Genomic DNA, 72,089 nt, shown 5'->3' on the forward strand with positions numbered 1-72,089 from the left:
GTATGATTTTTTTAAATGTGTCCTCCAAGGGGAATATTAGAAACTGACTACTGTAAAGTTTTCAGTATGGGAAAGAGGAAATAGTTTAATCAATGAATTGCATACTCTCTTCATTAACCTTCATTTAATCAAATTGTTGAATTTTCATTCTTCAATATAATATATTGAGCAGTGCTCATGTGACTAGTAGGCTGCTATGTACTGTATCCATTAACTTCAACTCTTGCCACTTGTTTTATGCTTACTGTGATAGTTGTGTTTGTATTCAAAGCATGTTTGCATGATCTTTGTTTTGAAATTATGCAATTAAAGCAAACCAATGCAATGTAATGCAAAAAAGGAGCTAATTCTATAACAATGAATTTGGAAAATAATTGTCCATCAAGATTGCTGTGCCCTGTAACAATATTCCACAAAATGGAGGTGAAATAAAGATATTTTCAGATTGAGAAAAGGAGAAGGAGATCTTGTCACATATAGTTCTTCACTAGGGAAAAATTGAAAGGTATTCTTCAGGCAGAAAGAAAAGTATTACTCTGTATATATGCTAGCAGATACAGGGAAGACTGAAGAGGAATTGAAAGGTAAATATGTGGGTCTATCTAAATAAATATTGATTTATGAAACAATAAAATTTCAAAAGAGTTAAAGTTAAATAGAATTAAAATCCATAGCAAAAGTAAGATTTAATTTGGGATTAATGAAGTTAAAATTTCTAATGTCTTTGCATCGTGTAGAAGAGGTAAGTGTTCTAATTTGTATAAAATTGGACTATGTCAGGGACACATCATGTATCTTTTAAGGTGTTCATTAGAAGAATGGTAAAGAAACACATAACCAGCTAATAGAGAATATAAGAAGGACGTATAAAGCAAAAATGCAAATAGTAGAATATACTTAAATCCAAGTACATCTATGATAACATTGAGTTTAAATAGATTAAATGTTTCATTTAAAATATGATTGTTAGATTAGATTAGAAACACATCTATATTACAAGGGACACATCCAAAACATTAAAATACAGAAAAGTTGTAAGTAAAGAATCAAAAAGAAACAATGCGAACACTATTCAAAAGGAAGCTGGAATAACTATATTAATGTCCTACAAAGTAGACTTTAACTCAAAAGTATTAGTAGATATAAAGATGATCCTTTCATAACGATACAATAATGAGCTCATGAAGATTATATAACAAGTCTAAATTTGTATGCATGCAATTGCATTGCCTAAAACATATAAGGCATAAGTTTTTAAAAAAGATTTTATTTATTTATTCATGAGAGACACACACACACGCGGCGGCAGAGACACAGGCAGAGGGAGAAGCAGGCTCCATGCAGGAAGCCTGATGAAGGACTTGATCCTGGGACTCTGGGATCATGCCCTGAGCTAAAGGCAGATGCTCAACCACAGAGCCGCCCAGGCGTCCCTAAAAAGCATAAAATTGACTGACCTACAGTCTGCAAACAGAATGGATGAATACATCCCAGTAAAAGATGGATGAAGCAGGAAAAAAAATAGTTTGATACAGATGCTGTGAACAACATAATTAACTTGTCATATATACAACTTGTTATTATATATATATATAATATATATATATTTTACTATACCCAGGAAGAAAAAAATAAACTTTTTTATCAAGTACATTAAAAGTAAAATTAAGATTTTATTTTCCCACAGATGACTTAAGCTGGAATTTAATAAAAAAAAGAAAGAGAATTCCTTTATTTTTAGAAATTAAGAATTACATCTTAAAAATAATTGACAAGTTAAATAAAAACTAAAATGGAAATAGATATGTTTTTAATGTCGGATATTGAAAACATTATATTTCAAAACTTGTGGGATCCAGTTAAAGCCTTAAACTAAATTTAGAACTTTAAATGCAAATGTTAGAAAATCTTTAAAAATCAATGATATGAACTTTCAACTCAACAACTTAAAAGAAATAGCATATTGAACCTAAGCAAGTAGGAGTAAAGGAGTAGTAAAGATGAGAGCAGGATTAATTAAATGGAAAACAGAGTAGGGAAAAGATAAAAAGAAGAAATGATATAAGAATAAATACAAAATTTGAATAATTCGAGGAGGGGCAAGATGGCGGAAAAGTAGGGTCCCCAAATCACCTGTCCCCACCAAATTACCTAGATAACCTTCAAATCATCCTGAAAATCTACGAATTCGGCCTGAGATGTAAAGAGAGACCAGCTGGAATGCTACAGTGAGAAGAGTCCGCGCTTCTATCAGGTAGGAAGACGGGGAAAAAGAAATAAAGGAACAAAAGGCCTCCGAGGGGGAGGGGCCCCGCGAGGAGCCGGGCTGAGGCCGGGGCGAGTGTCCCCAGGACAGGAGAGCCCCGTCCCGGAGAAGCAGGAGCTGCACCAACCTTCCCGGGCGGGCGGAAAGGGGCTCGCAGGGAGTTAGAGCAGGACCCAGGAGGGCGGGGATGCCCTCGGGCTCCCGGGGACACTAACAGACACCTGCGCCCCCGGAGAGTGCTCCGAGCTCCCTAAGGGCTGCAGCGCGCACGGCGGGGCCGGAGCAGCTCGGAGGGGCTCGGGCGGCGGCTCCGCAGAGGGGGCTGCGGGGCGGGAGCGCGAATCCAACAGCGCAGGCCCCGGAGCACAGGGCGCCGGGACACAGCCCAGGATCCGGCCTCCCCCGGGACAGGCAGAGGCCGGGAGGGCCCAGGACAGCAAGGACGCTCCTGGCCCGAGCTGAGCACATCAGCGGCCCCGCCCCGGAGCCTCCAGGCCCTGCAGACCCAGAGCTTCCTAGTTACTGTGGGAGTTGACTCAGGGCTGCAGAGCTGCCACCACCACTGCGGTTGTTCCTCCTGGGGCCTCACGGGGTGAACAACCCCCACTGAGCCCTGCAGCAGGCAGGGGGCAGAGCAGCTCCCCCAAGTGCTAACACCTGAAAATCAGCACAACAACCCCTCCACCAGAAGACCAACTAGACGGACAAGTTCCAGGGAAGTCAAGGGACTTAAAGTATACAGAATCAAAAGATACTCCCCTACTCCCCCATGTTTTTTTTTTTTTTGCTTTTGATTTGTTTGCTTCCCCGCCCCTTTTTTTGTCCTTTCTGTCTTTTTCTTCTCTTTGTTAATTTTTTTTTCCTTTTTCTCTTCTCTTTCCTTCTTTCTCTCCTCTCTTTTTCTCCTTTTCCCAATACAACTTGTTTTTGGCCACTCTGCACTGAGCAAAATGACTAGAAGGAAAACCTCACCTCAAAAGAAAGAATCAGAAACAGTCCTCTCTCCCACAGAGGTACAAAATCTGTATTACAATTCAATGTCAGAAAGCCAATTCAGAAGCACTATTATACAGCTACTGGTGGCTCTAGAAAAAAGCATAAAGGACTCACGAGACTTCATGACTGCAGAATTTAGATCCAATCAGGCAGAAATTAAAAATCAATAGAATGGGGGATCCCTGGGTGGCGCAGCGGTTGGCGCCTGCCTTTGGCCCAGGGCGCGATCCTGGAGACCCGGGATCGAATCCCACGTCGGGCTCCCGGTGGATGGGGCCTGCTTCTCCCTCTGCCTGTGTCCTGCCTCTCTCTCTCTGTGTGTGTGAATGACTATCATAAATAAAAAAAAATCAATTGAATGAGATGCAATCCAAACTAGAAGTCCTAACGACGAGGGTTAACGAGGTGGAAGAACGAGTGAGTGACATAGAAGACAAGTTGATGGCAAAGAGGGAAACTGAGGAAAAAAAGACAAACAATTAAAAGACCATGAAGACAGATTAAGGGAAATAAACGACAGCCTGAGGAAGAAAAACCTACATTTAATTGGGGTTCCCGAGGGCGCCAAAAAGGACAGAGGGCCAAGATATGTATTTGAACAAATCCAAGCTGAAAACTTTCCCAATCTGGGAAGGGAAACAGGCATTCAGATCCAGGAAATAGAGAGATCCCCCCCCCCTAAAATCAATAAAAACCATTCAACACCTCGACATTTAATAGTTAAGCTTGCAAATTCCAAAGATAAAGAGAAGATCCTTAAAGCAGCAAGAGACAAGAAGTCCCTGACTTTCATGGGAAGGAATATTAGGGTAACAGCAGACCTCTCCACAGAGACATGGCAGGCCAGAAAGGGCTGGCAGGATATATTCAGGGTCCTAAATGAGAAGAACATGCAACCAAGAATACTTTATCCAGCAAGGCTCTCATTCAGAATGGAAGGGGAGATAAAGAGCTTCCAAGACAGGCAGGAACTGAAAGAATATGTGACCTCCTAACCAGCTCTGCAAGAAATTTTAAGGGGGACTCTTAAAATTCCCCTTTAAGAAGAAGTTCAGTGGAACAATCCACAAAAACAAGGACTAAATAGATATCATGATGACACTAAACTCATATCTGTCAATAGTAACTCTGAACGTGAACGGGCATAATGACACCATCAAAAGGTGCAGGGTTTCAGACTGGATAAAAAAGCAGGACCCATCTATTTGCTGTCTACAAGAGACTCATTTTAGACAGAAGGACACCTACAACCTGAAAATAAAAGGTTGGCTTCAACGTGGATGGAACTGGAGGGTATTATGCTGAGTGAAGTAAGTCAATCGGAGAAGGACAAACAGTGTATGTTCTCATTCATTTGGGGAATATGAATAATAGTGAAGGGGAATATAAGGGAAGGGAGAAGAAATGTGTGGGAGATATCAGAAAGGGAGACAGAACATAAAGACTTCTAACTCTGGGAAATGAACTAGGGGTGGTGGAAGGGGAGGAGGGCGGGGGGTGGGGGTGAATGGGTGACGGGCACGGAGGGGGACACTTGACAGGATGAGCACTGGGTGTTATTCTGTATGTTGGTAAATTGAACACCAATAAAAATTAATTTATTAAATAAATAAATAAATAAATTTTTAGCAATACAGAAAAAAAAATAAAAGGTTGGAGAACCATTTAACATTCAAAAGGTCCTCAAAAGAAAGCAGGGGTAGCCATCCTTATATCAGATAAACTAAAATTTACCCTGAAGACTGTAGTGAGAGATGAAGAGGGACACTATCTCATACTTAAAGGACCTATCCAACAAGAGGACTTAACAATCGTCAATATATATGCCCCGAATGTGGGAGCTGCCAAATATATCAATCAATTAATAAACAAAGTGAAGAAATACTTATACACTTCTACTTGGTGGCTTCAATCTAGCTCTTTCTATACTCGATAGGTCTTCTAAGCACAACATCTCCAAAGAAACGAGAGCTTTAAATGATACACTGGACCATATGGATTTCACAGATATCTACAGAACTTTACATCCAAACTCAACTGAATACACATTGTTCTCAAGTGCACATGGAACTTTCACCAGAATAGACCACATACTGGGTCACAAATCGGGTCTGAACCGATACCAAAAGATTGGGAGCGTCCCCTGCATATTCTCAGACCATAATGCCTTGAAATTAGAACTCAATCACAACAAGAAGTATGGAAGGACCTCAAACACGTGGAGGTTAAGGACCATCCTGCTAAAAGATGAAAGGGTCAACCAGGAAATTAAGGAAGAATTAAAAAGATCCATGGAAACTAATGAGAATGAAGATACAACTGTTCAAAATCTCTGGGATGCAGCAAAAGCAGTCCTAAGGGGGAAATACATCGCATACAAGCATCCATTCAAAAACTGGAAAGAACTCAAATACAAAAGCTAACCTTACACATAAAGGAACTAGAGAAAAAACAGCAGCTAGATCCTACACCCAGCAGAAGAAGAGAGTTAACAAAGATTTGAGCAGAACTCAACGAAATTGAGACCAGAAGAACTGTGGAACAGATCAACAGAACCAAGAGTTGGTTCTTTGAAAGAATTAATAAGATAGATAAACCATTACCCAACCTTATTAAAAAGAAGAGAGAGAAGACTCAAATTAATAAAATCATGAATGAGAAAGGAGAGATCACTACCAACACCAAGGAAATACAAACGATTTTAAAAACAATTATGAACAGCTCTACGCCAATAAATTAGGCAATCTAGAAGAAATGGACACATTCCTGGAAAGCCACACTACCAAAACTGGAAGAGGAAGAATAGAAAACCTGAACAGGCCAATAACCAGGGAGGAAATTGAAGCAGTCATCAAAAACCTCCCAAGACACAAGAGTCCATGGTTTCCCTGGGGAATTCTATCAAACGTTTAAAGAAGAACCCATACCTATTCTACTAAAGCTGTTTGGAAAGATAGAAAGAGATGGAGTACTTCCAAATTCGTTCTATGAGGCCAGCATCACCTTAATTCCAAAACCAGACACAGACCCCACCAAAAAGGAGAATTACAGACCAATATCCCTGATGAACATGGATGAAAAATTCTCAACAAGATACTAGCCAATAGGATCCAACAACACATTAAGAAAATTATTCATCATGACCAAGTAGGATTTATCCCCGGGACACAAGGCTGTTTCAACACTTGTAAAACAATCAATGTGATTGGTCATATCAGCAACAGAAAAAACAAGAACCATAGGATCCTCTCATTAGATGCAGAGAAAGCATTTGACAAAATACAGCATGCATTCCTGATCAAAACTCTTCAGAGTGTAGGGATAGAGGGAACATTCCTCAACATCTTAAAAGCCATCTACGAAAAGCCCACAGCAAATATCATTCTCAATGGAGAAGCACTGGGAGCCTTTCCCCTAAGATCGGGAATAAGACAGGGATGTCCACTCTCACCACTGCTATTCAACATAGTATTGGAAGTCCTAGCCTCAGCAATCAGACAACAAAAAGACATTAAAGGCATTCAAATTGGCAAAGAAGAAGTCAAACTCTCCCTCTTCGCCGATGACATGATACTCGACATAGAAAACCCAAAAGCCTCCACCCCAAGATTGCTAGAACTCATACAGCAATTTGCCAGTGTGGCAGGATACAAAATCAATGCCCAGAAGTCAGTGGCATTTCTATACACTAACAATGAGACTGAAGAAAGAGAAATTAAGGAGTCCATCCCATTTACAATTGCACCCAAAAGCATAAGATACCTAGGAATAAACCCAACCAAAGAGGTAAAGGATCTATACCCTAAAAACTATAGAACACTTCTGAAAGAAATTGAGGAAGACACAAAGAGATGGAAAAATATTCCATGCTCATGGATTGGCAGAATTAATATTGTGAAAATGTCAATGTTACCCAGGGCAATTTACACGTTTAATGCAATCCCTATCAAAATACCATGGACATTGTTCAGAAGGTTAGAACAAATTATCTTAAGATTTGTGTGGAATCAGAAAAGACCCCAAATAGCCAGGGGAATTTTTCAAAAGAAAACCATAGCTGGGGGCATCACAATGCCAGACTTCAGGTTGTACTACAAAGTTGTGGTCATCAAGACAGTGTGGTACTGGCACAAAAACAGACACATAGATCAATGGAACAGAATAGAGAACCCAGAAGTGGACCCTGAACTTTATGGTCAACTAATATTCGATAAAGGAGGAAAGACTATCCACTGGAAGAAAGACAGTCTCTTCAACAAATGGTGCTGGGAAAATTGGACATCCACATGCAGAAGAATGAAACTAGACCACTCTCTTGCACCATACACAAAGATAAACTCAAAATGGATGAAAGATCTAAATGTGAGACAAGATTCCACCAAAATCCTAGAGGAGAACCCAGGCAACACCCTTTTTGAACTTGGCCACAGTAACTTCTTGCAAGATACATCCACGAAAGCAAAAGAAACAAAAGCAAAAATGAACTATTGGGACTTCATCAAGATAAGAAGCTTTTGCACAGCAAAGGATACAGTCAACAAAACTCAAAGACAACCTACAGAATGGGAGAAGATATTTGCAAATAACATATCAGATAAAGGGCTAGTTTCCAAAATCTATAAAGAACTTATTAAACTAAACAGCAAAGAAACAAACAATCCAATCATGAAAAGGGCAAAAGACATGAAGAGAAATCTCACAGAGGAAGACATAGACATGGCCAACATGCACATGAGAAAATGCTCCGCATCACTGGACATCAGGGAAATACAAATCAAAACCACAATGAGATCCCACCTCACAGCAGTGAGAATAGTGAACATTAACAAGACAGGAAACAACAAATGTTGGAGAGGATGTGGAGAAAGGGGAACACTCTTGCACTGTTGGTGGGAATGTGAACTGATGCAGCCACTCTGGGAAACTGTGTGGAGGTTCCTCAAAGAGTTAAAAATTGAGCTACAGCAATTGCACTACTGGGGATTTACCCTACAGCCCAGCAATTGCACTGCTGGGGATTTACCCCAAAGATACAGATGCAGTGAAATGCCGGGACACCTGCACCCCGATGTTTCTAGCAGCAATGTCCACAATAGCCAAACTGTGGAAGGAGCCTCGGTGTCCATCGAAAGATGAATGGATAAAGAAGATGTGGTCTATGGATACAATGGAATATTACTCAGCCATTAGAAATGACAAATACCCACCATTTGCTTCAACGTGGTTGGAACTGGAGGGTATTATGTCGAGTGAAGAAAGTCAATCGGAGAAGGACAAACAGTGTATGTTCTCATTCATTTGGGGAATATGAATAATAGTGAAAGGGAATATAAGGGAAGGGAGAAGAAGTGTGTGGGAGATATCAGAAAGGGAGACAGAACATAAAGACTCCTAACACTGGGAAATGAACTAGGGGTGGTGGAAGGGGAGGAGGATGGGTGTTGGAGGTGAATGGGTGATGGACACTGAGGGGCACTTGACGGGATGAGAACTGGGTGTTATTCTGTATGTTGGTAAATTGAACACCAATAATAAATTTATTAAAAAAAACAAAATTTGAATAATTCTACAAGATTTAAAGTAATTGCCTCTTAATTAAAAATCTCGTAAGAAATACCCCACACCCAGATGGTGACATTAGTGAATCTACCAAATTTTTGAGATAGAGCTCTTCCATGTAATAGATAAAACCTAAGTCCCCCTCCATTTTATGAAGCCAGAGTATCCGTGATACCAAAACCGAATAAGGACATTTTTCAAAAAGAAAGATACAGGTGAATATTTTTCATGAAAATGTAAAAATCGTAAACACATTATTAGTTAACTAAATCCTAGCCTCCCCTTCACATATATGTTATCATGACCAAGTCTGGTTTATTTCAGAAATGCAAGATTAGTTTAACACTCAAAAGGCTCAATTGCTGTCACCATGATAATAGTGGAATAAAGAATAATCATGTGATCACATTAGCAGATGTAGAAGTATCATATTTATTCATAATAAAAACTCTTAGAAAATAAATAGAAGACAAGGAAGACTAGAATACCTACAGTAAATATAATTCTGACTAAAGTGTTGACAGCTTTTCCTCTGACATTAGTAACAGGAAAATGAAGCTTGCCTTTGCAATTTCTATTCAAAATAGAGTTCTTAGCCATTGCAAGAAGACAACAAAAAGAAATGCTAAACAGTGCCATTCCAAAAGAAGAAACGAAACTTGGTATTTGCAGATGACCAGGTTGTGAATATAGAACATTCATAATAATATAGATTACGTGAATAATAGATCGATAATCAAGATTGCTGAATGTAAAGTTAATATAAAAATTCAGTTGTATTTTATATAAAAACAAACATAAATGGAATTTTAAAAAAGATATAATTTACAATGATGTAAAAATTTATTAAATTTTAAGGTATTAAAGGATATGCAAGACCTCAACATAGGAAACTATAAAACTATACTCAGAAAAATTAAAGACTGATACATGGAAAGAAATATCTTATTAATGGGTTGGAAGACTCATAAAGATGTAAATTATCCCCAAATAAACTATAGATTCAATGCAATTCTAAACAAAATGCCTGCAGGTTTTTCCTTTCCTTTTCTTGTTCGGTATGTGTGTGTATGTGTGTATGCGTGTGACTTAAAAGCTCTAAAAGATTCTAAAAGGCTCACCAAGAAACAGATTCTTAACTATAGAGAACAAACTGCTGGTTACCAGAGGGAATAGGTGTGGGGAGGGCTAAATACGTGATGGGGATTAAGAACTGCTTTGTGTGAGCACCAAGCATTGCATAGAATTGTTTAATCACTAGATTTTACACCTAAAACTCATATTACAATGTACATAAGCTAACTGGAATTTAAATGAGGACTTAAAAGAAAAAACAAAGAAAATTAGAGGGAGAACTAAAAGATATATATATATATATATATATATATATATATATATCTTTTACATGGCAGAATGTATGTCCAAAAGAGCCAAGGAAACAATAAGACAAGAGGAGTAGATCAGGACATGCCTCATAGACATTCAGACTTTCCTATAGCTTGTGTAATCAAAGAAGTATGACACTGACATCTTTTTTTTTTACTATGACCTCATAAGATTTCTTAAGATGTTTTTATTCTAATCATCTCCCTTGTAAGATTTCCATATTACAAATATACTATGTATTTGCTTATACATTTCATGAATATACTATATATCTGCCTATGTATTTTATGAATATCTGTAATTTATACATTAATAGAATACAATTTTTTGACCCTCAAGAACCTATTTTTGCTTCCTGGAGGGCATCATTACTGCCATTGAAAGAGTATGATTAAGTAGGAAAAGGTTTATTTTACAAATGCTGCTGACAAATTTGATCTCCATCTGGAAGAGAATAAGACTAGACATCAATTTCACACCATAAACAAATAGGTTTAATAAATATGAAAGAGAAAATTTTTAGGAAAAAAATGAATATGTGTACCACAGTAGTAGAGGAAACCCATTTGAAAGCCTAGAAGCTTTCAGGCTTAAGGCTTACATTTGACCAAATGTAATAAATTTTTGTATTATGTAAAATATGCCTTTATTTTATTTCATTTCAGTTAACAATTTTTTTTTGTATCTACCATGTGGGAGATACTTTTTTAAGCACTAGATATTCAGCAGTGAATAAAACATGGTGCTTGTCTTCAGAGTTTATGTTCTATGGGAGCAGAAAGTCAAAAAATACATAAATATGTAATGTGAGGTAGTAATAAATGCTATGAAGAAAAAGAAATCAGGACAAAGGGATAGAGAGGGGAGAAATACTGTTTTAGTTAGGGTAGTCATATTTTCACTGACATCTTAAAGAAGTGAGGAAATGAGTTGTGCAAATGTTTCAGGGAGAGTGTTCCAGGAAGACCTGCAGTACCATGCTTGGCAGGTATGGAGAACAATGAAGCCACAGTGTGGCTGCAGCAATGAGAGAGACACTGGGAAATGAGGCTGGAGAAGCCAGAAACTGTGTACTATGAGGCCTTGAAGTCTTGAGAGCTTTTTACTTTTACACTAAAGTGATTGGAAGACCTTTGGAAAGCCTTGAGCAGAGAAGTAACATGATCTAATTTACATTTTAAAAGTAGGATTCTGGGTTGCCTGGGTGGTTCATTTGGTTAAGCATCTGACTCTTCTTGGTTTCAGCTTAAATCATGATCTCAGGATAGTGAGATGGAGCCCATATTGGGCTCTACATTGGGCATGGGACCTGTTTGAGATTCTCTCTCTCCCCTCTCTGCCCTGTCATGTTTGTGTGCTCTCTATCTCAAAATAAAATTAGAAAATAATTAGAACATGGGACGTCTGGGTGGCTCAGAGGTTAAGCGTCTGCCTTCAGCTCAGGGTGTGATCCTATAGTCCTGGGATTAAGTCCCACATTGGGCTCCCTGCATGGAGCCTGCTTCTTCCTCTGCCTGTGTCTCTGCCTCTCTATCTCTCTGTGTCTCTCATGAATAAATAAATAAAATCAGAAAAAAATAATTAGAACAAAAGTATGATTCGGACAGTAGGCTGAGAGTGGGGAATGAGATCAAGAGCTCTCTTCAGAGGCTATCACAGCAGTGCAGGTGAGCTGTGGTGAAGGCTTGGATTACCTGATAAGGAGGTGAGAAGTGTCAGCTTCAGGATATAATTTTAGGGGACAGGATGAATGATTGGATGTAGAGCAACAACAAGCAAATTGAGAAAAAAAATTTTTGAACACATATGGTAGGTGAAAAACATTAATAGACAAAAAGCTTCTACTTGAATTGAAATTGAATAAGAAAAGGACAAACCACCATTATAGTAAATGAATAATTCACAGAAGAGCAAGTCAAAAAGACTAAGAAGCCTGTAAGAAATGCTCAGTCTCACTAGGTGTTAGGGAAATGCAATGAAAGCAAGAGTTAGACATTACTTTCCCCATGACAGAGACAAAAAAGAGTTAGCTACTACATTTCTCATTATTATTTTTCTCAGTAGCTGCTGTTTGTAGCACCAGTGAGAATGTGGGGAAAATAGAGCTCAGACATCCCTGGTCAGAATGTGAATGGTTACGGATTTTGGGGAAAGTGATTACATATTTTCATTAACATTAAAAATATTTTCATTAGCACTAAAAATATGTATTTTCTTTTTCTCTTGACTTTCCAATTTCACTTTTGGAAATCTATCCTAGAGAAATAAAATCCTTAACATGTACCAAGATGTTTATTATAGCACCATTTGGCCCATGGCAAAAAAGCTGAAAAACAAGCAAAGTCCATTGTTAAAGAATTGGTTGAATATACAGTAATTCATCCACTCTACTGTAATAATAATGCTTTAGAGTGATGTCCTTTCACAGAACATAAAGACTCCTAACTCTGGGAAACGAACTAGGGGTGGTGGAGGGGGAGGCGGCCAGGGGGTGGGGGTGAAAGGGTGACGGGCACTGAGGGGGACACTTGACGGGATGAGCACTGGGTGTTATTCTGTATGTTGGTAAATTGAACACCAATAAAAATTAATTTATTAAAAAAAAAGAGTGATGTCCTTTGACTTGGAGTGATGCACGTGACATAATGTTAGTTGAAAAAATCAAGTTGCAGAATGATGTGTGTAGGTTGACTCCATTTGCACATATATATTTATATGAGCATGGATTAAGATAGAGATCCATAGGAAGTTAACACTGATAACATCACAAGTTTTTAATTTTTGCAGAGAAATTTAATAAAGATTTAAATAAAATATTTTTGAGAACTGGGTTACAATGTATATAATCTGTAGTGTGGTATCTCTTAGATTTTACTTCCTAGCCTTGTCAGATGGTTAAGATTTTGGATGATGATGGATAAGTTCTCAAACACTAGAAAAACAGGCTTCTATTTCTTCAAAACCTAATTGGGACCCATCAGGTACAGAGTAGTGACAGTGGCTGATTCTCCTATTCTTAATTGTTTTAAAACGAGGGTAATGAAATTTCATCCAATGTAAAACTGAATATTCTGATCAATTTTTTGGTTTAGCCTTTTATCCCTTTGAATCCTGTTTTAAATTCTATGCTTTTCCTTTTTTAAAGATTTTATTTATTTATTCATCACACACACACACACACACACACACACACACACAGGCAGAGGGAGAAGGAGGCTCCATGCATGGAGCCCAATGTGGGTCTTGATCCCAGGACTCTGGGATCATGCCCTGAGCCAAAGGCAGATGCTCAACCCCTAAGACATCCAGGAATCCTGCTTTTCCTTTTTCACCAGTTCCCTGTATTCATTTCTTAGATATGCTAGTTATAACCTGGGGCAGGAGATATTTGTGAGCAAAGGTAAATTGCACTTTTAATGCAGTTCTAACCTAGGAAATCCTTAATTGGGGTAAGAGCCACATTATCTGATTTTACACAAATTGTTTACTTCCCAATATCTTGGCATTTCTTATTCAGCTTTGTTATCTTTAAATTCAATTTCCTGCTTTTCCTTACATATGCTATATGCTCTTTTCCTACACATAAAATGACTAAAGGTAAGACGTCTACTCATTCTTTTTTCTGTGTTTATTGAGATAAAACTGACAAAAATTGTACATATTTAAGGTAGAAGACTTGATCCCCCCCACCGAGTTTTGTTGAGCTGTAATTGACATACGACATAGTTTAAGTTTAAGGTGTTTGACCTAATGATATATTATATATTATGAAATGATTACCATAATAAGTTTAGTTAACATGGGTCACCTCACATGGTTACAAATTTTCTTTTTTCCTCGTGATAAGAACTTTTAAGATCTAAGCAGGGCATATGTGAACAGGGATTTGACATGTATATTAGCTTATTTGTGAAACAAAATTTACCACTTAATTTTTTAAGTCCTACTTTACTATCTTTATATCTAAATTATCTTGAAATTCCATGTACTTATTCATTTTCCTAGTATTTGCATCATTTTGCTAAGCATGGTGTTATTTTGATAGCTCACTCCTTTCTCCTTCCTTCTTCTAGGGTCCTTTAAAACTTCCATACCTGTATCTGTAAGGGAAGATTAGCAATTGTTTTTAACTGGCCTGCCTTTTGGTGGCCTTTAGAGAATGGCAAACAATTTTCATAGTTGTAGTTTCCTATTATATGATTTATATTATTATATTACTTATTTGCTTTCAAGATCTAGCGGAAATGAAAATGTTTGACTTATTTGTTGACAAATTCTGTGGAATATACTTCTTTAACCATCCTTTCTTTAAATTCTCATCTTTCGTTATCAGAACATTTGTTGTACAGATTTTCCTTACATCTTCTCATACCTTAATTTTTTTCTTTGACCTATTATATCTAACAGGCTCAGTTCTTGGACCTGTGCTTTTGCTAGCTCTGTACTTTCTTCGTTGGGGAACTCATTTATTCTATGGCTTCAGTTATCTCTACCGGACTGACTTCAGCCTCCTCTCAAATGACAAGTGTTAGTTTGTTTAACTCAGCAATTTGTTATTGCCTCCCTGTCCTACAAGTTAGCTCCCAGTTTGTTATGGATTTTTTGTCACCCAGTTTCAAAAGTTATGAAGTTATCATTTTTTTCTTTTCCCTACTTATATGTAGTCATCATGAAGTAGTGATTTCTTCTTTGAAAAAATACCTCATATCTATCTTCTATTTAGTCTCTTTCCGTCACTTATTACTCCAAACATCTCTTCACTAGATTTACTACCTATGATGTTTCTCCTCCTCAGTCTATTTTGTACAATCACAAGGTTGCACACTTTAGTAATGCAACCTTATTCACCTAACTCTCCTTCCCAAATACCCTAGAAGACTTCCCAGTTGCCTGATGAATAAAGTATAAATTCCTAGTTTGTTTTCATATCCCTTCAGAATCTTCTTCTAACTCTCCTTTACAGAATTGTATCCAGAGTGCTTCTTCTGAGCCTGCTGTAACGATAAAATTGCCTACTTCTCCTAGAGCATGGTGTGGCAGCATTGAATTCCTTTGCCTTTCTTGTACTTTTCCTACCTCACTCAGTGTATCAACATCTTATCCATCTTTCGAGACACATATACCAACCACCATTCCCTTCCCCACGAAGTCCCCTTTATCTTCTTTTTCCAAGAGGCTGCTAACTCATACCATCCATCTAAACTACAATTTGACAGATTTTACTTTTAAAAGATTGTCCTGTGTACACATATTATATCACTATATGTGTTAAAAGCTATTTTGTTGCAGAGTCAGACATATTTTTCTGTAACCCTTATTGCTAGAACGGTGCCGGTGCCTCATGAACATTGAGCTTAGCATGAGGAGCATTGATTGGTTGCTTGGTTACACTGTCACTGAGTTAATATCATCATCGCCAAAGGAAATTATACATTTCTTTAATCAGAATGTTTTATTTCAGAAAGTATCCAGTCTTTCTTGACTAAGCCCATAAAAGTATCAACTTAGAAAACCAAGAATTAAAAGGTGAGATTTGTGGTTAAGAGAACTAAAAATGGTGAAACATCTATAGTAGGCACTCTATAGATGTATAAATTAAAGGGATTTTATAATTATGATCCATTTAGCGATAACTGGGTTGTGACTTGTATCTGGAGGATGGGAATCAGAATAATCAGTTGACTTTATGAGCCTTCCTTTATTTTACCCTTATTCTTTTCATCTTTTTGTTGTACTTTCTTCCCTTACTTGCCTTTGCTCCTTAGTGAACCTTCTTTTTTTTTACTCTTGACTTCTGATTCTTTCCTTCTTTTAACTTTGTACTTTCCTACATCCCTTTTTTTCATAGCATCATTTTCTTCTGTATCTTTCTTCTTCCTTGCATCTTCCTTTCCTTTGTCTTGCTTTATTTGATCCTCAGAATTCTCTTCCTTTACTTGAGGTTCCTGAACTTGCAGTATTTCAGACCCATTTTTCTCTACTTGGTACTCCTGCTCTTGTGGTATTTCATCTTCATTATTTTCTACTTGGTAGTCCTGTCCTTCTGGTATTCCAGCTTCATTACTCTCTACTTGGGACTCTTGTCCTTCTGATATTCCAGCTTCATTATTCTCTACTTGGGACTCCTGTCCTTGTGGTATTCTGGACTCTCTCCTCTTTACTTGGGTTTCCTCTCCTTTTGGTATTCCCATGTCACTCATTTTTACTTGGTCTTCCTCTCTTAGTATCCTGGTCTCACTCTCCTTTTCTATGATCCCCATTCCTATCCTTCCGTTCTCCAACTCAATGCCTTTTGTTTTCCATTTTGACTCTGTTTTGTGCCTTGATGTCAAGGATTCATCAGAGTCTATGACTAAAATTTCCTTCTTTAGTGTTTTCTTGTTTTCTTCTTGGCTGCTGTCAGACTTTGTAGTGGCTCCATTTTTTAGAATCTGGGCCTTGAAATCTGATTTTTTTGCAAGTTCTGCATCCATGCAACCTGGAAATATAACTGAGCACATAACAAAAGTGCACAATTCAGATATCAAGTACTTTCTCTTTATTGCTACTTTTCCCCCTGATATTGGTTTATTTTTTTGTCTTAAAACTGAAAAACTGAAGATAGCTTGAGATTTCCTGAAAATATAAAATGATGGAACTCTACACTTAAATTATACAAGTATTGATAATATTCCAGATTCTCTTTAACAAATTGGAAGATTAATGAACTATAAATGAACTGGCCGCTTTTGTTCAGTATATTATGGCTGATAATTAATGCTTAGTAGCTAAAGGAGGATGTGTTCTGAAAAGAAATGGAATTTATTTTTAGAAAAATTGTGGAAAGAAGTAATAATTGTTTCTTAAAATAGAAAAAAACTCAAAATCTGCTTTGAGTATTAAATATAAGAATGTCCTCTCAATCAAAAGTAATAATAGTACTAGCTGGTAATTATTGGGTACTTATCAGGCATCAGGCACTCCCTGTTCTGAGCATTTTATATAAAACATTAATTCACCTAATTCTCACAACTAAAAGTGCAGGTACTATTATTATTCCCATTTTACAGATGAAGAAATTGAGTAAATGAATGTGAATATGGCCATGGAGTTATTCAGTGGTGGAGCTGGGATTTGAAATGAGTCAGACTTCAGAGTTCAGTCTTAACCAATACCTTAGACTGTTCCTTATGATAATGGCAAACTTACTTTGCAAAACTTTCTGGTCCCTTTTTCCATGTACAGGTAAGTCAACTCTACTATGTCTCAACTTCTGTGTGATCTAATAAACTGAATTTTTAGCTTCTGCTTTATTTTTTCTTATTTTAGTGATTTGGTTTCCTGGATTAAGAAAAAATAATTTATGCTACCAGGAAAAATTCTGCGGGTTCTTGCTATGGAGGAGTGGCACACCTTCCTATAAGAAAACCTATTTAAATATTTAATGGGGTAGAAAGAATACTGAGTTTAAAAGCTGAATCAGAACACCTGGGTATAGTATTCTTGCTAGCTGGGTTTGTTAGGGAAAATCAGTTAATCCCAAAGATTCACCTTCCTTTTTTTTTTTTAATTTTTTAAATTGGAATTCACTTTGCCAACATATAGCATAACACCCAGTGCTCATCCCGTCAAGTGCCTCCCTCAGTGCCCATCACCCAATCACCCCAACCCCCCGCCCACCCCCCCTTCCACCACCACTTGTTCCTTTCCCAGAGTTAGGAGTCTCTCATGTTCTGTCTCCCTCTCTGATATTTCCCACTCATTTTCTCTCCTTTCCCCTTTATTCCCTTTCACTATTTTTTATATTCCCCAAATGAATGAGACCATATAAGATTCATCTTCCTTTTATTTTGTTTCCTCTGCCTACTTTAGAGTTAAGGATTCTAAGGAAATATTTAAGAAGCATGGCTTTTACTAACAGACTGTTTCAAATCCTGGCTTCATACCTAACCAACCAGGTGAGTTTGGGCAAACCTTACTTTCTTATTTGTAAAATGGGTACAATAGTAGTAGGTACTTCATAGAAGTGTTATGAGGATTAAATAATCTAAGTAAAGCACTCAGTATAGTGCATGGAACATAGTAAAATTGTCCAACAAATATAGGCTATTATTACTACCAATTAGATCATACAGGCAAAAACTCTCTCTGATCTATTAAGACAAGGCATTCTTAGTTCCAACCAATACTTTAGAGAAATGGTTAATTGCTTTACAGGAAGATTTCTTGCTTAAGATTTGACCCTTTTCTTTTCATAGAAAACCTTTTAATATGTTTAGGGTTTGATGTCTGAAATATTGACATACACATAACCAAAAAACAAATAGTAAAACGTGACACGCCTGCATTAGATAAGAAGGTAAGTATAAATCAAAAGAGATGTTGTAGTGTTTCCTTTTTGATATTTTAGGTTCTGACACAAAATGAAAATAACACTAAGAATGTTGCAATAAGGGGAGGGGCAAGATGGCGGAAAGTAGGGTCCCCAAGTCACCTGTCCCCACCAAATTACCTAGATGACCTTCAAACCATCCTGAAAATCTACGAATTCGGCCTGAGATTTAAAGAGAGACCAGCTGGAATGCTACAGTGAGAGGAGTTCACGCTTCTATCAAGGGAGGAAGACGGGGAAAAAGAAATAAAGGAACAAAAGGCCTCCGAGGGGGAGGGGCCCCGGAGGAGCCGGGCTGAGGCCGGGGCGAGTGTCCCCAGGACAGGAGAGCCCCGTCCCGGAGGAGCAGGAGCTGCACCAACCTTCCCGGGCGGAAAGGGGCCCGCAGGGAGTTGGAGCAGGACCCAGGAGGTTGGGGATGCCCTCGGGCTCCCGGGGACACTAACAGACACCTGCGAGCGCAGGAGAGTGCTCCGAGCTCCCTAAGGGCTGCAGCGCGCACGGCGGGACCCGGAGCAGCTCGGAGGGGCTCGGGCGGCGGCTCCGCGGAGGGGGCTGCGGGGCGGGAGCGCGAATCCACCAGCGCAGGCCCCGGGGCACAGGGCGCCGGGACACAGCCCAGGATCCGGCCTCCCCCGGGACAGGCAGAGGCCGGGAGGGCCCAGGACAGCAAGGACGCTCCTGCCCCGAGCTGAGCACATCAGCGGCCCCGCCCCGGAGCCTCCAGGCCCTGCGGACGGAGAGCCCCGTAGTTATTGCGGGGGCTAAATCCAGGCTTCCAGAGCCATAGCCACTGGGGCTGTTCCTCCTGGGGCCTCACGGGGTAAACAACCCCCGCTGAGCCCTGCACCAGGCAGGGGGCAGAGCAGCTCCCCCAAGTGCTAACACCTGAAAATCAGCACAGCAGGCCCCTCCCCCAGAAGACCAGCTGGACGGACCAGTTCCAGGGGAAGTCAAGGGACTTAAAGTCTACAGATTCAGAAGATACTCCCCCGTGGTTTTTTTTTTTTTTCTTTTTTCTTTTCTTTTTGATTTCTGATTACTTCCCCCACCCCCCCTTTTTCCCACCTTTCTTTTTCTTTCTCTTTTTCTTCTCTTTTTTCCTTTTTTTTTTCTTTTTTCTTTTTCTCTTTTCTTTCCTTCTCTCTCTTTCTCTCCTTTTCCCAATACAACTTGTTTTTGGCCACTCTGCACTGAGCAAAATGACTAGAAGGAAAACCTCACCTCAAAAGAAAGAATCAGAAACAGGCCTCTCTTCCCACAGAGTTACAAAATCTGGATTACAATTCAATGTCAGAAAGCCAATTCAGAAGCACTATTATACAGCTACTGGTGGCTCTAGAGAAAAGCATTAAGGACTCAAGAGACTTCATGACTGCAGAATTTAGATCCAATCAGGCAGAAATTAAAAATCAATTGAATGAGATGCAATCCAAACTAGAAGTCCTAACGACGAGGGTTAACGAGGTGGAAGAACGAGTGAGTGACATAGAAGACAAGTTAATGGCAAAGAGGGAAACTGAGGAAAAAAGAGACAGGCAATTAAAAGATCATGAAGACAGATTAAGGGAAATAAATGACAGCCTAAGGAAGAAAAACCTACGTTTAATTGGGGTTCCCGAGGGCGCCGAAAGGGACAGAGGGCCAGAATATGTATTTGAACAAATCCTAGCTAAAACTTTCCGAATCTGGGAAGGGAAATAGGCATTCAGATCCAGGAAATAGAGAGATCCCCCCCTAAAATCAATAAAAACCGTTCAACACCTCGACATCTAATAGTGAAGCTTGCAAATACTTGGGAGCTGCCAAATACTTAAACGAATTATTAACCAAAGTGAAGAAATACTTAGATAATAATACACTTATTACAGGAGAATTACAGACCAATATCCCTGATGAACATGGATGCAAAAATTCTCAACAAGATAGTAGCCAATAGGATCCAACAACACATTAAGAAAATTATTCACCATGACCGAGTAGGATTTTCCCCGGGACACAAGGCTGGTTCAACACTGGTAACACAATCAATGTGATTCATCATATCAGCAAGAGAAAAACCAAGAACCATATGATCCTCTCATTAGATGCAGAGAAAGCATTTGACAAAATACAGCAGAGATAGAGGGAACATTCCTCAACATCTTAAAAGTCATCTACGAAAAGCCCACAGCAAATATCATTCTCAATGGGGAAGCACTGGGAGCCTTTCCCCTAAGATCAGGAATAGACAGGGTTGTCCACTCTCACCACTGCTCTTCAACATAGTACTGGAAGTCCTAGCCTCAGCAATCAGACAACAAAAAGACATTAAAGGCATTCAAATTGGCAAAGAAGTCAAACTCTCCCTCTTCGCCGATGACATGATACTCGACATAGAAAACCCAAAAGCCTCCACCCCAAGATTGCTAGAACTCATACAGCAATTTGGTAGCGTGGCAGGATACAAAATCAATGCCCAGAAATCAATGGCATTTCTATACACTAACAATGAGACTGAAGAAAGAAATTAAGGAGTCCATCCCATTTACAATTGCACCCAAAAGCATAAGATACCTAGGAATAAACCTAACCAAAGAGGTAAAGGATCTATACCCTAAAAACTATAGAACACTTCTGAAAGAAATTGAGGAAGACACAAAGAGATGGAAAAATATTCCATGCTCATGGATGGCAGAATTAATATTGTGAAAATGTCAATGTTACCCAGGACAATTTGCACGTTTAATGCAATCCCTATTAGAATACCATGGACTTTGTTCAGAAGGTTAGAACAAATTATTTTAAGATTTGTGTGGAATCAGAAAAGACCCCAAATAGCCAGGGGAGTTTTTCAAAAGAAAACCATATCTGGGGGCATCACAATGCCAGACTTCAGGTTGTACTACAAAGCTGTGGTCAAGACAGTGTGGTACTGGCACAAAAACAGACACATAGATCAATGGAACAGAATAGAGAACCCAGAAGTGAACCCTGAACTTTATGGTCAACTAATATTGGATAAAGGAGGAAAGACTATCCACTGGAAGAAAGACAGTCTCTTCAACAAATGGTGCTGGGAAAATTGGACATCCACATGCAGAAGAATGAAACTAGACCACTCTCTTGCACCATACACAAAGATAAACTCAAAATGGATGAAAGATCTAAACGTGAGACAAGATTCCATCAAAATGCTAGAGGAGAACACAGGCAACACCCTTTTTGAACTTGGCCACAGTAACTTCTTGCAAGATACATCCATAAAAGCAAAAGAAACAAAAGCAAAAATGAATTATTGGGACTTCATCAAGATAAGAAGCTTTTGCACAGCAAAGGATACAGTCAACAGAACTAAAAGACAACCTACAGAATGGGAGAAGATATTTGCAAATAACATATCAGATAAAGGGCTAGTTTCCAAAATCTATAAAGAACTTATTAAACTCAACAGCAAAGAAACAAACAATCCAATCATGAAATGAGCAAAAGACATGAAGAGAAATCTCACAGAGGAAGACATAGACATGGCCAACATGCACATGAGAAAATGCTCTGCATCACTTGCCATCAGGGAAATACAAATCAAAACCACAATGAGATACCACCTCACACCAGTGAGAATGGGGAAAATTAACAAGGCAGGAAACAACAAATGTTGGAGAGGATGCGGAGAAAAGGGAACCCTCTTACACTGTTGGTGGGAATGTGAACTGATGCAGCCACTCTGGAAAACTGTGTGGAGGTTCCTCAAAGAGTTAAAAATAGACCTGCCCTACGACCCAGCAATTGCACTGTTAGGGATTTACCCCAAAGATACAGATGCAATGAAACCCCGGGACACCTGCACCCCGATGTTTCTAGCAGCCATGTCCACAATAGCCAAACTGTGGAAGGAGCCTCGGTGTCCATCGAAAGATGAATGGACAAAGAAGATGTGGTCTATGGATACAATGGAATATTACTCAGCCATTAGAAATGACAAATACCCACCATTTGCTTCAACGTGGATGGAACTGGAGGGTATTATGCTGAGTGAAGTAAGTCAATCAGAGAAAGACAAACAGTGTATGTTCTCATTCATTTGGGGTAGATGAATAATAGTGAAAGGGAATATAAGGGAAGGGAGAAGAAATGTGTGGGAAATATCAGAAAGGGACACAGAACATAAAGACTCCTAACTCTGGGAAACGAACTAGGGGTGGTGGAAGGGGAGGAGGGCGGGGGGTGGGGGTGAATGGGTGACGGGCACTGATGGGGACACTTGACGGGATGAGCACTGGGTGTTATTCTGTATGTTGGTAAATTGAACACCAATAAAAAATTAATTTATTAAAAAAAAAGAATGTTGCAATAATGCTTTAGTGTGTTTTTTCCTCCCTAATGTACTGACATTTTATTTTAAACAAAGCCATTTCCAATTTACTAATAAATATCAATAGTAAAATATCCTAAGCATTTTAGTACTTAGAGAGTTGAGAATATTTTGATATCTAACAGTACTACCAGTAGACACTTGTTTTTTGGGAGGATGTGGTGTCGTGTGGAAAAGAGCATGTTTTTCCACTGAAGCTTCCAACCTTACAAATTCTGTGGAATGCACTCCTTAACAAGCTAATTTTTCTTAATATTTCTTAATATGCATATCTACCATCTCTTGGGAGTTTCATATTTACTACTGTGTACTGCAGACCCATTTTTAAGCTAACTTCACGTCCTAAATTATATAGATTTTTGTTAATAAAAATATTCTAGGATTTAATGAAACAATGTTTATTCTAACTACAATTTTCCTAATTTTAATAGTATTTTAAAGAATTTTATTTTTTCCCACTAAACTAAAAAAATACTTATAGTCACTTCTAATAGTATCTTCATATCTTTGTTTTAATTCTTTGCTGTATATTTTCTATCTTGAACCTAATAGCATAGAAGAAGTAAGCTGCAAATCATTATTCCATCAAATTCTAAGTTCTTTCCTCTCCTTTCAAATTTCTAGTTAGTGCATACATCTTTTTTTCCCCCTTAGATCTCATAATCTCCATGATATAAAGATTTGTAAGCCCTAGCTGAAAGTCCATTTAGTGGAGGTGGTAGGCTATATGGCAAAATTCTAATTATAAGGGAATATTTCCCCAAGATCTTGACAATTGTTATAATGTATTCAGTGTACCTAAAGATTTTAAGCTGGATTAATTTTTGTTAAAGCTAAAAGATATCATGAATTAGCTATCATAGTAATAATTCTAATTATATAATAACTTTAAATAATGTAGCAACTAAACCATGGCTTTATTAGGAAATTATTCCTATTAGGTTATTAATCCAGTGGCTGCCAGAGAGAGTACACTCAGATCTAGAGCATAAAGATCTGTTAAGCATTAGGAGGATGACTCATTGTAGATCTCAGTCCATGACTTAACATTTAGGAAAAAAAAATCATACACTTAGTTAACTGAATGTGGAGATGAGAAGTTAAGAGAATCAACTTGAGAGGGTGATGAAGTTTAATGAGCTGATCTGTCTTCAATCTTTCTTTGAACCATGAATTAAACTTTAATCTCTTTTCACTAAAAATATCAACTGGGAAGAATATGTTTGAAATATTCTTGTCAACAAAAATATATCTTTTATGAGAAAAAATTTTTAAAGATTGAACTGATTTTTTTCTGGCAATTTAAAAAAATTCATTAAAAACGAATTCACCTCCAGGGAGGGCCTTGGCCTATGGTCCCTTCTCAAAGCCTTTTTTCTCTTTGTAAAGAAAACACACACTCTTATCACCTTCCCCATGTCATTTGTGAGCTGCAGATACATCATGACTGCTCTGAATGCTTATTCTTCAGAGCAGTCATGCTGTGCTGTGAATGTGAATGCAAAGAAAACAATTATACCTTTCAACTTTTCCTCCTCCCACTCACAAACCCACTCTACTAGTGTGAACTGATAAAGAAGAATGATTAAATATAAAGACATATTTTGTGTTAGTGTTTGGAAAGTTTGAGATGCTAAATTTAAGTTTTGCTTGCTTCCTTTGGTTGTACATTTACAGAGTTTTAAAAATTATTATTGTGTTTCATAGGATTTTCTTGAAGAGCTGAGGCATTAAATAATCCTGATGGGAAATCTGAATTTAGAAAACAGTTAAAAGCCAAACATTGATCTAAATGGGATATCTTTTATTTTTATTTTATTTTTTGATATCTTTTATTTTTAAAATGATTCTTTTGTGTACATTTAATTATATATCTTCCCTAGTGCATGTCTATTTGTATTTAGAAACATTTTATTTATAGATATGGTTTCAGGACTAATCCCAAAAAAGGCATTTGTGGTTCAGTATAGAAGGCAATGTGTTGGCATGGAAAGTATGTAATTCAGAGACAGGAAGTCTTGGCAGTGCTGTTTACCAATTCTTTAACCTTGGGCAAATGTCTGAGCAATTTTACTGATCTGTGAAGTGTAGAATAACAATAGCTAGCAGGCAGGCTATGATAAGAATAAGAGATAATGTTTTTGAAAATGCCTAGCATGGTGCATAGTATATGGAGGGGCTCAGTACCTACTATTCCTCAAAAGTAGAATTACTTAGAAGGCAAGATAAAGTTTTTTCTTAACTAGTTATTTTTTCTGTTAATCGGATTCACTGGGCCTTCACTTATAACGAAAAAAGAGTTCTAAGTTACTAGCAAAGAACTCACACAATTTAGAAACCAATCTTTCTTTCATTATATTTTGCTGGGAGTTAGAAAGGAGATTTTTTTTCAGAGCCTAGAAGATGGCCAGAGATTACAGCATCCTTTTGTACGAACTTCATCAAATCCTCTACAGCTGTCTCTCCAAAAATAGTTATTTAAAATATTAGAAAATTCTGGAGAATAGGAACACTTAAAATGATCTTAGAAACACAAATCTCTAATTTGGGAGTAGAAACAGCAAATCCAGAAAATATAAACAATGTAAAATATCATAGTCGAGAATAAAGAACTTACCCATAGGAGATATTGCTAAAAATTAAACACAAAAGGTTGATCAGAGGGAATTTTCTAACTCAAGTAAAGTCTCACTCCCAATAATACCCTTTTAGAGGAATGCAGAAGCAGCACCTTCAGGTCCTATAAAACCCTCTGTTTCATCCTCAGGAGTGCTGCTGACTAAAGCTCCACATCCTACTTCACAGAGCTGGTTTTCTTTAGGATGCCATTTGTTAATATATGGGATTGAATCCTAGGTAATATCTATTCTACCAAATTTCAAACTATTGCATTTCCTACTTTAATTGTTCTCTCACAAGTCAGTTTTTTTACCCACTGTCCTTTAGATCAGTTGAAAAAATGTATATTGTTGACCAATTTTCAAAATCATCACTTAGTGTCATCCTGACACTTATTTTTTCTGTCAATTTTAGGTGATTTTCTTTTTTTAGTGAAAATTCACCATTGCCAGATGATAGCACAAGGAAAATAGCCTCCCTTGTGATAAACTAGCTGGGTATACATACTACCAATAATCTTTGGCAGTCGATAACCAGAGTAATGAGACAAGATCATTATATTTTGTTCCAAAAGGGAAATAGAGAAGAAATTGAAGTATAATAACATCATTTCTTTAAGAAATATTGACTACTCTAAAGTAGAAGAATGTGAAATAAAAAAAAAATTGGGTAACAAAAACTGAAAGGTCCTAGACACAGAAATAGGTAAGGTCAAGAAATGATCCAAACTTACTGATTTTTCCAGAACTGTCCACTGAAAGAGACAAAGAAAAAAATATCAGTAGGTATTGGGTTTTCCCTTCTTCCCCAACCTGCACTCCTCTGCACTGGATGGATATCTATGTCATGAATAAGTTCCTTTTATTTAAATGTAGGGAACCTCCATTTTCTTTCCCTGTCCTCCTCTTGGCCTGTTGTAGTTTAGAAAGATCTTGTGATTAGCTATTTTATGAAAAGAGTTTTATTAAGATATATATTTGACATATAGCATTGTATAAATTTAAGGTATATGCAATATGTCAATTTGATACATTAGTATATTATAATGATTGCCATTGTAGAAATAATTAGAACCTCTGTCACATTACATAATAATCCTTTCTTGTGATTGGAATCATGAAGTTCTAGTGTCTAAGCAAGTTTGATGATTGTCCTACAATATTGTTGTCTATATTCATTATATTATGCATTAGATCTCTAGGACTTATTTACTACTTGTAAGTTTGTACCTTTGAATAGTGTCTTCTATCCCCCCACCCACAATCCCCTAGTAACCCCATTTTACTGTCATTTTTTAAAAATAAATTTAGCTCTTCTAGATTCCACATATAAATATTATACAGTACTTGTCTTCCTCTGTCAGACTTATTCATTCAGCCTTATATGTTCAAGGTCCATCTATGTTGTTGCAAATGGCAGGATGTTCTCCTTTCTCTTTGTCAAATAATATATCCTATGTGTGTGTGTGCGTATGCCTGTGTGTGTATCTCATATCCTTTTTATCCATTCATCCATTGGTATAGGCGGTTATTTTGTTTCTGTGCCTTGCAACTGTGAATAATGCTACAATGAACGTGAGAGTATATATATATATATATATATATATATATATATAAATGTGTGTATATATAAATGTGTATATATATATAAATGTGTGTATATATATATATACATATATATATATACACACACACACACACATATGCAGGACTCGATCTCAGGACCCCAGGATCACTACCTGAGCCAAAGGCAGATGCTCCACCACTGAGCCACCGAGACATCCTTATTTTTAATTTTTTTTGATAGGCCTCCATGTTGTTTTCCATAGCAGTTGAGCCACTTTACTTTCCCATTAACAGCATACAGTGGTTTGCTTTCTCCATATTCTTGCCAACACCCCTTGTGTTCTTGATCATAGCCATTTTAGCAGGTGTGAGGTGATATCTCATTGTGGTTTTGATTCCATTTCTCTTGATAATTAGTGATGTTGACCATTTTTTTCATCTGCCTGTTGAGCACTTGGATATCTTCTTTGGAAAAATATCTGTTTAGTTTCTCTGCCAATTTTGTAATCAGATTCTTTTTTGTTATGGAATTGTATGAGTTCTTTATATATTTTGGATATTAACTCATTATCTAATTAATAGTTTGCAAAAAAGTTTTTCCCATTCCATGGGTTTTCTTTTCCCTTTGTTGATTGTTTTTTTCATGTGCAGAAGCCTTTAAATTTGATGTAGTCTAACTTGTTGATATTTGTTTTTGCTGTTTGTGCTTTTGGTGTCCTGTTCAGAAAATCAATGCCAAGACCTACACTGAGGAGCTTCTTCTGTATGTTTTTTTTCCTAAGGCTTTTATGGTATCAGGTTTTAAGTTTAAGTCTGTGAACCATTTCAAGTTAATTTTTGTGAGTGGTGTAAGATAAGGATATAATTTTATTGTTCTTCAGGGTTTTTAAAGTTTTCATTTTAATTCCAGTTAGTTGACATACAGTGTTATATTAGTTCCAGGTATACAATATACTGATTTTTTAAAAAAGGTTTTATTTATTCATGAGAGACACATACAGAGAGAGAGAGGCAGAGGGCAACGCAAGCTCTATGCAGGGAGCCTGAGGTGGGACTCGATCCCAGGTCTCCAGGATCATGCCCTCGGCTGAAAGCAGCGCTAAACCAGCAGCTGAGCCACCTGGGGTGCCCCGATATACTGATTTTAATACTTCCATACAACACCCAGTGTTCATGATGGCAAGGGCACTCCTTAATCCCCATCATCTATTTCACCTGCCCTCCCACCCACCACCATCAGTTTGTTATCTATAATTAAGTCTGTTTCTTGGTTGGTCTCTCTTCCCCTCCTCTCCTTATTCTTTTTGGCTTTTGAATTCCACATATGAGTGAAATCATATGGCATTTATTTGTTTTTCTCTGACTGACTTATTTCACTTAGCCTTATATAACCTAGCTCCAGTCATGTCCTTGCAAATGGCAACATCTCATTCTTTTTTATGACTGAATAACATTCCATTGTGTATGTTTATACCACTTTCTTTATCCATTCATCAGTTGATGGACATATGGGCTGCTTCCATAATTTGGCTATTGTAAATAATGCTGCTATAGACACAGAGATGTACATATCTATTTGAATTAGTATTTTTGTATCTTTTGGGTAAATACCCAGTAATGCAATTGCTGGATCATAGCATAGTTTCTTTTTTTCCCTTTTTTGAGAAGCCTCCATACTGTTTTCCAAAGTTATCACACAAGTTTGCATTCCCACCAACAGTGCACAGTGTTCCTTTTTTCCCACATCTTCACCATTACCTGTTATTTCTTGTGTTGTTGATTTTAGGCAATTTGACAGGTGTGAGATGGTTTTGATTTGCATTTTTCTAAATTTTTTTTTATGATAGTCACAGAGAGAGAGAGAGAGAGAGGCAGAGACACAGGCAGAGGGAGAAGCAGGCTCCATGCACCGGAAGCCCGATGTGGGACTCGATCCCGGGTCTCCAGGATCGCGCCCTGGGCCAAAGGCAGGCGCCAAACCGCTGCGCCACCCAGGGATCCCGATTTGCATTTTTCTAACGATGAGTGATGATAAGTATCTTTTAATGTATCTTTTGGCCATCTGTAGGTCTTCTTTGGGAAAATATCTTTTCATATCTTCTGTCCATTTTTTATTTGGATTATTTGTTTTTGGGTTGTTAAGTTTTATAAATTCTTTATATATTTTTGATACTAATCCTTTATCAGATATATCACTTGCAAATCTTTTCTGCCATTCTGCAGGTTGCTTAGGTTTATTGATTGTTTCCTTTTCTGTGCAGAAGATTTTTATTTTGATGTAGTCCCAATAGTTTATGTTTGCTTTTATTTCCCTTGCCTCAGGAGACATAGCTAAAAAAATGTTGCTGCATTTGATGTCAAAGTGCTAAACCGCTTTGTGGTTTAAACTGCCTGTGTTTGCTTCTATGATTTTTATGGCTTAAGTTTCACATTTAGGACTTCAATCTATTTTGAATTTATTTTTATGTGTGGTTGTAAGACAGTGATCCAGTTTCATTCTTTTGCATATAACTGTCCAGTTTTCCCAACACCATTTATGGGAAACATTGTCTTTACTGTATTGGATGATATTCTTTCCTGCTTTGTCCAAGTTGATTTAACAATATTATTATATTATTACTTCTGGATTTTCTATTCTGTTCTATCCATCTGTGTGTCTATTTTTGTGCCTGTACCATACTGTCTTGATTCTTGCATCTTTGTAATATAACTTGAAATTGAGAATTGTGATACCTCCAGCTTTGCTTTTCTTTTTCAAGATTGATTCAGGGTCTTCTGTGGTTCCATACAAATGTTGATTGTTTGTTCTAGTGTGAAAAACACTTGTTATTTTATTTTTTTTTTTTTAAACACGGGGGAGTATCTTCTTTTTTTTTTTTTTTTTTTATTTATTTATGATAGTCACACAGTGAGAGAGAGAGAGGCAGAGACACAGGCAGAGGGAGAAGCAGGTTCCATGCACCGGGAGCCTGACGTGGGATTCGATCCCGGGTCTCCAGGATCGCGCCCTGGGCCAAAGGCAGGCGCCAAACCGCTGCGCCACCCAGGGATCCCAACACTTGTTATTTTAATAGGAATTGCATTAAATGTGCAGATTGCTTTGGGTAGTATAGACATTTTAACAAAGTTTTTCTTCCAATCCATGAGCGTGGAATGTCTTTCCATTTCTTTGTGTCTTCTCAATTTCTTTCATTGGTGTTTTATAGTTTTCAGAGTACAGGGCTTTTATCTTTCTGGTTAGGTTTATTCCTATGTATCTTATTATTTTGCATACAGTTGTAAATTGGATTACTTTATTAATTTCTCTTTCTACTGCTTCATTATTGGTCTATAGAAATACAATAGATTTCTGTACATTAATTTTGTATCCTATGACCTTACTGAATTCATTGATCAGTTCCTAACAGTTTGTGTGTGTGTGTGTGTGTGTGTGTGTGTGTGTATGGAGTATTTTGGGTTTTCCATATATACTATCATGTCATCTGCAAATACTGAAAGTGTTATTTCTTCCTTACCAATTTGGATGTCTTTTATTTCTTTTTGTTTTCTTATTTCTGTGGCTAGGACTTCCAGTACCATGTTGAATAATAGTGATGAGAGTGGACATCCTTGCCTTGTTCCTGAGGGTAAGGGAAAAGCTCACAGGTTTTCCTCATTGAGAATGATGTTAGCTGTGACTTTATTATGTTCACATAATATGGACTTTATTATGTTGAGGTATATTCCATCTAAACCTACTTTGTTGAGGGTTTTAATCATGAATGGAGTTGTACTTTGTCAGATGTTTTTTATCCATCTATTGAAATGTTCACATGGCTCTTATGCTTTCTCTTACTGATGTGATGCATCATGTGATTTATTTGTGAATATTGAACCATCCTTGCAACCCAGTAATAAATCCCACTTGATCACGGTGAATGATTTTTTATAGTGTATTGTTCAATTTGGCTTACTAGTATTTTATTGAGGACTTCTGTGTCTATGTTCATCAGAGATATTGGCCAGCAGTTCTCTTTTTTTTCATGGTGTCTTTTTTTTTTTTTAACTTTATTTGAAACAGAGTGAGAAAGTAAGAGAGATCACAGAGGGAGAGGGAGAAGCAGACTCTGCTGAGCAGAGAGCCTGACGAGGGACTTGATCACAGGACACTAAGATCATGAATTGAACTGAAGGCAGATAAACTTAACTGACTGAGCCACTCAGGTGCCCCTTACATGGTGTCTTTGGTTTTGTTTTCAGGGTAATGCTGGCCCCATGGAGTGAATGTGGAAGTTTTTCTTCCTTTTCTGTTTTTTGGAATAGCTTGAGAAATAAAGGTATTAACTCTTCTTTAAATGTTTGATAATTTTCCTGCAAAACCATCTGGCTTTTCATTTGTTGCTAGGTTTTCTTTTCTTTTCTTTTTTTAAAATTCTTTTTCTTTGCTGGTTATCAGTCTGTTCGAGTATTCTATTTCTTCCTGTTTTGGTTTTGGTAGGTTATTTGTTTGTAGGAATTTATTTATTTCTTCTAAGTTGTCCAATTTGTTGGCATATAGTTTTTCATGATATTCTCTTATAATTGTATTTCTGTGGTATTGGTTGTTATTTCTTCTCTCTTATTTGTGATTTTATTTATTTGAGTTCTTTTTCTTTTTTTAAAGTTGATAAGTCTGGCTAAAAGTTTATCCATTTTTATTAATTTTTTCTTTAAATTGTTTTTTTTTAATTTTATTTATTTATGATAGTCACAGAGAGAGAGATAGGCAGAGACACAGGCAGAGGGAGAAGCAGGCTCCATGCACCGGGAGCCCGATGTGGGATTCGATCCCGGATCTCCAGGATCACGCCCTGGGCCAAAGGCAGGCACCAAACCGCTGCGCCACCCAGGGATCCCTATTAATTTTTTCAAAGAAACGCTCCTCGTTCCATTTTTTTTTTAGTTTTTATATTATTTATTTATGCTCTAATCTTTATTATTTCCTTCCTTCTGCTGTTTTTGTTTTTCTTTTTCTAGCTCTGCTAGTTGTAAGATTAGATTTAGTTTTTTTCTCTTGCTTCTTGAGGTAGGCTGGTATTGCTATAAACTTCCCTCTTAGAACCACTTCTGTTGCATCTCAAAGGTTTTGAACCATTGTGTTTTCACTTTCATTTGTTTCCATGTACTTAAAATTTTTTTCTTTTAATTTCTGGCTGACCCATTTCTTGTTTAGTGTCATATTTAACCTCTATGTATTTGTGGTCTTTCCATATATATATATTTTTTGTGGTTGACCTTTAGTTTCATAGCATTGTGATCAGAAAAGATGCATGGTATGACTTTGATCTTCTTGAATTTGTTGAGGCTTATTTTATGGGTTAATAACGTGATCTATTCTGGAGAATGTTCCATGTGCACTTGAAAAGAATGTGTATTCCGCTGTTTTAGAATGGAGTGTTCTAAGTGTACTTGTTAAATGTATTAGTTCCAGTGTGTCATTCAAAGCCATTCTTTCCTTGTGGATTTTCTCTGCAGATCATCTGTCCATTGCTATTAAGTGAGGTGTTAAAATTCCCTAGTATTATTGTTGCTCTGCATGTTTGTATTTTGTTTTCCTAGCACCATTTATTAAAAAGATTATCCTTTCTCCATTGAGTGTTTTTGGCTCTCCTTGAATATTAGTTGACTGCATATGGGGGGTTTAGTTTTGGCCTATTCTGTCTATTGGTCCATATGCCTATTTTCTTATCAGTACTGTATTGTTTTTATTATTATACCTTTATAGTACAGTTTAAAATCAGGAATTGTGATGCCTCTAGCTTTTCTCTCCACACTTTTAGATTGTTTTGGCTATTCGGGGTTTTTTGGTGTTACCATCCAAATTTTAGAACTAGAATAGAATTTTAGAATAGACAAAATGTCTATTTCTGTGAAAAGTTATTGGTATTTTAGTTGGCCTTTCACTGAATCTATATACAGCTTTGGGTAGTATGGGCCAGCCCATGAACACAGGATGTTTTTTCATTTGTTTTTACCTTTTTACATTTCTTTCATCAAAGTCTTGTAGTTTTGTTGTACAGATCTTTCATTTCCTTGGTTAAATTAATTCCTAGGTATTTTATTGTTTCTGATGTGTTATGAATGGGATGGTTTTCTTTATTTCTCTTTCAGATATTTCATTAGTAGTGTGCAGAAATGCATGCTGATTTTATATCCTGCAGCTTTATTGAAGTGGCTGATTAGTTCCAACAGTTTTTAGCTTCAGTCTTTGGGATTTTCTCTATACGAGATCAGGTCATCTGCAAATAGTGACAATTTTACTTGTTCTTTTGCAATTTGGATACCTTTTATTTCTTTAACTCATTAAATTGATGTGGCCAGGACTTTTAGTACTATTATTAAATAAGAATAGTGAAGGTGGGCATCATTGTCTTATTTCTGATCTTAAGAGGAAAAGCACCCAGTTTTTCACTTTTGAGTGTAATCTTAGCTGTAGGTTTGTCATATGTAGCCTCAATTATGTTAAGGTATATTCTTTGTATACCCAATTCATGCAAGGTTTTGATCATGAAAGGATGTTATGTTTTGTCAAGTGTTTTTCCCACACCTATTGAGATCATATTCTTTTATCTCTCATTCTATGAAAATGATGTATTAAATTTGTTGATTTGTGTATGTTGAACCAGACACACATTCCAGGTAAAATCTCACTTGGTTGTGGTATATAATCATTTTAGTGTGCTCTTAAATTCAGTTTGATAATGTTCTGTTCAGAATTTTTGCATGTATGTCAATCAGGGATATTGGTCTGAGTTTTATTTTCTTGTAGTGTTCTTATTTGGCTTTGTTATGAGGGTAATGCTGGCCTTATACAATGAGTCCAAAATGTTCCCTCCTCTTCAAGTTTTGGGAAGAATTTGTGAGGAATGGTGTTAATTCTTTAAATATTTGGTGTCTACATTTAAAGTGAAACCATCTGATCCTGGGGTTTTCTGTGTTGGGAGGTTTTTGATTATTAATTCAGTCTCTAAACTTGTCATTAGTCTATGCAGATTTTCTTTTTCTTTCTTTCTTTTTCTTTTTTTGCCTGATTCTGTCTTTGTAGGTTGTATGATTCTAGAAATTTTTTCCATTTCTTTTACATAATTTGTTGGCAAATAATTGTTTATAGTAGTCTCTTAATGATCCTATGTATTTCTGTAGTGTTCATTTTAATGTCTCTTCTTTCATTTTTAGTTTTATTTATTTGAATTTTCTTTTTTGCTTAGTTATTCCAGCTAAAGATTTGTCAGTTTTTTAATCATTTCAAAAACCATTTCTTAGTTTTGTTGATTCTGTGTATTGTTTTTCTGGTCTCTATTTCATGTATTTCCACTTTGATCTTTATTATTTCCTTTCTTCTGCTAACTTTGGACTTACTTTGTTCTTTTCCTAATTTCTTGTGGTATAAAGTTAGGTCGTTTATTTGAGGTCTTTCTAATTTGTTAAAATATGCATTTTTGCTACAGATTTTTCTCTCATCATTGCTTTTTCCACATCCCATAAGTTCTGGTATATTGCATTTTCGCTTCAATTTGTTTCCTAATAATTTTTTGTTTCCCCTTGATTTCTTCTCTGACCTGTTGGTTGTTCAGAAGTGAGTTTAATTACCACATAGTTATAGATTTTCCAGATTTCCTTTTTTTTATTTCTAGTTTTATACCATTTACATTAGAAGACATTATTTTAAATATATATATATTTTTAATTTTATTTATTTATGATAGTCACAGAGAGAGAGAGAGGCAGAGACACAGGCAGAGGGAGAAGAAGGCTCCATGAACCGGGAGCCCAACGTGGGATTCGATCCCGGGTCTCCAGGATCGCGCCCTGGGCCAGAGGCAGGCGCCAAACCGCTGCGCCACCCAGGGATCCCTAGAAGACATTATTGATGTGATTTTAGTCTTCTGAAATTTGCCAAGATTTATTTTGTGTCCTATCATATGATCTATCTTGAGAATGTTCCATGAGCACTTGCAAAGATTGTATTCTGCTGCTGTTGAGTGAAATGTTCTGTGCTTTCTAAGTCCATTTAGCATAAAGTATGGTTCAAATCCAATGTTCCCTTGTTGATCTCTATCTCAATAATCTATCCATTGCTGATGGTATTGAACTACCCTACTTTTATTGTATTCCTATCTATTTCTCCCTTCAGATCTGTTAGTATTTGCTTAATATATTTAGGCATTCTAGTGTTGGGAGTGTATACATTTATGACTGTTATATTTTCTTGATGTATTGCCCATTTTATCATATTTGTATAATGACTTTCGTCTTTGTGACTGCCTTTGACTTAAAGTCTGTTTTGTCTGATCTAAGCATAGCTATCTCCACTTTCTTTTGGTTTCCATTTGCCTGGAATATCTTTTTCCATCTCTTCACATTGAGCCTATGTGTGTCTTTAGAGCTGAAATAAGTCTCCTTGTGGACAACATATGGTTGGGTTTAGTTTTTGTATACATTCAGCTACTCTCTGCTTTTTATTGCTGAATTTAATCCATTTACATTTATATGTAAGACTTACTACTGCCGTCTTATTGGAAGCTGCCTCCTTCTTCTTTCTTCATTTTTCTTTTCTCTTTTCTTCTTCTTCTTCTTCTTTTTCTTCTTCTTCTTCTTCTTCTTCTTCTTCTTCTTCTTCTTTTCTTTTCTTCTTCTTCTTCTTCTTCTTCTTCTTCTTCTTCTTCTTCTTCTTCTTCTTCTTCTTTTCTTCTTCTTCTTCTTCTTCACCTTCTTCCTCTTTGCCTTCTTTTGGTATCTCCAATCTTTCCCCATATGTTTCTGTCCAACTTTGTAAATTGGTGGCTTACCATGATGATATGCTCAGTCTCTCCATTTTTATTTTTTGCAAATCTACTCTAGATTTTTGCTTTGTTGTTACTATAAGGCTTACATGAAACATCTCATTAATACAACAATCCATTTTATGCTAATGACAACTTATTTTCATTTGCCTTGAAAGACTCTACTCTTTTATTTATTTGAGGGATAGCAAGAAAGCAAGTGTGGCTGGAACAAAATAAAAAAATATAAGATGAAGGAAAGCTATTAGAGAATTACGGGGCATAGATCTTTCAGGACCTTCTTTTGAGAGGTGCTGTAGTGACTTTGAATCAAGAAAGATGGAGAGTTATTAGTAGATCATAGGTAGAAAGATGGCCTGAATCTTAAAATGATCCCTGCGGCTGCTGTATTGGGATTGACTGGAAGGCTAGGGTGAAATCAGAGGAATCAGAGATATGAAAGTAACTTGGATAACAGTGAGAATCCTAAAGGTAGTGAGAAGTACCAGATTATTATTTAATACTGAGGGATCTGCTGTCCTACTATAACACTGTATCTTGCTAGGAGTCTTGAATGGTACCTTAGAAGAATTAGGGAAATAAGGATAGAGAAGAACTGTGTTTCTGATCCCAAAACACTACCACTAATATACTTTCTTATTTCAATTTTCATGAATACCTCAAGTAGCTACTAGTAAATTTCCAATCCATTTCTTGTGCTTTAGTTTCTTTTAGGGCAAATGCAGGCCAATTTTGCTATAGAACACTGGATAATAAATATTTTAAGCTTTATAAGCCATAAGATCACTGTCATAACTACTCAACTTTGCTGTTGTGGCACAAAAGTATTCATAGACAATATGTAAAAGAAAACAAAAAAGGATGTGTCCCAATAAAACATTACTTGTAGACAATGAAACTTAGATTTCATATCATTTTCACATGTCATAAAATACTATTCTTATTTCTTGTGTTGTGGGTTGTTGATTTGAGGTATTCTTGGTATATTCCTTTTATCATTATGTAATGTCCCTTCTTGCTTCTGGCAAATTTTTGCTCTAAGATCTACTTTATGTGATGTTAATATAGCTACTTTTTTTAAAAAAATAATGCTCTCATAGTATATATTTTCTATAATTTTCTTTTTATTGCTGAATTTGAAGTAAGTTCCTTAATGATAGTGTATAGTTGGGTCATTGTTAAATTTTGTATTGATTTTTTTAAGTTTTATTTAAAATCCAGATAGTTAATGTACAGTATAATATTGGTTTCAGGTGTACAATTTAGAGATCCTACACTTCCACACATCACCCAGTACTCTTCACAACAAATGCACTCCTTAATCCCTCTCATCACTGATTTAACTCATTCTCCCACCCACTTCCCTTCTGGTAATCATCAGTTCGTTCTCTATATGTAAGAATCTGTTTCTTGGTTTGTGTCTTTCTTTTTTCCCCTTTACTCATTTGTTTTGTTTCTTAAAGTCCACATATAAGTGAAATCATATGGTATTTGTGTTTCTCTGACTGACTTATTTTGCTTAGCATAATACTCTCTAGCTCCATCTACATCCTTGCAAATAACAAGATTTCATTCATTTTTATGACAGTAATATTCCATTGTGTGTGTGTATGTACTCCATGTATTAGCTTCTAGGCTCATTCATGGTGTTGCAAATGGTATGATCACATCCTTTTTGTGGATGTATAAGATTACATATTTATTATATATGTATGTCATATATGTAAATTTATAATTTTTCTTATTCATTTCTTTATCGATGGATACTTAAGTTGCTTCTATATCTCGGCTGTTGTAAATAATGCTTCAATAAACATAATGCATATATCTTTTCAAATTAATGTTTTTGTTTTCTTTGGGTAAATTATTGTATCATATGGTATTTCTTTTCTTTTTTTTATTTTTTGAAGAACCTCTATTCTGTTTTCTGCTGGAAAACAATTTACATTCTCACCAACAGTGCACCAGAGTTCCTTTTTTCCCACATCCTCAACACTTATTTTTTCTTGTGTTTTTGATTTTAGCCATTCTGAAAAGTATGAGGTGATATCTCATTGTGGTTTTGATTTGTTTCCTTGATAATTAGTAGCATTGAGCATCTTTTCATGTATCTGTTGGTCATGTATATGTCTTCTTTGGGAAAATATCTAGTCAAATCTTCTGCCCTTTTTAAAATCAGATTGTTTGTTTGCAGGAGTTCTTAATTTTAATGAAGTCCAATTCATCAATTATTTCTTTCATGAATCATGCCCTTAGTGTTATCTCTAAAAAGTCATTACCAGTACTTGCTTTTGTAGCACATATACTAAAACATCATTACCATAAATAAAAAGTCATTTAGCTTTTCTCTGATGCTATCTTCTAGTAGAGTTATAGTTTTGAGTTTTATATTTAGGTCCACGATTCATTTTGAGTTAATTTTTGTGAAGCATGTAAGATACGGGAGAAGATTTTTTTTTAATGGATGTCCAGTTGTTCTAACATTATTTGTTGAAAATAATATCTTTGCTCCATTGTATTACCTTTGCTCCTTTGTCAGAGATTAGTTGACTATATTTATGTGGACTGAGCGGTTTGTTCTGTTCTACTGATTTGTCTCTTTGCCTACCAATACTACACTATCTGGATTACTGACACTTTATAGGCAAGTCTTGAGGGTGAGTAGTGTCAGTCCTGCAACTTTTTTCTCCTTCAATATTGTATTGGGTATTCTGGGTCTTTGGCTTCTTCATATAAATTTTAGAACTAATTTGTCAATATCCACAAAATATCTTACTGGGATTTTGATAGCATTGCATTTAATCTAGAGATAAATTTGGGAAGAATTGACATTTTGATAATATTGAGTATTCCTATTCATGAACATGGAATATCTTTATATTTATTTGGTTCCTGTTTGGTTTTATTTATTAGAGTTTTGTTAGTCTTTGTTTTTAAATTGGTGCATTTAGAATAACAGTTTTTTGTTGTTTGTTTTTATGGAAATGCAAATTTTCATAGTTCACTTGAAAGGTATGAAAGGCATCTCAAGGGATCCCTGGGTGGCGCAGCGGTTTAGCACCTGCCTTTGGCCCAGGGCGCGATCCTGGAGACTCAGGATCGAATCCCACGTCGGGCTGCCGGTACATGGAGCCTGCTTCTCCCTCTGCCTGTGTCTCTGCCTCTCTCTCTCTCTCTCTCTGTGTGACTATCATAAATAAATAAAAAAAAATAAATAAAATGAAGAGGTGATTTAAAAAAAAAATGAAAGGCATCTCAATTGAGTCTTTCTAGGAGAAGTCAGAAAAGGCTTTCAAAGTACTGTTCCTAACCCTTTTCTCTGAACAGCAGTGGTGGTTCAGGTTTAGATGTGATAAATTTTATGAAGGAGAGGACAAAGATCAGCCTTTCTTTTTTATATTCAACTCTATTTTAGTTAGTGTTTTCTTTGTTTGCATGTGCAGAATCTGTCCTTGTAATACTCTCACTAATACTCATATCTTTTCATTATATGCTTTCCACCTTTTATCTTTTGGAATTTTGTTTTGTGACTGTAGAGCTTCAGACTGAAATATAAATTTCATAGTGTGTTATTTCCAAGGTTTCCTGTAATCTGATCCTATGATATTTTATCAACATTGTTTTCCTTTGTTTCTCTTCTGTAACTTAATACTGTAACCAAATGAACAATTTTTTTTCCTTTGCCCTTACTCTTCTGTGGGCCTCTGATATACCATCTCCTTACCCCAAAACTATTTGTAAATGAAAGAAGTACTAGAAAAATGTGGAGGAGAGGAGATGGAAAATAATCTCTCAGTGTTCAGAGTGGCCAGATAATTGAAAGTATCAGTGCAAATAAATAACCCTGGTTGTTACAGAGGAAACTGAGAAACACAAGTGGAACTTACCAGCTGCTACTGGACCAATTACTAAAAAAGAAAATAGAATATATTATTATTTTTAAAAATTTTGTACTCAGTTCCTATTGAAAATCTACTTGGAACACTGGAAAAGGGACTTTTGGGAAACAAATCTTATATGAATATGCTATACCTTATTAATTGAATATTAACTACACTTTAATAACCTAAATATCCAGGCCATTTTGGAAGGCCTGTTGGATGGGTTATAAGAGTAAAGCTTACTTTTCCTAATGAAATAATTATTTTAACATTCTTAACCATACCAAGAGTCACAATCTTGCAGGAAACTGGTTACCAGTTAAAGATTACTAACTTAAGTTCCTTCTTCATTTTTCTTTTCTGTTTTTCAGCATTCTATCTCCCTTTCAAACCTCTATCACCATGTCAGTTCTCATCATATTTCTTTTTGCAGTACAGAAAGTTTATTTGTAACTATCAATTTAAGAAGTGTTGTCATGATAATTTTTTCTGTGTTTCTTTTTGATAATCTCTGAGATTTAATCAAGATGCTAAATCTAGCCTAAGAAGTAGCATAAGTAAGACATGTAACCCATGTAAGATGATAGTTCTTGCATGTCTTTCAAGGATGGGGAGTAGGGTAGAGTGAGGATCAGTTATAATAGCAAATGAGAAATCCCAAAAGCTTCAATCTCCTGGTCCTCTTTAATAATCCTAAATCTTTCATTGGTAGTTATCTTTATTTGGAGTAAGCAAAGTAGAATTGAGGTTAGCCCCTCTTCCTTTTCTTATCAATTTTTATGAGAACTTAAAACTCTTCAGGAGCTAGCAATGATTATTCAGATTTCACTCATTTTACTTTTCTTCCCACTTCAATCTCTTATCTCATTATGTCTTTGTTCTATTATTCACTTTCCAGGTTTTTTTTTTTTAAATATCTGAGCTAAGTTCATTACTTTCAGAAATTTGTTCTATTTTTTCATGAAAAGTCCATATTATGCCTGTCCTCTTTATCCTTTGCATCAATATATTTTTCATTTAAAATCAGTAATTTTAGGAAATGCAGAAAAATCTGAGAGTGAAGAGATGGGAAAATATGCCACTTAAGTTGCATTAACAGAAGTGATTACAGCCCATGAGATTTCATGCCCATGAAAGCATGAAACCTGAACCCTATGGGAGTCCACAGGATACTAGAATTGCCAAGAAACAGTATTGATAAGTTAGGGGGAAAAACAAAACAAAACAAAACTTTAATCACCTAACACAAAATTTAAGCTTGTAAAAATTCAGTTACTAATCATATTCTTTATAGCAGAAATGGGAAAGAATTCCTGAAACAATATTCCTTTCTAAGAAGGAAGCTGCAAAGAAATATGATAAATCAACTCCTCTATTATTTTGTCCAGTAACCTTGGGCAAAGGGCAAGGCTGGAGGCATTAATATACCCCCAACTTTATATAAACTGCAGGCAACAGAGTGGTGGGGGATGGTGTGCAATAATAATTATTGTTGTTATTAAGAGTTATTAATGTGTAGATATTAGTTTCCAGTTAGTATATCAAATATTATTTCACACAATTATTATTGATAAGTATTATTTATGAATTTTGAGCTAATAGTGACTTATGACTTATTACAATAGAGATTTATTCTTTGCTCGTCAGTTATTTAGAAAAGAGTTGAAATACAGTTACTAGGAGAAAATGGCTGCCCTTTGTATATGAGGCACAGGGAATATGGAAAGCTGCTGAAAGGCAGCTGCTGAGTTTATATAGAAAATCTCATCCAAGTCAAAGTCATACTTCCACTGGGGTCTTGAACAGAATTTGTCTTAATTCTAGTGCTCTTAATTATTGTAAGAATGAACAAATTTATATAATCTGGTAAAAAATACCCATCTCTCTCACAACACTTAAAGTGAATGCACTAGCTTATGTCAACTTCAAAGTTCTGACTGCCAAAGAAAGGATTGAATTACTAGAGGTACTTCAGAATCATGTATCAAAAACATAAAAATAGACAGCATAGGGAATATAGCCAATGGTATTGTGTGGTGACAGATGGTAGCTACACTTGTGGTGAGCATAGCATAATGTACAGAGCTGTCCCATCCACTTTGTTATATACCTGAAATACCTGTACACACCATTGTGTGTCAACTGTACTTTAATTAAAAAAAAAAGAAAAGAAAAGAAACAAAACAGACAAGTAGATCTTCTCTGGAAAGATTACTTTAAATGAGTAACTACTATGGTCTTTCTAATTGAGTTGGTGAAGTCATAATCCTTTAGTAACTAGGATATGAAAAATTAATTGTTTTATGTGGTATTGATCAGGATGGGGAAATATACACAGTTCTTAGGAAATTGGGGAAAATTCCATATTCATAGATAATTTTTGAAAAAGTATTTCTCTTGGAAATCATCCACTTGAAAAGTATGCAAAAGTAGACCCTTTGAAGCCTAGTAGGAGGAAGGAATCAGATGTTGCCTGAATTGAATTTAGCTCTCCCAATTATCATGCCCTTTCTCTTTTGGCTGAGTTCTGATTTCTCTGCTCTTTCTCACTCTTCATTTTTAGATTTCTCTGGTGGCTTGATTTGTTGATAAAATATTTAAACTGTCACCAGTGTTTGTTTTCCTTTATTTCATTTTTTTTAACAGTAGAGGTTTAGGCTTTCCACTGGTTTATACATAAATAAATCAATTGTTCCAGTAATATGGAATAAGGACAATGAAAACATCACATTTAGAGAAGATAGTAGAGATAACACAAATTCAAGTTTTAGAGAAATTACTTTACCCAAAGCCACATGTTTGGTTAAGTGTTCTGGCTGGAATTTGAACCTAGGTCCATCTGATTCCTTTATTATCCACTGCAATATATTACCTTAGCATTTTTTACAAATTAATACATGCAATTGGTTTTATTATTTAGAGTTATTCCTTAGAGCATATGTCTTGAAATGGAATTATGAGTTAAGATACTGTATTTCATTGTATCTTGCAACATATTTCAAGTGTGCTTTCCAAAAGGAAATTTCCAAATTTACATAAATTTAAATGGGATCAATGATGTATAAATGTATAATTTTTACCAAAGCATTGCTGACATTACTTATCATATTTAAATTTTTCTTTTTATTAGGTGAAAAATACTATTTCAGGGTCTTAATTTTTTATCATTTATTTATCTATTTACCTAGGCATTGGGCATATTATAGTTTCTAAATTCATCTGTCATTTAAAGAGGTATTAGATAATGGGGAGGTAAAGGGGGTTGAAAATATCAATGTGGAATCCTTTACTTCAGGGAAATTTTTCTAAAGAACACTGGAATTAAGAAATAGATGAATAATAACTTACCAATAGGTACTGGAGTAACTGGCAGAACAACATGAAATAAAAATATATTAACAGAGTTTTTGTATAAAAAATAGTTTCCTTCTTACTTTTTCCAACGTATTAGTAAAGAGATCTTTGGAGGACCCTAAACCTCCCCAAATAAAAACATCCATGATGAAATAAGAGGGATTAGCATTTCTTTTGTGGTACAAAAGTAGTTTCAGTCTGATGTAACTGGGTTCCTTATATTTCAATTTAGTACAAAGGCAGAGTAGGCTAGAACTTAAGTGCTTATGCCATTGTTTTTCTTTCTCATCTGTTATGGTGGATTTAAATCCTGCAGAGAACTTTTAAACAATAGCAAATTTAAATGCTGATTGCAGTTATTTTCTTTCCTGTCCTTACACCTAAGATTTATCCTCTTTTATTGGTACCTCCACATTTGTGATATCCCACCCTATATATCTTTTCCTATTAGCTGTATGGCAAATTTTATTTGTCATTAAAAGCTATTTGAAATTGTTTTTAGAAAACAAAATGCTTCTTTTATACTTATTCTCTTAGTGAAATGTTTATTCTTTGTTGAGTAATTAACAACCCAGCAAGTTGCCAAGAGGGAGAGGAAATATTTATAAATACAAGCATTGAATGGAATTGGTCAGTTAGGAAAATTATCTCCTTACTTTGGGATCCCAATTTGTACCAGATTTATGAAAAGAGAAGAAACTTACTGATAGGTACTGCTACATGGGCTAAAATCCAAACACAAATTATTAGTATAGGTTGACACTGATAACAAAATTGACATTGACAATAGTCTTATTGCTACTGTTTGCAGATAGGAATTTCTAGAATGAAAAGGGAAAGCAAGCTCTGAACCTTTGACATGAGTTACTTTGTCTCTCTTTTCCAATAGTAACACAGTCATTTTGAAAAAGTGGCAAAGAAGTGTCATTTTCCTTTTATCATGCAGTTTCTTTCAGAAATTGAAATACCACAGAGCTGGAAAAGCCTCATTTCCTACAAATTTTGCTTCCATTTTCATTCTACTCCCTTCTCTTATTGCTTATGTGTTTTCCCACTTTTCTCTGTCATTTCTACTTTATATTTAGTTGAAAATGTTTTTTGTTGATATCAGTAGAGCCAATCCAAATAGATTGAATGTTAAGGTCTTTCATATTCAGAAAAGGATTTAACTAGTGGAGCCAACCCCAGAATTGATGAATAAGATATAGAACTTACCTGGCTCTTCTTGTTTTACTGCAAAAAAGAAATCACATAAGTGAGTGAAAGATTTCTGGATGAACAGCAGAGTTACTTCTCAAACTTTATGCTAGAAGTTTTAGAAATAGGACTTCGAGGGACCACCAAATTCTGTATTTAGAATCAGTTCAATATGATGTGAGAATATCTTCAGATTGTTCTGCTAATGCCCTCTTAATTTGAGTGCCTTTTTGGAAAGAAAGGTTAAGAGTGGAATCATTGGGAGATGCTATTTCTTCCTTCTAGTTTCTCTAATTCAAACTGTTCATTGACTGGTAAGATTTTTAAGTCACTTATATTTTGTTTTCTTATTGTTATTCCTCTCTTCCCATGACTTCTTTGAAATGATGGCATTGGTTTATCAGGACCATTAATATGACTCTTGCTTTGCTAATTACCATTCATTATGTCAATTTGGGAAAGTTTTCTCTTTTCCCTATAAACATACTTGTCTTAGGGCTGGATGACCATATGTCTCACCATTTGACTGGGATGGAGGCACTGATGGACCTTTAGAGTCTGGATTTGAATTCCAGCCTCTGTTGCTCATAATTGTGGGATCATGGGCAAGTTACCTAGTCTCACTATCTCATTCTCTTTGTAATAACAATAACAATACTTATCTGATATAATGTATATGCATATATAAAGCCCTGAGTACAGTGCCTGGCACACTGTAATTACCAAATAAATTTTATTTGGTACCATATTAAGTACCAATTAGTTTCAATTATAGCCTTCAAATGAACATTAATAGTTGAATATGGAACAAACTACTGGAAATAGGAATAGAGAAACAAAAAATTAGAAGATGAGGAATGCTTACAATATTGATGAAGCACAAAGTCAGAAATATAACTCTTAAATCTTGATACATTCACATTAAAACAGAGCACAAAAGGGCCTCTAGATACCATAAAGAAACTTTTATAACAATATAATTGAGAGAAACATGTAACTTACTCTTCGATTTCTCTGGTCTTGCTTTAATAAAAAAGACAAATAAATTAGTGTGGTTGTCTGATAAAACAGAAACACATTTTCACTGATGTCATTCTAGGATGAACATCACACACTGAACAATAGTGAAAAGGATTATTAAGCAGGGACCACTTTGCCTTGGGAATGTTCTAGAAGGAAGGATCCAGAGCTAGTGATGGAGCTCACTTTTCCTTTTCCCCTCTAGATCCCTGATTGTGTGAAGTCAGGAAATGTGTCATATCCCACCCTATTTTAGTTGAGCTACTTTCTTGGTCCTCCTTTGTCATTTTACTTCTCTAGTCTTCACCCACAATCTCTGTCTCTGCAGTCCTCACCATGGTTCCTTACATTGCCCACTCTGTCACTTTGGTGAGAGTAGGTTTTATTTCCTCTTCATTGAACCCCACACTTAGCATGGTCTCTGCAACAGCAGGTACTTAACAAATGTTTACTGAATCATGGAAGAGATTCTCCCTACTGTAGCCAGCATCAGAGTGCTCCTCCTTTCCCTCTGTTCTCTTCAAGCAACCACGAGGAAGATTTTGTGCCTTATAAGTGAATGGGGATGGGGCATATGAAGGCATGCAGTGATCTCTGCTACAAGATTCATGAGGGTGAGCAAAAGAGATTGCTGGGAGAGGGGTGACTGTATGACATTCTGCGCCTAAACCCTAGAAAATTTTTAGTTTTACGATTTTGAAAATTTGATCAGGCTAGGAAAAATAATTTCAATGGTTTTATTTGTTTTTTGTTCTTATTTCATAGAGGTGAAATAATAAACTTTTGGGGCAGCTTGTTCTTTTGTTCTAGAGAATCACTAGAAAGGGCTAGGTGTGAAAAAGCAAAGCAGGGATAATATGACAAAGTAAGATTTGAAAAGGAGTTCTCTGATACACTATTACCCCCAAGCAATCAAAATACATGTAAAAATGAAAATACCACACAGAAGAAAATCGTTTTCTAAGTATGAATTTGGGTTGCATTAATGGTGAAAACTATTCCTTCAGTGGGTAAAAATGTGTGTATGTGTATTCTTGTTCACAATTGACTAAGCAGCAATTTCACTGAAGTAGTGTTGTGAGGCTGCTATTTTGGGGCTCAGGTTATAAATATCAGTATGAAAATTCAATTTTTCATTGAACATAGCACCCCAAGGCACTTTGAGATGAGTGTTTTTTTCAGAAGGCAGTGCCTTGATAAAGAACGGCATCACTCATGGAAGTAAGTGGGGCTCCTTCAAATAGCCTCATGGACAGTGAATAAAATAAGAGGAACCAGAAGTTTGTTCTGGTAGACTAATGCGTAAGATTGTGTCATGACTCTCTGAGAGATTCTCAGAGCTTGGAGGACCAAGATACATTGCAAGAGAGGCTGGATCTTTTATAGGTGGACATATTGGTGATCCATAGCTAATGTTGCCATGATGACCTAGGTCCTTAGGACTTTACAGTATTATTGTCTCATTTGCTTTCTTTTTATTTTGAGATATTGTAAAAAATAATACCTCAGAAATCAATAATCATACGATCTATAATGTAACATTTGTCATTTTTGTTCACAATTTTTCTTCTAAGAAAGAAAATAATATAGGGATGCTGAAAACCCTTTGACTTGAAATGAACCACCCCAGGTTCATTTTCTTCCCTCAATTATGCATTCAGTGTGTATCCAATAATTTTTGAAGGTACTTTCATATATATGTCGATCCTTCAGCAATATGATGCATTGTTTCCATAATTTCATTTGTCTGTTTTATAGTTCATGGAATTTCTTTAAGGGGGTTATTCTGAATATCTTGTCCAATAGTCCATAGATTGTCATTTCTTTAGGGTCAGTCATTGGATTTTTTATTAGTTTCCTTTGATGGAGTCATATTTCCTTGATCATTTATGATTTTTGTGGCCTTGTGGTGGTATCTGTGCATTTGAGGGAGTAAGCACCACTCCTAGTCTTTACAGACTGAAGTTGACAGGCAAAACTCTCTGGCATTCAGGCCATAAGAGATTCTGGATAGGCCCTCTTGGGCCATGTATAAGCTTGCTGTTAGAGTTTTTGGGAAAGTAGGTCTAGTTCCTGGATTAGCAGGTAGGTAGGCCTATTTTTGGGTACATGGAAACCAGCCTGGTACCTGGGTCTGTTGGGTCAAGCTTGGTGTCTGTGTTCACTATGGTGGGCCTGGTCTTTGAGTCTGTGATGAAGGGATTGTGACCTGGCTCAGCTCAGACAGACCTAGATCCTGTGTCCACAGCTGCCAACCAGGCATTGGTAACCATTGGGCTGTGCCCAGCATCTGAGTCTGTGGAGTTTGGTCTAACACAAGGATGGGCCTGGAGCCTGTCTTCATGGGAGTGGGTGTGGCAGCTGGGGCTGAGGGGGAAATGGCCTGGTGATAAGGTTATCCTGGAGCCTTGGGGATAAGTGGGGAGTCTGATTCATGTGCGTTCATCAGGAGCCTGATGCCATAGGAGTCAACCAGTACATGCCAGAGTGAGCTGAGGACTCTCCTCCCATAATTGTATCTCTCTGTGAGGGACCATTTGTGCATGGAAGAGGGGTGATATGAGTAATATGAATCTATCCCTGCTACCTTCCTCAGTGGGTCTTTTCTTAATTCTGCACTTTACCCAGGTTCTATAGCCTCTCATCTGGAAGATATTATTGCACATGGATAGTTATTCAAATTGATGTTCCTGGGTCAGACAAGTGCTAGAAATTTTGTTGCTGCAATTTTACTGATGCCACTCCTCATTATCCCCACTGATTAGTGTACTTCCACTGATTAGTTTATTCCTGTGCTAAGACCATATGTGTTGAATCAGTATTCCTTTTAAAACGACTTGATAATCAAATGAAATACCTAGGGTGAGCCTTCCCTCTTGAGAACACTATGTTTGTAAATATGTTATTTCTTCTTAGATTCTTTTTCTTTTTTTATATAAAATTTTAAATGAATTATTTTATATAATTATATGAATTTCTTTTTATATGAATTATATGAATATTTTCTTTTTTATATGAATCTTTTTTATTTGAAAACAATCCTTTTGGGGATTTTTATTTGAATTTTATTGAATTGTAAATTGGTTGAGAGGAGAATTAACATTCATATTGTTATTGAATTTTCCTATCTTTGAAAATGGTTTATCTATTTATTCAGGTCTTATGTTTTTTAAAGGTATTGTCAAGAACTGGAGGCATAGTAAATATGAGAAACATTTTCTCTTTCTCTCTTTAAGTTGTCATGCTTTCAGGGAGACATGATTCAGAACTGGATCACAGAATAAAAGTCATAGCAATGTCTATTGCAATCTACAAAGTTATAGTCAGTTTGCTCATTATTATCATTAGTGAATAAATGAATTCTGCATGATAATTATATATTGACAACAGTCATTATATATCTGTCTATATCAGCATTGTAAAAGTCGACACTTAAATTATTTCTATTAGGGAGCTGGCAGTATAGAGCAAATGGGCTTTGGGTTTTATTTTAGGACCCAGTATATTGATCAATATAAGAGTAGACAAGACCATTTAGATGGCTGGCCTGTCTTTCCTCCCTCCTTCCTTCCCACCCTTTCTTCCATCCTCCTTACTTCTTCTCCTTTCCTTTCCCCTACCTGCCTCATTTCCCCATATTCTCTTTCAGTTTATTTCAGGATACGAGATTTTTTCCATCTTCTGTAATATCAAGACTCAGGCAAAATTGCTAAACTGGCTAGGTTAAAAACAAGGTGTTCCATTTGATTTCTCAGTTAAATTGTCTTCCCTAGAAGAAAATACATTTTTTAGAGGTTTATTCTTATGTTTATTCTTGTAAGTTTTGTTTCTTTCGTGAATAGTATAAATTTGTTTTCACATTACATTTTCAAAATTGTTGTTGCTGGCATAAAAAATGTTTTCAGTGTTGCTTTTGCATTTAGCAACGTTGCTGACTTTATATTAAGTATTAGTAGTTCATTTTTTGTAGTTTTTTAATGCAAATAATCAATAGTCTGAGAATAATAACGAACAACTCCCTTCTCTTTGTGTCTTTATAACTCTTATTTTTGTTTTGCTGCACAGGCTGGTATAAATTGGTAGCAGTAATCTTTTTTTCTTTTTTTAAATATTTTATTTATTTAATCATGAGAGACAGGGAAGCAGAGACAGAGACAGAGGGAGAAGTACACTCCCTGTGGGGAGTCTGATGCAGGGCTTGATCCCAGGACCCTGGGATCATGACCTGAGACAAAGGCGGACACTCAGCCAGGTGTGGCGGCAGTAGTAATCTAGTTCTTGATTTTGATTTGAATGGCAATGCTTCTACTATTTTGTTTTTTAGAATGATAAAGGAATAAATCTCCTTTATTAGATTAAGGATTTTTTTTTAAAGATTTTATTCATGACACATACAGGGGGGGGGGGCAGAGGGAGAAGCAGGCAGGGAGCCCAACGCGGGACTCGATCCGGGGTCTCCAGGATCAGGCCCTGGGCTGAAGGCGGCACTAAACTGCTGAGCCACCCGGGGTGCCCAAGTATGTTCTTATCTATTCCCTTTTAAGGAACTTTTTATTTCTTGCTAATAAGAGTTTTGATTAGGATTCTGTGTTGAATCTTATAAAATATTTTTTCTTTATAAATGATCATACTTTTTTCTCCTTTTATCTATGAATTTAGCAAATTTATTGATAGATTTTCTATCATTGATATCCTGGTTATGAGGCATTAAAATTCAATATCACTGTGTTTATGATGAGTGTATCATTGTACCTTTTGTTTAGGATTTTATATCTGTATTTCTAGGTAAAAGATGTCTATGCATTTTTTTAAAAAAGATTTTATTTACTTATTTATTTGAGAGAGAGAGAGAGAGTGAGAGAGAGCACCAGCAGAGGGAGGGGCAGAGGGAGAAGCAGACTCCACGTTGAGCAGGGAGCCCAATATGCGGCTCAGTCTTGGGACTCTGGGAATATGACCTGAGTCCAAGCGAGACGCTTAAGTGACTTAGTCACCCAGGCACCCCTTAGCATTTTTTTCTTATACAATTGTTGCCTTGCCTTGAAATCAAGGAATCATAACATCATAAAATAAGCTGAAGTAGATTTCATTTCTTTCCTATTCTTTGGAACAGGAATTGCTTTAAAGTTATATACTTCTAGTCCTCAGTGGACGCTTTTTTTTAAATTTTTTTTAAATTTTTTTTTATGATAGTCACACACACACACACACAGAGAGAGAGAGAGAGAGAGAGTTAGAGAGAGAGAGGCAGAGACATAGGCAGAGGGAGAAGCAGCTCCATGCACCGGGAGCCCGACGTGGGATTCGATCCCGGGTCTCCAGGATCGCGCCCTGGGCCAAAGGCAGGCGCCAAACCACTGCGCCACCCAGGGATCCCCAGTGGACGCTTTTGATCTGAGGACTTAAGTCTCTTTTCTACTGGAATGTTGTTAATTACTATTTCTTAAAAATATTACTTGGTATTAATCTCTGAATTCTCTGAATTTCTATTACACATGACCTTCTCATTACACCCAAGCATTGTTCTTTTCTTTAATATTTTTAATCTCTTCATCTCTGTGTACTCTTTTGAGAGATTTCCTCAGTTCTATCTTCCAGTTTACTCTTTTTAGATGTGATTAGTATAATACTTAACTATTACTGAAACAACTATATATTTACATACCAATAAATATTAAAATATCATTTAATTATCTATTGCTTCAATTTCAGTAACAGTTTTTCATTTCTAAGATTTAAGCTTTGTTGTTTTTATCTATCTTTTCTTTTTCTGAAATACCTTAAAAATATTTTTTCTTTATCTTTTTTTTATGGATAGTCTTTCCTTTATTTCCCTTTAGAGAAGCCAAGGCTTATCAAAACCCTAGCCTTTAGTTCCTCTTTGATGCTATACTAGCTCCACTATATGCTATATGCTGTATTATCTGCCTTATCTTTCAAGAAAATGAAAATTTTCTTTGAGAATAAAAATTTTCTCCTTAACGTCTCCAGTTAGGCTTTTGTTCCCATCTACCCTATCAGGATTACTGATGACTTCTGTCTTATAAAATCCAATGATCAATTCCCAGTCCAAAACTTTATTTCTCAGCAGTTCTTAATGTAATCATTCATTCATTCATCCTTTCTATCTTAAAATACTCTGAATTCTATGACACTCTCACCTTGTTTTTTTTTCTTTCTGCTTACTTTATATGCCAGATATTTTTATGCCAATATTTTGGCATATACTTTATCAGATATTTCTCTTCTTTCCAACCTCAAAATTGATGTTCTTGAGCTCAATTCTTAGCCATCTATCTTTAATTGGTGATCCAATTTAGTCCAGTGGTTTTAAATGCTAACTATTATGCTGATCACTGTCAAATTTATACTTTACCTGACTTCTCCCAGTAGCTTCAGACTCAAACATTTAATTGCTTTTTGATACACAGTATATGCTTGGATGGGGAACAAGAAGTTGAGGGGGGCCTTTTCCTGTTATCCCCAAATTGACAATTAGTATCAAAAATTTGAGAAAAAGAGTTTATAACCTCCCATCTCCTTCTTGACCCAGCTGAAGTGAGACAATCCCTCATGAAGAGACTGACATATGTGTGAAGTCTGTGTTCCCAGACACAATGGGGAGGGATTCCTAGAATTGTGCAAATGCATATCTGGTTCTCTCAGGTCTTAACAAATGGTGTCTAAATTAGTTCTCTGGTACCAAATGTGTCTTTCCTTTCAATCTAAATAAGAAAACAACTGTAAGGGAAAGGAGACTTAAGGCAATCTTCAGAGTTGTTAGTTGACTAAGGAACAGTGTTATGGGGGAGGAAGGTATAGTGATATCCTTTCTGAAAGCAAATGAGAAGGACTTCAAGAGATTTGCTTGCAAAGATTGGGATGTATAGCAACTTATCACTTGGGTAAATGTCTTCATAGTAGATTTGCTGATTTGTTTATGACTATTTGAGCATTAGGAAAAGAAAATTGGAGAGAAGGAACAGTGCACAATGATGAGGATGCAGTAGAGCAACAGGTCTTTTTTTTCTTTTTTTCTTGTAGCAAGGAGGCTTGAGCTTCAGAAGGATTGAATGGGCATTGAAGCCATACTTATATAAGACAAACTAGATTTTAAACCAAAGACTAATAAGAGATGAGGAAGGGCACTGTAGTTTTTTAAAAAAGGAGTCTATCCAGCAAGAAGATCTAACAATTTTAAATATTTATGCCCCCAACTTGGGAGCAGCCAAATATATAAATCAATAACAAACTTAAAGAAACTAATTAATAGTAACACAATAGTAGGGGACTTTACCACCCCACTCACAGCAATGGACATATCATCTAAGCAGAGGAGCAACAAGGAAATAAGGGCTTTGAATGACACAGTTGACCAGACTGCCTTAAAAGATATATTCAGAGCATTTTATCCTAAAGCAGCAGAATACACACTCTTTTCAAGTGCACATAGAACATTCTCTAGAATAGATTATATACGGGGTCACAAATCAGACCTCAACAAATACAAAAATACTGAAATCATACCACTCATATTTTCAGACCACAATGCTATGAAACTTGAAGTCAACCACAAGAAAAAAATTTGGAAAAACCACAGATATATGAAGGTTAAAGAACATCCTAATAAAGAATGCATGAGTTAACCAGGAAATTAAAGAAGAATTTAAGGAATGCTTGGAAGCAAATGAAAATGAAAAAACAGCAGTCCAAAACCTTTGGGATGTAGCAAAGGCAGTTCTAAAAGGAAGTATATAACAATACATGCCTTTCTCAAGAAGCAGGAAAACTCTCAAATGCATAACGTAACATTACACCTGAAGGAGCTGGAAAAAGAGCAGGAAGTAAAGCCTAAATCTAGCAGAAGGAAAATAATAAAGGTTGGAGCAGAAATAAATGATACAAAAAAATTTTTTTAAAAGACGGAACAGATCAATGAAACTAGGAGTTGGTTCTTTGAAAGAATGAATTCTTGCCATTTGCAACAACATAGACTGAGCTAGAATGTATTATGCTAAGTGCAATAAGGCAGTCAGAGAAAGACAAATACCATATGATCTCACTAATATGTGGAATTTAAGAAAGAAAATAGATGAACATATGGAAAGGGCGTAAAGAAAAAAAGAGAGAGGGAAACAAGGCATAAGAGATTCTTAATGATAGAGAACAAACTGAGGGTTGATGGAGGGAGGTGGATGGGGGATTGGCTAGATGGGTAACGGGTAGTAAGGAGGGCTTTTGTTATGATAAGCACTGGGCATTGTAAGGGATGAATCACTGAATTTTACTCCAGAAATCAATATTGCACTGTATGTTAATTACTTAAATTTAAATTTTAAAAGGTGACATATATTATGATACGAAAAAAAAACTGAGGGTCGCTGGATAAGGTAAATGGGTGATGGACATTAAGGAGGGCACTTGTAATGAGCACTGGGTGGTGTTATATGCAAGGGATGAATCACTAAATTCTGCCCTTGAAACTAATACTACACTATGTGTTAACTAATATGAATTTGAATAAAATCTTGAAACAAAATAAAGCAAAACAGACATAAAAAAAAAAAGAAGACATCCAACCTTGAACTTTTGAGTTGGTATCTTACTCAACTTCATGTTACTACCGTCACCTATTTGGTGACGGTAGTAACAGACTATGAGGTATATATACTGTGAGGAGTGAACTGAGGGGCTCCAGAATAGGCTGTACTGGAGTTAGTACTCTCACATCAGGGACTGTGCAGTAGAGTCCTCAGAACTGGGCAAGTTCTTAAGATTCCATCAAAGAACTCAACATAAATTCTACAAGACATTTGATTGCCTACTCTAAATAACATTGAAAGGCAACCAGTCTCATGTCCTCAGAAAAAAGGACTGCAACTAACAGAGAAGGTAATTTGCATGCTTAATGAAGTGAAATTCATCTTTCTAGCCTCAGCTCAGTGGGAACTGTAATCAAGGAAGGTGGACAGAAAGGAGAAGGAGACTACACTTCTTCCCTATTCTGAGTCAGCGGGCTTAAGACTGACTGCTAAAATAGAGTATTTCAAGAGGAGTGGTTGGAGGATTTTTAATCATTTATTATTTTTTTAAAAAAGATTTTATTTATTTATTCATGAGAGAGAGAAGCAGAGACATAGGCAGAGGGAGAAGCAGGGTCCATGTAGGGAGCCGGTTGCGAGGCTCTGTCCCAGATCTCGGGATCATGTCTCGAGCCAAAGGCAGACGCTCAACCGCTGAGCCCCCCAGGCGTCCCAGATTTTTAATTATTCACAATGACTAGAGAATTATGGGTTCTACCCCAAATGTTATATACAGGGAAGAGACTGCCTGTAGCCTACTGAGTGCAAACTTTTTAATAAACTAGTCATAAATGTCCAAGTGTTTTGCACATGTGCAAAACTGAGGTCAAGATTGCCTCTAAATCTGTCCTTTTTCCCATCTTATCTAGATCGGTAGATAGCCCCATTTTTCTTGTTGCTTTGACCCCAAACCTGAAAATAACCCTTAGTTCATTTCCATTTAAACTCACAGACTTAACAGCAGAATTTGTTGGTTCTACCTTAAAAATACACGGAATGTGAAGACATCTCCCCACCTCCACTCTGATCACTGAACTACTTTTCACACACATGTAACTGGTGTTTTTCTTAATTCTAGTCCTCCTAACTGGTCTTCCTACTTCTTCTCTTGAGCTCCTGCCCAGGTCTTCCCAGTTAATCCTCCACATAGTAGCCTTTGTTATGAAATTATGAAGCAGACATAACTCCCTGTTTAAACCCATTAGTGGACCTTCATTATAGGTTGAATAAAATCTACCATTTTTACCAAGGACTACAAGCCTCAAATGTGTGGCCCCTGTTTCTCTGACCTCATCTCCTATCATCCCTCTTCTTTCTTTTTATCTCTCTAGGCTAGAGTATGAATCCTTACAGCAGACCCTACATCCTTGTTCTTTTGCCTGGAACACTCTTTTTCCTCTCTATATACCATCTTTCTCTAGTCTCTTCTCTTACTATGCTTATATTTTTAATGGCATTTATCTGAAAGATACATATTAATTTGTTATTTGATTGTTTTTATTTCAAAATATAAACTTCTTGAATGCAGTGGCTTTTTTCCCCCACTATTATATTCTCAGTGTAATACCTGGCCTAGAATAGGCACCCAATATATTTTTGTTAAATACATTAGTGTCTTTAAATAATTAAAATTTTGAATGCCTGGGTGGCTCAGTTGCCTTCAGCTCAGGGCGTGATCCTGGGGTCCAGGATCGAGTTCTGCATCGGGTTCCCTGTGAGGAGCCTGCTTCTCGCTCTGCCTATGTCTCTGCCTCTCTGTCTCTCATGAATAAATAAATCTTCTAAAAAATATTTAAAATTTATTATTTTAGTCCTCTTCAGATCGCGGCAGCTATATTTCTTTGAGTTGAAATTCTCCAATTTGTTGGGGCTTATGAAGTGTCATTCATGTGGTGCTGGGTTTCCTTATACATTTCATAATTTTTTTTCGTAGTCTCTTATTCCTTGAGAATTATCTTTGTGGATGTTTTATCCTGTGAATATTCTGTGCTGGTTCCCTTCTTGTGGGGAGTTTTGTGGTTGCTGTTGCCTTAGCTATCAGGGTACAGCATCACCAAACCAAATTTCAGCTGTTTTGGCTTGGGATTCCTGCAGTACATGGATGGCACACTTCCAGCAGGGCTTTGAGCCCTGAGCAGATGTAGTCTGGTGTCCTACAGGCAGATGCATGATGGAGTCTGCATGTGACTCCGTTTTCATGGTTATGACAGGTAGACGAAGATATTTTGGTTCTTTTCCTTGGACAAACAGGAAAGTTTTGCTTCTAGCGTTGCTCAGGGAGTCTCAATTCCAGTTCTCACCATGCTAGGTTCTGAAATCATTCTACCCTCCTGCCCCTCTTTATTTATGCTTAAGTTTAGCTGTGTAGTTTTATTTTTTTTAATTTTTATTTATTTATGATAGTCACAGAGAGAGAGAGAGAGGCGCAGAGACATAGGCAGAGGGAGAAGCAGGCTCCATGCACCGGGAGCCCGATGTGGGATTCGATCCTGGGTCTCCAGGATCGCGCCCTGGGCCAAAGGCAGGCGCCAAACCGCTGCGCCACCCAGGGATCCCTAGCTGTGTAGTTTTAATAGTAATAATAAAAAAATACAGCAGCCAAAACCAAGCCAGCCCGAAAGAAGTTAGTGTATTCTTATTTCCTTTATTTTTTTCTCTTTTCTTATTTCCTTTAGATACCTGTTTATCTCCTCCTAATCTCTTGAGTCTTGGATTTTAAAATCTCTTTCATCCCACCCTTTCTGGTGTCTCCACTGAAAAGAACACTAAATTCTTCACTTTAAGTTCTGGATTACAGTTTCCATCTGTAAAACCGATAGTGCCTTCTTCTGAACTCAGGTGTTCCCAATTACAGGGCTTGTTCCCAAACATGGACATCTGATGTATCCAGCATCATCCTTGGGTCTACACCATTGGCCCTGTTGACTCAGTATTTTCATCTGGCAGTGAGACTATTTAGTTAGTCAGCCTCCTTGTTCAGGATTCAGAAAGAACGTGGAGAATGTCTATGTTAACAGTTTCAATTCTCCCTCCTCAGATACCAATCTTTGTGTCCTAGCATTATTGCAGTTGTTCAGAAGTATTATAAAAATATAATCAGAATGTGTTTAGTTGGAAATAGAGGGGTGTATAAGCAGTCTGTTAGGGTGATCCAGTTGTATATCATATTTTAAAAATTGGGAAATTTTATCTAACATCTGGATTAAGTCAGATGCTTTGGCAAGTCTAGATCTGCATTCTTGCATGGAGAAATTGGCTAGAACTGAGCAGCAGCTACCCTTTTTAGACTGTACATGATCTTTCCACTGTTCCTAGGTGATGTGCCTTACCTACTCAATTTTTAGTCTTCACAAGAACTTTGGGCTTTAATAGTAATGTAATTTACTTTCAATCTGAGGAACCTCAAGGGATATTGATATTACATAAAAATCATTTGTAACACAAGTATGAGGACCAGATTTAAATTATGGAAAATTAGGACATAGTGTGAAAGGTGGATTCATGAATTCTATGTTAAAGATCATTATTGTCAGTACTTGATCTGGCTTAAATACTGAGTTACTATTGGTCTGTTTCCTAGGAAATTGAGTTAATAAGTAATGGGAACTCCTACAGTTATGAATTAAAAAGATTATCTGGCAGTTCTAATCTGGATTACTTTGGGTAATGTGAAAACAAAAAAAATATGAGAAACATGAATCTCAATCTTTTGTGCCCTTTAGAAATAGAGTATCTGTGCTTGGGAAAAGTCTCACATTTGACAGACTGATAAGTAAAGAACTTACCTGAGGTTCTCTGTGAAATCACTAAAAAATAAGCAAAGAGAAATCCATGTAATTTTTCTTAAATAGAAAAAATATAGTATTATCTAATATTTTCCACTGGTGTCTCTGAGGGAAGGACTTGAGTAGACATAAGAAGAAAGCATGCTTTGAGGGAAGGTCTATCTCCATTTAAACATCATTTTGGAATTCCTGTCTGTCTCAAAAATTTTGCCTACCTCTGTTATTTATATTTTCAGAGTTTGTTGTTCATGTTGCTACTCAACTCCTTTTCTTTTAATCAGTATTTTCTTAAATTATCTATAATGTAGGGGAAGCTGGATAGTAAGGAAGCAAGAGAGCAATGAGAAACTCAAATCACTTTAACAGAATGAAGTCACTTAGACTTTCAAGACCAGAAAACCATAGTGGAGAAACAGATATAATACTTACTTATGGGAGGCAGGGGCACACCTTAAAAAAACAAATTAGATATGAGTGAGTAATTGTTTGAAAGGAACAAGTATCCTTCTAGGGAAGCATATTTGTGTGGGGGAAGAGGCTTGGTAGTAACACAGCTCTTGGCTCAAATTATGGTTCAGTGAACTGTGTTCTTGGACAAGTTTGTGCCCCTGGTTTCTTAGCACTTGCAAAGAAGTCCAAGGTCCAAGAGGTCTTGGATTTACTCCAAGAATCAAATGGGAAATGATGTAGTTAAATCACCTATATAGTTCTTATCACTGAGGAGATGCAAAGTAAACAAATGTTTGAAATTAAATAAATATGTTTATTTCACAGGATAAGCAGAAGGCAAAGGAAGGTGACAGCTATGAATCTCAGGCTATTGCACAGGAGTTAGAAATGAGTAGGGCAGGAACAGGTCCATAGGCCTTGTAGAAAATAATAACAACAGAAAAGAATTTAAAAAACAAACAAACTAAACTTACCTCTGGGCATTGAAAGTGGTGGGCCAACTGAAAGAGAAGTATTTTTGCAAGCCTTTTCTCTCCCACTCTTTTTTTCCTCTTAGTTTGGAGAGTTCTTTTTCATCAAGTCATTATAACAATAGGGAAATATCAGAAAGGGACACAGAACATAAAGACTCCTAACTCTGGGAAACGAACTAGGGGTGGTGGAAGGGGAGGAGGGCGGGGGGTGGGGGTGAATGGGTGACGGGCACTGAGGGGGACACTTGACGGGATGAGCACTGGGTGTTATTCTGTATGTTGGTAAATTGAACACCAATAAAAATTAATTTATTAAAAAAAAACAATAGGGAAAATGTTCCCTTTGGTCTTTATTTAGTTTTAATATAAATTGAAGGATTTTAACTTTTCAAAAAAGCATTAGTAACCATGAAATTTGGCCATGGGAAGGCAGGTGGTTAAGGAAATATATACCCATGCCCAGAAATCCCAGGACAGCTGGGGAAAGAAGTTATAGGACCCCACAGTGAAGGAAACGTGGAAGGACTTACTGAGGGCAGGTGGAACTGATCCGGCTGAAAAACAGAACAGAGAAAATTATCTCCTTTTCTTTTCTTCTCCATTCATTTTGTTTTTCAATTTGTGAAATATCTTGTAACATGTCATTTTTAACTGCTGGGAAACCCTCCCTTCTGATCTTTATTTTTTATGCAAATCGTGGAATTTGAATTTTTTCCGTAATTGTTAAAAAGCTAAGAGAATTATTGGTGGTGTGAATACGAGATGTCTAAGAAACAGGAACTTCAAGCCACTAAAATCCCAAATGGCTAGGGAAATTTTCCTCAGATATCTTGGAATTCAAATGTAGAAAAACAGACTGAGTAGGAAGTCCAAGTGAAAAACTGTTTTAGAAACTTCTGATCCCCCTCTTTCTCTTCCATTGTTTTCCCCTTTTCTGTAGGCAGCCTCTTATTGGTGGGCTTTGTAACTAAGCAAAACTTTTTCTCCCTTGTTTATATAAATCAGTAGTGTTAGAACTTTCTAGTACATTATTAATAACCCAGAGGGACTTTGATAATGAAATAGCAAGGGGCCAAGAGGTACCTCAAGCTCTTTGGATACCAACATGGCCAAATAGATACTCTTGGACCACACTAAAAACCAATCAGTCTCCATGACAGAGAATGAAATGAACACACAGACTTACTGTTTGTCTGAGGTGTTGATCCTACTGAAAAATAAGCAGAAAGACTTCTTATTGCCCCCTGCTCATTTACTCCCCTATTCATTTTTTTTCTATCGGTAACTTTTCTAGTCACATAACTGCTTGAAAAGTTTTTCCGATCAGGAGTATTTGAACTTTCCAGAAAACTTACAATCAGCTGGTGTGTTCAGGTTGATGGAGAAGCAAAAGTTAAGAAAATAGGAATTGCAAGTTGTTGTACTGGAAGTCAAATTCCAATAGACATTGCTGGACATTGTTAAATGCACAGCAGAGACAAATAAACAACCTACTAATTGCTCATGTAGATAACCCACCTGGAAAACAGATATTATCTGTATCTTTGTTTTTCCTGTTCATTTTTTCTACTTCTGTATGGAAAGTCCCTGACAATCTTTAAACCATAGAGAAATTTTTTTCTCTGCTCTTTAATTTGTATGTGACTCAGTAAACACTTCAAAACTTATTAATAAGCTAGTGGAATTCTAAGTAATGGAAAAATAAGGGTCAGGGAAATAGGAACTTTAAGCTATTGCTATCCCAATATGGATGGATAAATTTTTGTTTAAGTGGATCCATTAGACACTGCTGGAGATAATTGAGTTCCATCATGAAGGGAGATAGTCAAACTTACAAGAGGATCTTGTAGCTGAAAAACAAAGAAAGAAATCAGCATGGAAAGGCTGGTGAAAGAGGAATTAGTTTTCTTGGTAGGGAATATCAAAAATGTTCATGGAGGGTGGATCAAACCCTAATAGATATTGTTGTGCACTGTGCTGGAGAACAGTTGCCATCATGCCTTAGGGGATTCTGTCTCCTGCTTGCTCTGAGAGCCTTCAGGAAAGAGAGATGATTTATCTCTTCCCTTTTTGCAGTGAGTGGTAACTGCTTAAAGTCCTATAGGAAATTGCTAATTTAAACTGTGCTGCTTTTACTTTTCTACTCCCTATTCTATTCTGTGCAAACTTTCATTCATTCATACAAATGTTCTCCCCCCACCCTTGTTGACAAGTCACAATAAGTATCAGATAGTTTCCTCTGGTATTTTCATGTAATATTAAGTATTAATTTTAATACTTAATATTAAGTAGGGTTATTAAGTAGGGTTTGTATTCCACTTCATTCATTCATTCATTGGGATGGATGCAGTCAGGTAATGGAATAAGCAAGAGACTGAGAAACATGAACATCTATACCCACAGGATAGAAGCAAAGGATTCCAGACCTGGAGGAAGCCAAAGGCAACTACTGTATAAGAACAAGTATGGAACTTACTAGTCGTTTCTGAAGTTTCAGCTGGTGGAGAAATGGTAAAGAAAGAAAAGGGAGAAATCAGGGTGTGTAGAATGAAGAGAACTCAATTCTCCCATGATGGCTTGAGAAGAGTAACTACAGAGAAGATGCAGGGAACTCTAAAACCTGCTGGTTAGCTCAGTGCAATGTCTTGATTTAGGTCCCATCTTTGTGTTTCACATTCTCAGACCGGCTTCTACTTGTCTGGGGCAGGAGAGTAGCTGTCCTCCTTCCTTTCCAGTCCTTCCAGGGGAATAAATGCTTGAAATTTCTAGAGTTTCATAATATCTTAAGCTTGTACTTCTATGTACTTCTATGTACTTTTGTCATTCTCATTTATTTCTTTTCCCTATCTAACCTTCTAGCTAATTTGAAAGTTTTCTTCCCACCTTTAAAAAAAATTTTTTTTAGTAGTCCCATTTGGAGCACCCATTTTTGTTAATTAAAAAGAAATAACCAGTACATTTTGCATTTTCTTCAAATCATCTGTAATTTAGGGGAAAGCTAGGAAGGAATACATGTACTATAATTTTCAGTTATACATTACTGTATGTTTTAAGTGTTTACACATAGGGAGAGGGAATTAAGCAGGGGAGAAAAGGGAAATGGAATCCATGTACCCATATGGATTCTCAAGCACATGGTAGCTAATTGGGGACTTTAAGCCAGATGAGACCCTTCCTTTAGCCCCAGTGAGATCCTCTGAGATGAGCAGACTTATGATTTCTCCCTTATAAGAATTATAAGAACTTCCAAGTCTGTACGTCTTGGCGATAATTAAGAGTACCTAAAAAGGAGGCTCCAATTTAGGAGGATAGGGGATAAATGATGGATCATGTTTATTCACAAAGGAAGGTATTTAGAACCAGCATTTAGGGCAGGCACCATCCAGTTTTAATGATCATAGTATGATTGTGTGGGAGACTGCCTGCCCTTTCCAGGTTTTGAGTTCCTTTCCCCAAGATATTGTAGAACTGTAAATTCCATGGCACCAGAGATTAACCAAATCTATCTCTTTTTTTCATGACTTTATCCCCAAGCCTCAGTTCAGTTCCTGATACAGGAGCTCAGCTAGTTGAAGGAATGTTTGAGTACATCTGATTTGCTTTCTGATAGTATCCTCTTGTTTGGCTTAAACTTTGGAATGCTGTCACTTAATTTGCACTCTCAAAATTTCCAATGGCCTGAGGTTTGTTTTGATACTCTAGAATTTGACACTGGTTTTGCCCTAGCTAATCACAATATGAGCTTACCCTTCACTCTTTCACTTATAGTTTGTAGTTGCCTGATGCACCTGCCAGTTCCTGTAATTGCAGCCCACCTACCATCATATCCTGTTCCCTGAAGCTCTGTGTGTCTGGGTGTGTGTGAGTGTGTTGGGTGTTTGGGGTAAGTGGGCAGGATAAGACATGAGGAAAGAGAAGACTTTGGGAGAGAAAATTGGGGAACTCAGTGTGACTAGATCCTTAGTAGTATTCCCTGATATACTTTACCCAGGAAACTGGGAAGAAAACTGATAAGACCTCAGTCTATTTAAATTTGATTGTTTTTTCCTTCTTTTACATTTATCTTTAAAATTTGCCTTCCTCTTTTTCATTTTCTTTACACTCATTATCTCTGTTGTCTTTGAGTAGGCTCTTTATGAACTACAAAGTACCTCAGAAGCGAAAGCTACCTTTTCTTTCTTTCTCTGTTACTTCAGAAAATTCTACATTATTACAGAAGGCATTATGACCATTACTGGGGACATTTTCTTACTTTTTTCCTAAAAAAACAAAACACAATCCTGGAGAATTCCCAGCAAATAGGAACTGAGGTGCATGAAAACATGTATAAAACTGTTGTCTTTATAGTAATACATACATTTGGGACAGGGGACAGGCCCTCTATACACTGTAGAAGATCAAAGAACACCAGAGGAAAAAGATAGATAAGGGACTTACCACTGGTCCCAGTATATTGCACTAAAAAATAGAAACAAACATAAATTACTCTGGTTGTTGAACATGATAAACACACAAACCACTGAGGTTTTCCAAAGGAGAGCAGTTAGATAGCAGTTAGATAGCTTCCCAGAATTACTAAATCCCAGTCTTCAGAATTAAATATTTTATTGGACTATATCCTTGCCATAAGATCAGACTGTCCTCCAGGAGACTTGTAATCCTGTTTCAGTTGGAAGACAAACCATTTGATGCTCGCCTTTCACTACTACAGGTGTTTGAAGTGAAATCGTTGTTATATTCCTTTACCTCCGTTTTCCTCATCTTTTTTCTCTTATGTCACTTTTTTTTACTCTCTTGGCCATCCTCCTTTGTCTTCGTTCTTCTTTCTTATGTCCTTCCCCAGATTCTATTTCATCTTTGCTTTGGAACACTTTTTATAATGTATACCGATAGACCACTATAATTATTATTAGAAAAATGTCACGCTGCCTATTATGAATTTGAGTAACATATATACGTTGAGAATATATATATACAACTTACCAACAGGTCCTGGAGTTTGCACTAAAAATAAATCAAAATTGGCATGTTAGTAGGAGTGTTTGGATGAAGAATAAATTTTTCATTAATTTTATTCTGGGGGTGGGGCTTTGGGAAGTAGAGTAGGGGAGAAGTGATAACAGTAATAAGAACATTAGGGAGAACTAATCCAGGTATGATAACCATACACCAAAAGAGATATTTAGCATATATTGCAATTCAGCCTGAGATGAGGGTCTCTCTAGAATCCTTGTCAACCTAGGAGAGGTTAGAGACATTAAAGGTTGAAGACACTGCTTTTTAAAAAAGTTTTATTTATTGATTTGACAGGAGAGAGAGAGAGAGAGAGATAGAGAGAGAGAGAGAGACCACAAGCAGGGAGAGTAGCAGAGGGAGAGGGAGAAGCAGACTCCCTGTCCAGCAGGGAGCCTGACATGAGGCTCAATTCCAGGACCAAGGGATCATGATCTGAGCTGAAGGCATACATTTAACTGACTGAGCCACCCAGGCACCCCAGATACTGCTTTTTAAAGGGACCATCCTTGTACTAAAATATTTCTGACCAACTAATATGCTTTAGGATAGGCATGAAGGGGATCCCTGGGTGGCGCAGCGGTTTGGCGCCTGCCTTTGGCCCAGGGCGCGATCCTGGAGACCCGGGATCGAGTCCCACGTCGGGCTCCCGGTGCATGGAGCCTGCTTCTCCCTCTGCCTGTGTCTCTGCCTCTCTCTCTCTCTCTGTGTGTGTGTGTGACTATCATAAAAAAAAAAAGGATAGGCATGAAGGTAGGAACTAAGGATGCAGTCTTCTCACAGCTTCCAGCTTACTGACTACTGCTTTGATCAGCTTGATTGTCTCTGGGCAAAGGGTCAACAAAACCTTCAATTTTTAATGAGAATTTGGCCTTCAGTTGATTTTCCAGTTCTGATTAAACCTGCTTTCTTACTTGGCAACGTTCTTTTTATCAAAGAATGATCCTTGGGGCCTCTGGGTGGTTCAGTAAGTTAAGCATCTGACTTTTTTTTTTAAGATTTTGTTTATTTATTTATGAGTGACACACAGAGAGAGGCAGAGACATAAGCAGAGGGAGAAGCAGGCTCCATGCCCAGAGCCTGATGTGGTACTTGATCCCGGGACTCCAGGATCTCGCCCTGAGCTGAAAGCAAATGCTTAACCGCTAAGCCACCCAGGCGTCCCAGCATCCAACTCTTGATTTCAGCTCTGGTTATGATGTCAGGGTTGTGAGATGGATCCCCACGTTGGGCTCCATGTTCAAAATAGAGTCTGCTTAAGACTTTCTTTCTCTCTCTCTCCTTCTGCCCCTCCTCTGCTCTCTCTCTCTCTCAAATAAATAAACAAACAAATAAATAAATTTTAAAAATAAAAAGAAGAATGATCCTTGGTTGGTAGAAAGCCATATTTTTGGGCTTTCCTGAATGTAGTGACCATGTATTTGGGCATGTTTCTTATAGGATCCCTGAAGGTTATGTATGTAGAGCTCTTATAGGATATTTTGGCTCCTAAGGCTTCTAAGTTAAGGCAGCTCCTCCATGCAGCCTGTGCAAAGTCAAAGATTAGTTCCTAGGTGGCTCTGTAGATACTTGCATAGACCACTTCTACGACTACAGAAGAGAGATGGTTGATGCTACCCTGGTGGCAAGCTGTGTTTCCTGTCTTAAGTTCCATTGAGTAGCATGGTGAAGGCTGGGATCATCTTGTGAGTCTGCATGGTTAGTTGAATCTAAAAAGACCAGCCTTCCTTCCAGTGGGCATTGCAGTGTCTCTCTTCTCCATAGCTCCTTACTTCATGGCACTCATGGGAAATATCCCAGTTCTAATCCATAAGCCCCAAAACCTTTATCTCTGATTTTTTTTTCCTGTGTGAAAAAGCTAGAAGGTGGCTTGTCAGTTGTGGATATCTTGGGCCATGAGTTGTAGACAAGCTAGAAATTTAGGTATTTTGTAAAAGTAATTTAATGTTTGCTTTTATTGTATCTATAAAAAATTGCCCTTGATTCTGGAGTAGAACTCCTAGGACACCTGCCCTTTGGTATAAGCCACTAAATCTTTAGACAGATAATCATTTCAAATATGATTTTGTTTTGTTTTCCTATATTTTTTACTTTTTCCACTTTTAATATGTGACTCCTATAGCCTTCCTTTTCTTCTCTTTCTCAGCTTTTTTTAAAAAATTTTTTTTATTTATTTATGATAGTCACACACAGAGAGAGAGAGAGGCAGAGACATAGGCAGAGGGAGAAGCAGGCTCCATGCACCGGGAGCCTGACGTGGGATTCGATCCCGGGTCTCCAGGATCGCGCCCTGGGCCAAAGGCAGGCGCCAAACCGCTGCGCCACCCAGGGATCCCTCTCAGCTTTATTTATATTCATTTACTCTTTTTCTTCTCCTGCCTCCAACTCAATCTTTCTCTTTCCAATTTTCTTCCTACTTTTATTCTTTTTAAACTTCTCTTGATTTTTCTCTTTTCAGCATGTATCTTCATTCTCTATTACTCTTTGTATTACATTTTCTCTCACTTCCTCTCCCCATAAGGCCTTTTTATCCCCAATTTTTAATATTACAAGTTCATTTAAAAATATTTTGTTTATTTATTAATGAGAGACACACACAGAGAAAGACAGAGGCAGAGACACAGGCAGAGGGAGAAACAGGCTCCATGCAGGGAGCCTGATGTGGGACTCGATCCGGGGACTCCAGGATCGCACCCTGGGCCGAAGGCAGGAGCTAAACTGCTGAGCCACCCAGGGATCCCCTACAAGTTTATTTTATTCCTAACTAATAACCTATTAGAACACTCAAAATAGTAGTGGAAAGAGCTCAAGAGTCAGCACAACTTCAGTCCTGATTTCATTATTAACTATCCTCCTTCCCTTATTTTTTTTAGGAATAACTTCTGAACCTCAATTTTTCATCTCTCAAGATGGGTATAATATCTGTTATCCACCACCATTGAAATGCTGTGAGGCCCAACAAAATAATGCATAGGAGAGTTAGAAAGCCATTATAAAAATCACATGAGGAGTGTTCACTTCAGCAGCACATATACTGAAATTGGAATGATACAGAGAAGACTAACATGGCCCCTATGCAAGGATGACACACAAATTCATGAAGGAATTACACAAAGAATGACTAGTTACAGATATAGGACTTGTATTCATTCTGTCAGGCAAATATGGGAAACCTCAAACATATTTCTTTTGGTTTCTAATTTCAAAAATTCCTATTTTTTGTTAAAAATCCTATAATCCAGTGTATGAAGCTGTAGCTATTTGCTCTTAGTTTATAAATATGTAATTATGGACTACTGTGTCTCGGAATCTAACCATTATTTATAATGTTTCTATGGAAAAATGCAATAAGGTAAATTGCTAAAAGTTGGTGAAAATAAAACCTAACTGTCCTGGAGAGAACTTTTCAGAGCAATTAAATAGAAGAAACAGGATTTGTATTATTTTGAACACAAACTAATAACAAAAAAATATTTGCAGGGAAAGCAAGAAGTTTAGATGCTGTGTACTAAATCTTTATTACATGTTGATGCTAAAGCTAGATTATATAACTTAGAAAATACCATTTCCTAGGGGTTAAATTATCAATTTGTATTTAAGCTTCATAGTTAATATCTTTTTATTGCAGAACCTGGGTGAATCCAACCTCCAGGAATTCTGAGTGGGATAACGAGGCAGTGGAAACACTTGACCCTGGAGTCTATGGGCGTGAATTATTTGAAATAAAAATCAACTGACATTCTAAACATTGTAAAGGACCAAAATACATTGTAATTGAGAGTTAGGTGACTTACCAATGGTTTTTTGAGATAGCTCTAAAAAAATAAATAAAAGAGAAAAGAAATGAGTAGCTGCTTTCAGACTCTGGAGCCCATAGTTCTCATTTACATGCTTTTCCTGGTAAGAATCTATACCATTAAACTTGGCTCTTGGCTCAGCTACAATGGGGTAGTAGCGATGTTCTTTCTTCATGGATGCTAGGACAATCTGATACATATAAGGCCTTCCTTATGTACTGGATCTACTGAGAGGCTAAGTAGCAAAGGTACTAGGTAGAGATCACCCTTTTGGCCCATTTAAACCCCTGTAGAAAATTGGAAAAACCATTCTCCATTTAAACTTAAATTTCTTCCTTTTCCCCATAATTTCACTTCTTTCCATCTCATTCTGTTTTTAAAAGTCCTTTGTGTGATATTGATAAGCCAATGGACACATTCAAGAGTTCATCTTTCACTTTACAGTTTGTGTTTGGCAATGGAATGTATATTCACACTATTAATAATGACTTACTGAAATGGTAGGTAGAAGAAAACAAAAGGCCAAAAAAACGTGGACTCCCAAGCCCCTGAAATCCCAACATGAAATCCAGGGAAGGGTCCCTAAGATACTGCAGGGAGTTAAAATTCTCTACAGTAGAGAATCAGACAGTAAACTTACTGATAGGTCCTGTAGCTCCTGCTGAGAAACAGAGAGTGAAAGAGAGAGGAAGAGGGGGAGAGGTGAGGGGAGAAAGAGATTATTACTATGCTTCATCACTATAAGGGAAATAACCATTCTTCAACACTTACTCTAGAGGGAGTGTCCTAAGTAGAAACCCTAGGAGCATCAAGGGTTGCTTACATGGCAATCCTCAGACAGACTCCCTATTGGACCATATAGGGGACTTCCAGGAATGGAGGCATCCCCTTGTTTTCAGTGATATTTGCAAATTTTAGAGGATTGGAATAACTCCTTCCATACTAATTCATAATGTCTCCTTTAAATTTTTTTCTCTTTTTCCCCCTCTCATTTCTTTAGGGACTTATTGTTATTTGAATAGTGAACCTATTCTATATGTTGGCAAATTGAATTTAAATAAAATATTTCTAAAAAAGTGAACCTTCCTTTGCTGACAGGGCATAGTGACTGCTTTTCTATTTTTTTATGTTAGTTCATGGGCTTTGCAGTCTCTTTATTTCATCTGGAGATTCTTTGGAAACCTTGTAATAGGAATACTAGAGAAATTGAGAAACATAAAACATGGCAGAGTGGTACTTAAGATCTTCTGGTGAGAAATTAAAGGAACCAGAGTGGAGAAACAAATTTGATACTTACGAATTGGTGCTGTAAATTGCACTGAAATACAAAGAAAAGGAAAATCAGTGTGGTTTGATATGAACAGAATGCTCATGCCACAATATTCTTATGAAGCAACTCGACCAGAGGGAGAATTACTACTGCATATCAGTAGATAATTTTAGCAAAGAAGCTCCATAACCCTCCCTCTAGATTACGTCATTTGGCATTCACTCAGCTGTCTCAAAGGATTGACACTCCCAGGGGTAGGTGGGATGTCAGTCCAGTTGGCTTTTTTTCATCAGCATACCTCCTTTGTTTTTTTCACGCTTATTCTCTTGCCTTTGCTTTGAACCATCAGTTCTCCTGTAGCCCTTCCTTCAGTTTAGGAAAAGTCTACGAACAGTTGTTTTAATTATTTTTATCATAAGTAAGAGAATTTTTTCGTGGGTTAATATTTACTTATAATTCATATTATTTTAAATATGAATTATTTGGGTTTCCCTTGTCTTAAACTCAGTGACAGTTCAGAGTGTTTTCTTTCTTTTTTTTTTTTTTTCTGATGCCTTGGGCATCAGAAGGTGTCAGTAATTCAAATGCAATCAAGAAGTGTGGGTGAGACATCCTGGAAATGGAAAGAGCTTGGGTAAGGAGAGGTCCCATATCCCATAGAAGACCAAAGAGTGCAGAATTAGGAAACAGAAAAGGAACTCACTTATGGGTCCAATGGCTCCAGCTAAAATATGGGAAAAGCAAGGCAGACTAATTAGAATAGTTCTTTGGCACAGAAAATTTACAGTTTGCATTGAAAGCATTTTTGGGAAAACATCATAAATACAGACACAAGGAATAAAATTTCTACTTCATCGGAGGAGGAAATAAATTCTTTTCTTCATTCTCCATCCTGGAAGACCCTTATAACTACTGGGATCTGACAGCTGGAGCTGCAGGGATGCAGTAGTCATGGTTCCTTCCCTGGTGGGTCACTGTTTGTAACTCTGCAGATTCCACAGACCATTGCCTTTTTTCCAACAGGGCTAATTTGAACTTGTTTAATCAGAATCTATGGTCTCATCTTCTGAAGGAGGCAGTGGGAATTTCTGTCTCCAGTGGGTGACTTTGGCTCCCTTAGTCATCATAGTAACTTGGCCTGCAATATCTTAGCATAAAAGGAATAGAAACTCTCAGATGGCTCAAGACTCTCATAGATACAGTTAGTGGGTAAAAGGATTGAGGCACTAGACCTACATGTTTAGCAATAATAGCCCTTCTCCTTTACAAACACACATACACACAGACACTTCTCTGTACCTCTTGGGGTACATGTGCTTTAGTGACACTTCCCCAGTGTTTACTCTTGGCTGACTTTTGATTATTTTAATCATGTTTCATGTGTACAAATGCTCCAGGAAGAGTAGATACAGGGTGTGATTTGTCATGAGCCCTAACCCTCAAATCATTCTTCTTCTTCCTTTAGTATTGGCCCTGCCCCAGGAGCTCAAGCTCTGAATATCTTCAGCAGTGATGGATAGAAATATGTTAAGAAATGAATGAAACCTTGGTAAATTAAATTTCACTTTTCTTGTCATCGGATTTAAGGCTGCTCTTCCTGTAGAGAATCTGAAAGGGATGGAGGAGGTGCTTAAATCTTAGATCTAGTGCACTCAACTTATTTCTTCTCTAGGTATGGAGGATAGAAACCCTGTAGAGTAATGGTTCTAAACCACCTGGGGATCTTCTTAAAAATGCAGATTCTGATTTAGTGGGTGTTAGGTGAAGATTCTTCACTTCTTAGAAACTCCAAGGTGATGCTAATGTAGATCCTTGTACTAACGTTAAGCAGCAGGCCATTAAGAGACTGGTAAAATCTCAAAGCATTTATAGGTCACTGTTTCCATTTATCATTTTTTTTTTCTTTTCTGTATCAAGTGACTCTCACTCAGCCCTCATTCCCAGTTTTTCTGCCAGAGATGTTTGTTGTAATATCGTTTTTCTATATGAACACTTCTTCCAGACTTAATCTTTGTTACTAGCAGGGCTTATACGTTCCACACAACCATCAACAGCAGTCTGGGGACTCTTAGTCAGTGAGCTAGGACTCACTGCTCTTCCTTGCAAGTGTGACTGAGATTTCTAGCAAGGGATCTTTCTACCTTTCTAACACTTTTATTCTTAATACTTTTCTTTGGCCATTGAATCTCAAGACTTTGAGAGGTTTAAAAGTGATAGTACTTTCTCAGGAAGGCTCCAGCTTATTAAAATAAGAATAGAGAATAAAGGAGGAAAAAATAATTGACAATTTGTGCAGGAGGAAATATAAACATCCATGAATAGGAGAGTCTTACATATTCTAACAGTGTTGTAAAGCAAAGCACGTGGGAATTAAAGCACAGAAAAGAAACTTACTTATGGGTCCTGCAGTGCCAGCTAAAATATAAACACAAACAGGTAAGTCTGGCAAGAACATGACTGAAGGATGTACATTTCAGGGAGCTTCAGGTCAAGCATTTACTACATATTACATTTACATGGAAAGCAGTAAGAGGGTAAGTCTGCATCCCCCTCCCCTCCCCTTTTTTCCTTAAGAGACTCATAAGATCTTATTTCCTGAAATTATTTTTCTTGTTCTCAATTTTTACTATCTTCATACTGTGAAATCCTTTTAAAAGTTTCTGTTTGTTTTTGGTAAACGACTTCATCCAACCACAGGATTTTTCCTTTCACCTGTTAATTTTATTAGCAGAGTTTACACTTTGCTAAATAAAAAAATTATCAGTTACTTAGGGGGATCCTGAAATCAGCCTCCAGTTCCTCACACCGATAAAGGAAAAGGAGAACAGTATAATAGTGATTTGTCTCCTTCCCTCCTCTTTTATGTGCCTATAAACCTTACCCCAGCACTTGGTAGAAGCTAAAACAAAACAAAACAAAACAAAACAACAACAACAAAAGAACAGTTGAGAAATAGGAGAAACTTACATAAAGGTTCTGGAGTTGCTTTGAAGGTTTTTGCATCACCTATAATGAAAAGAAAATTGATAAGAACTATGAGAGACAAATATTGTGTAAGCAAAAAAAAAAGACAAATATAATCTCATCTAGATCTAGACTTTCAGAGAGTATGAAGTGTAGGCAATCTCATTCCGTCCACCCATGTGTGCGGTACAAATAGTCTTGAGATTAAAGATCCCAAGACTAGGGGCACCTGGATGACTCAGTTGGTTAAGCGTCCAACTCTTAATCTTGATCTTGAGATCAAGCCCCATGTTGGGCTGAGTGTGAAGCCTGTTAACATTCTCTTTCTCCCTCTCCCTGTGCCCCTTCCTGCTCTCTCTCTCTTATAAATAAATAAATAAATAAAT

At 36.8% G+C, this 72,089-nt stretch overlaps 1 protein-coding gene and 1 non-coding gene across 2 annotated transcripts; one reads left to right on the top strand and one right to left on the bottom strand.

The window, feature by feature from the left end:
• Positions 1 to 15,905: 15,905 nt before the first annotated feature.
• TSBP1 (testis expressed basic protein 1) lies at positions 15,906 to 44,938 on the bottom strand. The gene is given in 9 exon segments (XM_055330331.1): positions 15,906 to 15,965; positions 15,967 to 16,697; positions 25,550 to 25,564; positions 26,285 to 26,305; positions 39,805 to 39,825; positions 43,147 to 43,164; positions 43,857 to 43,877; positions 44,368 to 44,385; positions 44,869 to 44,938. Coding segments are annotated over 9 exon segments (975 nt in total).
• Positions 44,939 to 66,682: 21,744 nt separating this feature from the next.
• LOC129513173 (U6 spliceosomal RNA) lies at positions 66,683 to 66,790 on the top strand. Its single transcript, XR_008665159.1, has one exon. It is a non-coding gene; the product is annotated as a U6 spliceosomal RNA (small nuclear RNA).
• Positions 66,791 to 72,089: the final 5,299 nt, after the last annotated feature.

The sequence above is a fragment of the Nyctereutes procyonoides genome, unplaced genomic scaffold, assembly GCF_905146905.1.
Source record: "Nyctereutes procyonoides isolate TBG_1078 unplaced genomic scaffold, NYPRO_anot_genome, whole genome shotgun sequence".
In the NCBI taxonomy this organism is placed as follows: domain Eukaryota; kingdom Metazoa; phylum Chordata; class Mammalia; order Carnivora; family Canidae; genus Nyctereutes; species Nyctereutes procyonoides.